Source organism: Budorcas taxicolor, chromosome 11 (genome assembly GCF_023091745.1).
Source record: "Budorcas taxicolor isolate Tak-1 chromosome 11, Takin1.1, whole genome shotgun sequence".
Classification (NCBI taxonomy): domain Eukaryota; kingdom Metazoa; phylum Chordata; class Mammalia; order Artiodactyla; family Bovidae; genus Budorcas; species Budorcas taxicolor.
This window is the reverse complement of record NC_068920.1, coordinates 136,844,366-136,916,454: the sequence shown is the minus strand read 5'-3', so window position 1 is coordinate 136,916,454 and position 72,089 is coordinate 136,844,366. Positions and strand designations below refer to the sequence as shown.

Genomic DNA, 72,089 nt, shown 5'->3' with positions numbered 1-72,089 from the left:
AAGTCTGACAGTGTTTCTACATCTATTTCCCATGAAGTGATGGGACCTGCTAAGCTGCTAAGTCACTTCAGTCGTGTACAACTCTGTGCGACCCCATAGACGGCAGCCCACCAGGCTCCCCCGTCCCTGGGATTCTCCAGGCAAGAACACTGGACTGGGTTGCCATTTCCTTCTCCAATGCATGGAAGTGAAAAGTGAAAGGGAAGTCGCTCAGTCGTGTCCGACCCTTAGCATGGACTGCAGCCTACCAGGCTCCTCCATCCATAGGGTTTTCCAGGTAAGAGTACTGGAGTGGGGTGCCACTGCCTTCTTCGTTTTCTGAATGTTGAGCTTTAAGCCAACTTTTTCGCTCTCCACTTTCACTTTCATCAAGAGGCTTTTTAGTGCCTCTTCACTTTCTGCCATAAGGGTGGTGTCATATGTGTATCTGAGGTTATTGATATTTCTCCCGGCAATCTTGGTGGCAGCTTGTGCTTCTGCCAGCCCAGCATTTCTCATGATGTACTCTGCATATAAGTTAAATAAGCAGGGTGACAATATACAGCCTTGACGTACTCCTTTTCCTATTTGGAACCAGTCTGTTGTTCCAAGTCCAGTTCTAACTGTTGCTTAAACATTGAGTATTAATTTCATATATGTGGATTTATATCTGCCATGTTATTTTCAGATCTTTGTCCTGCTTTTGCTATTTCTCTTATATCTTACCTTCTCTTGTTGTTTTTGAAGAAAATGATTGTTTGAGTATGCTTAAAATATGTGATATTCATTCTTCACAATTCCTCCTTGCATCTTAGATTTTTCTTCTGAGATGTTGTTTCTTCCTTTGTTTTCTCCTTTACGTGTTCTATTTGTGGAGGTCTATTGTAAGTTACCTCTCATGTTTTGCTTGAAAGCATGTATTTCATTCAATATTTTTAGATATTATTTAATATTATTTAAGTCTACCTTCAAGGTTACTTTCTCACAGCAACTGGTTTCAATTTTTTGTTGATTAAAAGTTGACTGTCACTTTAACTGTCCTTTTTCTAAAAGTAAACTACGTATTTTTCATTTTTGTCCTTTATCTATGTGAGGCTCTACAGCTTCATTAAGATAGGTCCTGATTTAATTTGATGTTGATTTCTTGTTCTTTATTCTGTTTGGGATTTGCTGATTGCCTAGAATTTAAGGATTGTTGTCTTTACTCCAGAAAATGCTTAGCTACAGTATCTCTAAGTATCTCTCCTCACGTTTTGTTCGGTGTTCTACCCTCGTTCTGTCATTTAATATGTTGGGCCTTATTGCTCTTATATCCTCTATATCTCCACCTCAGTTTTATACTTTTTCTTTCTTCATTTTTCTCGGCTGCTTTTTTTGATAATTCCTTCATTTCTGCTTTTTAGGTAATCTGGAAAATATGTGATACTTCTAATACCTACAGCCTTTTGGGGTTGATTTTATAATTTGTGTTTTTCTGCTGACTTTATTTGTATATGAATTGTTTCTACACTTGTTTAATGATTTCTTATTGTTAGCTCGCGTTTTTTGAAAAGTTATGGTTAACAAAGAAAGTGTTTGTCTTTGCTAGTTACTTGGTGGCTCAGTAAGGTAAATGAAGATCACTGAGCTTGAGACTTTTTTCAGACCACATGAGTAGTGTTAATTGCAGCCATGTGTCCATATGGCCCAGGAATCTGGTTCAGGAATTCTCTGACTGACTTTTTCTTTTCCTCTCTGTCTCACATATTCACAACCAAGATTTATGCAGCAAGCCTTCTGCAGGAGGGATTTTTTGGTTCCCATTTCACTTACTGAGAATATTGCCCTTTGGTGGCCTCAGATTTACTAGGCACTCCCTAATCCAAGCTTCTTCCAGATATTGGGGCTCCAGGCTATGCCTACTTTCTCTTGGTTTGATATGGGTCATTAAAACTCTGAGTCTCTTATAGATGTATATCCAAAAAAATTGAAAACGGAGATTGGAACAGGTATTTTTACAGTAGCATTCATTGAAGCGTTATTCACAATAGCTAAACAGTGGAAGCAACCTAAGTATTCATCAACATATACATGGATAAACAAAATGTGGTACACACATACATATGGAATATCATTTAGCTTAAAAAGGAATGAGGTTCTGACACATGCAGCAACATGGGTAAACCTTGAAAACAATATGCAAAGTTTAATAAGTCAGTCACAAAAGGACAAATATTGTTTGAGTCCATGTACATGAAATATCTAGAATAGGCAAATTCATAGAGATAAAAAGTAAATTATAGGTTACTCAGAGGTAAAGAATCCACCTGCAGTGCAGGAGACACAGGAGACATGGGTTTGATCCCTGGGTCAGGAAGATCCCTTGGAAGAGAAAATGGCAACCCACTCCAGTAAATGGCAAAGATACTCCAGTATCTTTGCCTGAAAAATCCCATGGACTGAGGAGCCTGGAGGATTACAGTGCTTGGGGTCCCAAAGAATCAGACACAATTGAGCATGCACACACAGACACATACGAACTGGAGGAGAGGGTAATGAGGAGTGATTGCTTAATGGCTGAAAGAGTTTCTGTGTTGGGTGATGGAAAATAGTACACTTAAAACTGGTTAAAATGGTATGTTTTTATGTTATTTGTATTTTTTCACAATTGAAAGCTGAATTTAGGCCCTCATGTATCAGATGTCCTCAGACTGACTCTGTTCTGACTCCAGCGCTAGATCACCAATGGCTTTCAACATTTATGACATCTGAGTTTTGCCCTTCTTTACCTCTGCCTTAGTATGCTTTGGGGCTTCCCTGGTAGCTCAGCTGGTAAAGAATCTGCCTGCAATGCAGGAGACCCCAGTTGGATTCCTGGGTTGGGAAGATCGCCTGGAGAAGGAATAGGATACCCACTCCACTATTAAGGGCTTCCCGGTGACTCAGATGGTACAGAATCCGCCCGCCATGCAGGAGACCTGGGTTCAGTCCCTGTGTTGGGAAGATCCCTGGAGGAGGGCATGGCAACCCATTCCAGTATGCTTGCCTGGAGAATATCTATGGACAGAGGAACCTGGTGGGCTACATACAGTCCACGAGGTCGCAAAGAGTGGGACCGACAGAGCGACTAAGCGCAACACACAGCACAGTGTGCTTTAAAAATAGCTTGATATATGTAGCCTTTTTATCCAATATTGAGATGCTCAGTTGACAAATTTTTAAAAATACTGTTACTCTGGTGACATTTAAGAGACAGGAAGCATGTATACAGTAGGTGAAGGAAAGAGAAGGAAGTAGCTATTAACTGTTCCAGGAGCAGACATCCAAACAGTGTTGGGTGAGCTTGCTTGGCCACATCACTCAATCATGCCCCACAGACCCAATCTCCCCCACACTTGTGCCTAGTCAGGATTCAGGAACATGATAGCTGCAATTGAAATCCACTCATCTCCAGCTGCCTTCTGATTATTCTGGCCATTCAGGGAGAGAGTGAAAATCTGCTCTTTTGTTCCTCTCTTTTGCTCAGTAATTATATTTACTTGCACGAAAGGCTGAGTGAAGTCTAAGTCAGAGATTTGTATGGTGCAAGATACAACAGATACTGTTTTCTGTCCCTAAATGGAAGATGAGGATTAATTTCTTTATTTCTCAAGGAAATCAGTGTGGATCCATTGGCATGCTGCTAGCAAAAGTTCCTTGATCAAATACATTTTTCACAATGTACAGACTGCCAGCTGTTGTTACAGCACTCTGAAAAGCACATTTTCTTGACTTTAGTGTCAGTTTATGTTGACTTTGAATTTAGAGGGGGAGAAAAAGCCATTAACCTCCAGAAATTATAGAAAAATAGTGTAGCTGTATGGTATAGCAAAGTAATGGATAAACAATTATATGCAAATGAATGCAGATACTGGAGGTCTCAGAGTGCAGACTCTATAACTTTACAGATGAATCCCTTGCCATAATCTTGTTAATAGCAGAACACATATTGAATCATAGGTGCCCTTTGAACAAGTTAGTCATGCCATAGTAATATTAACAAGTCAGCCCAAACTATGTCTTTTACAATGTCTTGCCAAGAATAGCCAGTTGCGTGAGAATCCAAGGTGTTTTAAACAGACTGATTACATCCATTGATTGATGATTGGATTCAGAATAATTTTCTTTCCTTGGATGAGAAAAAGTGACGTTATTGACCCTGTTCATTCAATCAAAATGGTAATGCAACATAAGCATGCCTGCTTGCAGAAACAGCAAGCCAGGGGAGAGTCTAAATTATGCAGGGTCTGCCTTTGAGCTGTGTTTATGAATACAATTGATTGACATTGCCTGTTGCCCCTCCTCAACACACATGCATCCACATGCGCTTGTCTTATTATAGATAAACAAGGCATTGGGATTGCAGAAATTGTTTTTACTCCACATTTCATTGGGAAGATAATCACTGCTATTCTTTATTTGTGGTTAATGTGCCATTATGTGTAAAAGGGAAAAATGATTAAATGTAATATATTATCAGAAGCACACAGAGGTTATACTTGGCAAAGAAAGTTGATTACTCCTAATATTTGTCGAGAGGGTTTTGTGTTCCCTAGATCACTTAAAATGCCTCTTTATGAGTGAATGTGTCATTGTCACTCCACTTCCTCCATGTTTGACTAGCTCCTCCAGTATGGGCTTCTTGGTTTCTCTCTCTGGGGCAATTCAGTCCTTTGTGATCTCTTTCTTAACTAACACTCCCAAGGTACACAGAATATAGAAGGTGTATTGGCATCTTGTTCCACAACCTGACTTTTAAAACAGGTTCATGTAGTGTGGGTGGAGCTAGATAGTGAGGACTTGCAGTAAGATTGAATGGGGCATGAGCTGAGGGCAAGATTCAAAAAATATGTAAAAAGGATGGATCAGAGTTTAAAGCAAAATAATTCAGTGTCAAGGTGTCAGTTTTTCTAATTATGCATAGCTGGCCCTTCTTCTGGAAAGTGTACTTTCCTCCATCTAAGAAATTCTTTTCTCCCAGACCAATCAGGTTCTGGTGTGAAGACTACATTTTTAATGATGTGATATTTCAAACCACAAAGATGATAACCCCACCCACACTGGAATCATGGTTTTCTAGATTTTTTATTCAAATTAGGAAGTGCGAATGCCAGACCTTCTCTCTGTAAAGAATTTGAAACATAAATTTTGAGGTACCAGTAGGCCTAGTTTTTGCATGAAAGAAGCCCAAAGGAGAGAAAGAAACAGACATACAGAAAGTAGAAGAGGAGATGGAAAGAAATTCTGGGTGGTATTTGAGACTACACAGTCATCTGCTTCTGTCAGGCCAAGGGAAACCCTCAAATTTTCTCAACACTTGTCACTTTTGTTTAAAATAATTTAGATTTGTATTTTTAGCACTTTTAGCCCCAAAATCCAAACTAGTAGCACAAAAAGAATTTTTTTTTCCTGGAAACTGAATTATTAAATGTACTCTCAGTTTTTGTCATATTTCAAGATTTTGGTAATTTTTCTTGAGTAAAAATCCTTTTAAATTGCTTGATTTGTAAAGTTGGGTGGCAAAACAGAATGCTTATTCTTTCCTTGTATATATTCCAATTATTACATTTCTAACACATATAGTTATTTGTTAACATCTATCTCTCCAAAATTCTTTGCCACTGCCTTTCTTTAAGACTGAAATGAAAACTGATGTTTTCCAGTCCTGTGGCCACTGCTGAGTTTTCCAAATTTGCTGGCATATTGAGTCCAACACTTTCACAGCATCATCTTTCAGGATTTGAAATAGCTCAACTGGAATTCCATCACCTCCACTAGCTTTGTTCATAGTGATGCTTCCTAAGACCCACGTGACTTCACATTCCAGGATGTCTGGCTCTGGGTGAGTGATCACACCATCGTGATTATCTGGGTCATGAAGATCTTTTTTGTATAGTTCTTCTGTGTATTCTTGCTACCTCTTCTTAATATCTTCTGCTTCTGTTAGGTCCATACCATTTCTGTCCTTTATTGTGCCCATCTTTGCATGAAATGTTCCCTTGGTATCTTCTAATTTTCTTGAAGAGATCTCTAGTCTTTCCCATTCTGTTGCTTTCCTCTATTTCTTTGCACTGATCACTGAGGAAGGCTTTCTTATCTCTCCTTGCTATTCTTTGGAACTCTGCATTCAAATGGGTATATCTTTCCGTTTCTCTTTTGCTTTTGGCTTCTATGCTTTTCATAGCTATTTGTGATGCCTCCCCAGACAGCCATTTAGCTTTTATGCATGTCTTTTATTGGAGATGGTCTTGATCCCTTTCTCCATTCAGTTCAGTTGCTCAGTCATGTCTGACTGTTTGCAGGCACATGAACTGCAGCACGCCAGGCCTCCCTGTCCATCACCAACTCCCGGAGTTCACTCAAACTCATGTCCATCGAGACGGTGATGCCATCTAGCCATCTCATCCTCTGTCGTCCCCTTCTCCTCATGTCCCCAATCCCTCCCAGCATCAGAGTCTTTCCCAATGAGTCAGTTCTTATGAGGTGACCAAAGTATTGGAGTTTCAGATTTAGCATCAGTCCTTCCAATGAACACCCAGGACTGATCTTCTATAGAATGGACTGGATGGATCTCCTTGAAGTCCAAGGGGCTCTCAAGAGTCTTCTCCAACACCACACAGTTCAAAAGCATCAATTCTTCGGTGCTCAGCTTTCTACACTCCAACTCTCACATCCATACATGACCACTGGAAAAACCATAGCCTTGACTAGATGGACCTTTGTTGGCAAAGTAATGTCTCTGCTTTTCAATATGCTGTCTAGGTTGGTCATACTTTTCCTTCCAAGGAGTAAGCATCTTTTAATTTCATGGCTGCAATCACCATCTGCAGTGATTTTGGAGCCCCCCAAAATGAAGTCTGTCACTGTTTCCACTGTTTCCCCATATATTTCCCATGAAGTGATGGGACCAGATGCCATGATCTTAGTTTTCTGAATGTTGAGCTTTAAGCCAGCGTTTTCAGTCTCCTCTTTCACTTTCATCAAGAAGCTTTTTAGTTCCTCTTCACTTTCTGCCATAAGGGTGGTGTCATCTGCATATCTGAGGTTATTGATATTTCTCCCAGCAATCTTGATTCCAGCTTGTGCTTCTTTCAGCCCAGTGTTTCTCATGATGTACTCTGCATAGAAGTTAAATAAGCAGGGTGACAATATACAGCCTTGACGTACTCCTTTTCCTATTTGGAACCAGTCTGTTGTTTCCTGTCCAGTTCTAACTGTTGCTTCCTGACCTGCATACAAGTTTCTCAAGAGGCAGGTCAGGTGGTCCGGTATTCCCATCTCTTTCAGAAGTTTCCACAGTTTGTTGTGATCTGCACAGTCAAAGGCTTTGGCATAGTCAATAGAGCAGAAATAGATGTTTTTCTGGAACTCTCTTGCTTTTACGATGATCCAGCAGATGTCGGCAATTTGATCTCTGGTTCCTCTGCCTTTTCTAAAACCAGCTTGAACATCTGGAAGTTCATGGTTCACGTATTGCTGAAGCCTGACTTGGAAAATTTTGAGCATTACTTTACTAGTGTGTGAGATGTGTGCAATTGTGTGGTAGTTTGAGCATCCTTTTGCATTGCCTTTCTTTGGGATTGGAATGAAAACTGACCTTTTGCAGTCCTCTGGCCGCTGCTGAGTTTTCCAAATTTGCTGGCATATTGAGTGAAGCACTTTCACAGCATCATCTTTCAGGATTTGAAATAGCTCAACTGGAATCCCATCACCTCCACAAGCTTTGTTTGTGGTGATGCTTGGATGGCAAGTTGAAAGTTGACATTCTAGGAATCAGCGAACTAAAATTGACCGGAATGGGTGAACTTAACTCAGATGACCATTATATCTACTACTCTGGGCAGGAATCCCTTAGAAGAAATGGAGTAGCCATCATGGTCAACAAAAGAGTCTGAAATGCTGTACTTGGATGCAACCTCAAAAATGACAGAATGATCTCTGTTCATTTCCAAGACAAACCATTCAAATCACAGTAATCCAAGTCTATGCCCCAACCAGTAATGCTGAAGAAGCTGAAGCTGAACGGTTCTATGAAGACCTACAAGACCTTTTAGAACTAACACCCAAAAAAGAAGTCCTTTTCATTATAGGGAACTGGAATGCAAAAGTAGGAAGTCAAGAAACACCTGGGGTAACAGGCAAATTTGGCCTTGGAATACAGACTGAAGCAGGGCAAAGGCTAATCGAGTTTTTCCAAGAGAATGCACTGGACATAGCAAACACCCTCTTCCAACAACACAAGAGAAGACTCTACACATGGACGTCACCAGATGGTCCACACTGAAATCAGATTGATTATATTCTTTGCAGCCAAAGATGGAGAAGTTCTATACAGTCAGCAAAAACAAGACCAGGAGCTGACTGTGGCTCAGATCATGAACTCCTCATTGCCAAATTCAGACTTAAATTGAAGAAAGTAGGGAAAATACTAGACCATTCAGGTATGACCTAAATCAAATCCCTTATGATTATACATGGAAGTGAGAAATAGATTTAAGGGCCTAGATCTGATAGATAGAGTGCCTGATGAACTATGGATGGAGGTTCATGACATGGTACAGGAGACAGGGATCAAGACCATTCCCAAGAAAAAGAAATGCATAAAAGCAAAATGGCTGTCTGAGGAGGCCTTACAAATAGCTGTGAAAAAAAGAGAAGTGAAAAGCAAAGGAGAAAAGGAAAGATATACCCATTTGAATGCAGCGTTCCAAAGAATAGCAGGGAGAGATAAGAAAGCCTACCTCAGCAATCAATGCAAAGAAATAGAGGAAAACAACTGAATGGGAAAGACTAGAGATCTCTCCAAGAAAATTAGAGATGCCAAGGGAACATTTCATGCAAAGATAAGCACAATAAAGGACAGAAATATTATGGACCTAACAAAAGCAGAAGATATTAAGAAGAGGTGGCAAGAATACACAGAAGAACTGTACGAAAAAGATCTTCACGACCCAGATAATCATGATGGTGTGATCACTCACCTAGAGCCAGACATCCTGCAATGTGAAGTCAAGTAGGCCTTAGAAAGCATCACTGTCTCCTATACAGTGTCACAAACCTCCACCCATAGTTCATCAGGCACTCTATCAGATGTAATCCCTTGAATCTATTTCTCACTTCCACTGTATAATTATAAGGGATTTGATTTAGGTCATACCTGAATACTCTAGTGGTTTTCCCTACTTTCTTCAGTTTAAGTCTGAATTTGGCAATGAGGAGTTCATGATCGGAGCCAGAATCCAGTCCTCGTCTTATTTTTGCTGATTGTACAGAGCTCCTCCATCTTTGGCTGCAAAAAATATAATCAGTCTGATTTCCATATTGACCATCTGGTGATGTCCATGTGTAGAGTCTTCTCTTGTATTGTTGGAAGAGGGTGTTTGTTATGACCAGTGGGTTCTCTTGGCAAAACTCTGTGATCTTTGCCCTGCTTCATTCTGTCACATGCTAGTAAAGTAATGCTCAAAATTCTCTGAGCCAGATTTCAACAATACATGAACCATGAACTTCCAGAGGTTCAAGCTGGCTTTCGAAAAGGCAGAGGAACCAGAGATCAAATTGCCAACATGCATTGGAATACTGAAAAAGAGAGAGAATTACGGTAAAGCATCTATTTCTGCTTTATTGACTATGCCAAAGCCTTTGACTGTGTGGATCACCACAAACTGTGGAAAATTCTTCAAGAGATGGGAATACAAGACCACCTGAGCTGCCTCTTGAGAAATCTGTATGCAGGTCAGAAAGCAACCGTTACAACTGGACATCAAACAACAGACTGGTTCCAAATAGGAAAGGAGTACGTCAAGGCTGTATATTGTCATCCTGCTTATTAAGTTACATGCAGAGTACATCATTCGAAATGCTGGGCTGGATGAAACATAAGCTGGAATCAAGATTGCTGGGAGAAATATCAATAACCTCAGATACACAGATGACACCACCCTTATGGCAGAAAATGAAGAACTAAAGAGCCTCTTAATGAAAGTGAAAGAGGAGAGTGAAAAAATTGACTTAAACTCAACATTCAGATAATGAAGATCATGGCATCTAGTCCCATCACTTTATGGCAAAGAGGTGGGGAAACAGTGGAAACAGTGGCTGACTTTATTTTTCTGGGCTCCAAAATCACTGCAGATGGTGACTGTGGTCATGAAATTAAAAGACGCTTACTCCTTGGAAGAAAAGCTATGACCAACCTAGACAGCATATTAAAAAGCAGGGACATTACTTGGCCAACAATCGTCCATCTAGACAAGGCTATGGTTTTTCCAGTAGTCATGTATGGATGTGAGAGTTCGACTATAAGGAAAGCTAAGCACCTGAGAACTGATGCTTTTGAAATGTGGTGCTGGAGAAGACTCTTGAGAGTCCCTTGGACTGTAAGGAGATCCAACCAATCCATCCTAAAGGATATCAGTCCTGAATATTCACTGGAAGCACTGATGTTGAAGCTAAAACTCCAGTACTTTGGCCACCTGATGTAAAGAACTGAGTCATTTGGAAAGACCCTGATTTGGGAAAGATTGAAGGCAGGAGGAGAAGGGGACAACAGAGGAGAGATGGTTGGATGGCATCACTGACTCAATGGACATGAGTTTGAGAAAAAACCCAGAGTTGGTCATGGACAGGGAGGCCTGGCGTGCTGCAGTCCATTGGGCCTCAAAATGCTGGACACAGCTGAGCTACTGAACTTAACTGGATTGATCTCTCCTAATATCTGTGAGCTTCTTAAAGGCAGGAGGGAGTGAGTCTTATTTTTGACTCTGTGTCTTCAGAACCTGGAATAGCTGTAGGCACATTTTAAGCTTCAAAATATTTGTTCAGTTGAGTTTTAGCAAGCACCAGTGTTTCAGGATTTTGCATTGTGCTTAGACTGAATTGCCAGGCATCTGTCTCTCTCTCTTTCCTAGGATCTCTCACTTCCAAGGTCACTGAAGTTCCTCCTTAATGTTCTAATTCCCAACCTGGGAGCTTTAGATCTCAAGAATTTCCAGGAAGCCCAGACAGCTTTGTGGCTTTGAGAAGAATAGCACATTGACATTCTGTTGTGCTTTTTTTTTTCTTCTTTTTTTTTTTTTTTTAGAAACAAGGCTCCAAATTTGGAAAACATCAGTGAAACTCCACAGGTAAGAAATAATGTCAATCATGACTCATTTCATTTACGTGGTTGGACACTTTGGATTGCTTATCTCAGCAGGTTTCTATTCAAAGAACATCTGTTACTTTTTCTAAATCCCTGTAATGAAGCCAGCATTTAGTTGCAACTTCCTGAAAACCCCACAATTATTGAAACCACAAGCGTATAGTTCCTCCACTTATCACTTAGTTTAGAAGTGTAGTTAGCCTGAACCATTTCCTAGGTGCCTTCTGTACAGTTCACATGTTTTATCATTGATTTCCTGTTTTACAGTAAGGGGAACTGGTACTCAGATGGGTCAGGTATTTTGCCCAAGGTCCATAAGAAGTGTTAAGTAGAACAGGACTTGTAGAGGAGGCTGAATTTGGTCATGTTCAAATCCTTAGAATGTCCATAGTCCTTGCCATTCATTTGGTTCTCAAAGAATGATGCTAAAATGAGCTAACCAAGCTTCAAAGTGTAGCTACCTTCTATGACCTTGTATCCTTTCAGAAAAAAGTAGCATGCTACTTAAATATTTAGAGGCATCTATAAAAGTCTTATTTGCATGGCTTCAAATAATGTCGACTGGATTTGCACATGCTGCTTTGTCACTTTCAGTATTGAATTTAAACTCCAGTGTTAGTGATATTCTTTAAAAAATGTAGCTCTTTGCCTTCGTGAAAGATTGCATCTGGGTACATCATTCCGCCTTCATCAAAATGGGTTAATGGTAGAGTCTGAGGGCAGAAACCACTGCTCTTGTTCATTTTTTGTAAGTTTACAAATCAGTGATATTTGTTGAATTTGTGGAGTTGTGCAGCTGTCACTCTGATCCAGTTGTATAGCATCTCATCACTCTAAAAATCCCCCATGAGCTCATTTGCAGTCCTTCTCCACTGCAAAGAGAATCCCTGTCAGAGGCGTACATCGATCTGCTTTCTGTCTCTATAAAAAGTTACCTGTTTTAGACACTTCATATAAATGAAACCCTACCATTTGTAGTCTTTGGTGTCTGGCTTCTTTCATTTAGTGTAATGCTTTGAAGGTTTATGTGTGTCATAATATATATCAGTATTTCATCCTTTTATTTACTAAATAGTTTATTGTATGGCTATATACCACATTTCATTATATTATCTAACATTTGATGGATACTTGGATTGTTCTGTTTATGGCCATTATAAAAATGCTTCTATGAATACTGGTGTATAAAATCTTTTCATTTTGCTGTGGTAGATTATTAAGGGTAGAATTGCTGGGTCATGTGATAAGTTTGTTTCATTTTTAAAGAAATTTCCCAACTGATTTCCAACTTGGCTATACGAGTTTATGTTTCTACCAGCAATGTGTGAGGGTCATAGTTTCTCTACAACTTTTCTAAAACTTAGTATGGTCAGAATTTTTGATTATAGTCATTTTTATAGGTATATAGTGGTATTTCATTTTAGATTTAACTTGTTGTTCAGTTGCTCAGTCATTCCCAGCTCTTTGCAACCCCAGGGACTGCAGCTCACAGACTTCCCTGTCCTTTAGTATCTCCCAGAGTTTGCTCAAATTTATGTCCATTGAGTCAGTGATGCCATCCTACCATCTCAGATTTAACTTAGTTCTTAATGAATGTGTAGCAACTTTTAATCTATTTGTTAGCCCTTTGCCCATGATCTCTGATATGTAAAGTACAAATTTTTATCAATTTTAGATCACTTTTCTTATTTTTCAGTTATACAATATTATGCTATTATTAAATTATATACTATATTACATAATTCATATTACAGATGGAAGTCTTTTATCAGATAAGTATTTTCCAAATATAGTCTCCCAGTTCGTGTCTTTCTTGCCATTTCTTTTTCTCAATGGTGTCTTTTGAAGTGTTAATGTTTCTCATTTTAATGAAATATAATTTATTATATATAGTTATATAACATATTTATTATACATTTACTTATGTAATAAAACAATGAATTATATTAGCTATCTAATGAAGTAATAATGAATATATAATATTACATATTATAAATTATTATTATTTTACATATATATGTATATATTTAAATATATACACATGCATATTTATGTCATTTGCCTTTGGTTTTATATCTGATATCTCTTTGTCTGGGCCTAAATCTTGAAATTTTATGTTCTCTTTGGAGAATTTTAATAGCTTTAGCTCAGACATTTAGGTCAGTGACTGATACTGAATGCATTTTTGTTAAGCATCTAAATTTACCCTTTAGCATATGGCTGTCTATTTATACCAGTATCATTCATTTAAAAGATAATTGAATTGTCTTTGTCAAAAAAATTGACCATAAACTTAAAGATTCACTTTTGGACTCTTCAGTTTCATTGATCTATGTGCTTATTCTTATGCCAATACCACATTATCTTCTTTACTTTATAGTAAAATTTGAAAGGTAGTAGTGTAAGCCCTTAAAGTTTACTTTTTAAAAAAATAATTGTTTTGGCTATTCTAAGTCTTGCATTTTATTTAGCTTGATGTTTTCTATAAATTAATCTTGGAGGGATTTGGACAAGGATTTGGTTAAATTTATAGGTCAGTTTTGGGGGAAAGCTGCTTCAAATTGGGGAGAAGTATGTCAGTTCATAAACATGGCATGTGTCCTTACTTATAATATGTTCCAGCAATGTTTTATGGTATTTACATAAAATCATATACAGCCTGTGTTAGATTTTTTCCCCAATGTATATTATTCTTCTTGATGATATTCTGTGTAGAATTGTTTTCTTTTTCTTTAATTTATTTATCATTTATTTTTGGTTGTGTTGCATCTTTGTGGCTGCACGAGCTCTTCTTTAGTTGTGGTGAGTGGTGACTACTCTCTGGTTGTGAGTAGGGTTCTCATTGCAGTGGCTTCTCTTGTTGAGGAGCACTGGTGCTAGAGCACGCTGGCTTCAGTGGTTGCCACATATGGGTTCAGTAGTTGTGGTTCCCAGGTTCTAGAATACAGGCTTAATAGTTGTGATCCACAATTTAGTTGCTCTGTGGCACGTGGGAAATTCCTGGATCAGTGTTTTGCATTGGTAGGTGGATTCTTTACCACGGAGCCACCAGGGAAGCTGTAGAACTGTTTTCACGATTTTATTTTTAAATTGCTCACTGCTAGGAGAAGGCAATGGCACCCCACTCCAGTATTCTCGCCTGGAAAATCCCATGGATGGAGGAGCCTGGTAGGCTGCAGTCCATGGTGTCACTGAGTCATACACGACTGAGCGACTTCACTTTCACTTTTCACTTTCATGCACTGGAGAAGGAAATGGCAAATCACTCCAGTGTTCGTGCCTGGAGAATCCCAAGGGACAGGGGAGCCTGGTGGGCTGCCATCTATGGGGTTGCACAAAGTCGGACACGACTGAAGCAACTTAGCAGCAGCAGCAGAATATAGAATTCAATTGATTTTATATCTGATATCTTGATATAAGATATCTTATATCATATGACCTTGCTAAGTTTATTTATTTGAGTTTCCCCAGGGGTTGCTTTTTTTTTTTTTTTTTTGCATTTCTTTTTCTTGAGGATGGTCTTGCTTTCAGTCTCCTGTACAATGTCAGGAACCTCTGTCCATAGTTCATCAGGCACTCTGTCTATCAGATCTAGTCCCTTAAATTTATTTCTCACTTCTACTGTATAATCATAAGGGATTTGATTTAGGTCATACCTGAATGGTCACACCTGAATGACCATCCCCAAGAAAAAGACATGCAAAAAAGCAAAATGCTTGTCTGAGGAGGCCTTACAAATAGCTGTGAAAAGAAGAGAAGCCAAAAGCAAAGGAGAAAAGGAAAGATATACCCATTTGAATGCAGAGTTCCAAAGAATAGCAAGGAGAGATAAGAAAGCCTTCCTCAGTGATCAGTGCAAAGAAATAGAGGAAAGCAACAGAATGGGAAAGACTAGAGATCTCTCCAAGAAAATTAGAGATGCCAAGGGAACATTCCATGCAAAGATGGGCACAATAAAGGGCAGAAATGGTAGGGACCTAACAGAAGCAGAAGATATTAAGAAGAGGTAGCAAGAAGACACAGAAGAACTATACAAAAAAGATCTTTATGACCCAGATAATCACGATGGTGTGATCACTCACCTAGGGCCAGACATCCTGGAATGTGAAATCACGTGGGCCTTAGGAAGCATCACTACGAAGAAAGCTAGTGGAGGTGATGGGATTCCAGTTGAGCTTTTTCAAATCCTGAAAGATGATGCTGTGAAAGTGTTGGACTCAATATGCCAGCAAATTTGGAAAACTCAGCAGTGGCCACAGGACTGCAAAAGGTCAGTTTTCATTCCAATCCCTAAGAAAGGCAATGCCAAAGGATGCTCAAACTACCACACAATTGCAGTTATCTCACGTGCTAGTAAAGTAATGCTCAAAATTCTCCGAGCCAAGCTTCAACAATACATGAACTGTGAACTTCCAGATGTTCAAGCTGGATTTAGAAAAAGCAGAGGAACCAGAAATCAAATTGCCAACATCCACTGGATCATCAAAAAAACAAGAGAGTTCCAGAAACACATCTACTTCTGCTTTATTGACTATGCCAAAGCCTTTGACTGTGTGAATCACAGTAAACTATGGAAAATTCTTCAAGAGATGGGAATACCAGAACAGCTGACCTGCCTCTTGAAAAATCTGCATGCAGGTCAGGAAGCAACAGTTAGAACTGGACATGAAACAACAAACTGGTTCCAAATAGGAAAAGGAGTACGTCAAGGCTGTATATTGTCACCATGCTTATTTACCTTTGTTTTTTTTTTTTTTTTTTTTTTCTGCTGTGTGTAATTTTTTGTTTTATTTTATTATTATTATTATTATTATTTTACTTTACAATATTGCATTGGTTTTGCCATACATCAACATGAATCCCCCACGGGTATACACATGTTCCCAATCCTGAACCCCCCTCCTAATCCCACTGCTTATTTAACTTTTAAGCAGAGTACATCATAAGAAACACTGGGCTGGATGAGGCACAAGCTGGAATCAAGATTGCTGGGAGAAATATCAATAACCTCAGATATGCAGATGACACCACCCTTATGGCAGAAAGTGAAGAAGAACTAAAGAGCCTCTTGATGAAAGTGAAAGAGGAGAGTGAAGAAGTTGGCTTCAAGCTCAACATTCAGAAAACAAAGATCATGGTATGTGGTCCCATCACTTCATGGGAAATAGATGGAGAAACAGTGGAAACAGTGGCAGAGTATTTTCTTAGGCTCCAAAATCACTACAGATGGTGACAGCAGCGATGAAATTAAAAGACGCTTACTCCTTAGAAGAAAAGTTATGACCAACCTAGACAGCATATTAAAAAGCAGAGACATTACTCTGCCAAAAAATGTCTGTCTAGTCAAGGCTATTTTCCAGTCAAGGTTTTTCCAGTGGTCATGTATGGATATGAGAGTTGGACTATAAAGAAAGCTGATTGCTGAAGCATTGATGCTCTTGAGAGTTCCTTGGACTGCAAGGAGATCCAACCAGTCCATCCTAAAGGAAATCAGTCCTGAATGTTCATTGAAAGGACTGATGTTGAAGCTGAAACTCCAATACTTTGGCCACCTGATGTGAAGAGCTGACTCACTGAAAAGACCCTGATCCTGGGAAAGATTGAAGGCAGGAGAGGAAGGGCACGACAGAGGACAAGATGGTTGATTGGCATCACCGACTCAATGGACGTGGGTTTGAGTATACCCCTGGAAGTTGGTGATGGACAGAGAGGCCTGGCCTGCTTCAGTCTATGGGGTCACAAAGAAAGGAACATGACTGAGTAACTGAACTGAACTGATCTGAGTTGTTGCTGGTGGTAAAGAACCCACCTACCAATCCATTAGACTTAATAGATGTTGATTTGATCTCTGGGTTGGGAAGATTCCCTGGAGAAGGGAGTGGCAACCCACTCCAGTATTCTTGCTTGGAGAATCCCATGGACAGAGTAGCTTGGCACGCTGCAGTCTATGGGGCCACACAGAATTGGACATACTAAAGTGACTTAGCACATAGAATGGCATTCCTTAGGACCCTTTAGCCTGTGGGTTATGTCATCTGCAAAGAAAGACAGTTTTATTTCCTCTGATTTGAATTCCTTCTATTTGCTCTCCCTCTTCCCTCTCCGCCTTCTCCTCCCCATCTTCCTCTTGACTGAACATGTTGGCTATAGTTTCAATGTTCAATAGAAATGAAGAGAACAGAGCAGAGCTTATTTGCCTTTTTCCTCATCTTTGATGGGAAGGATTCAGTCTTTCACCATTAAGTATGATGTTAGATTTTAAGCTTCTTTTTTTGTTTTAAGAAAGATACCATCTATTCCTAGTTTGTAGTGAAATAACTACTCTAAAAGGGTATTGAATTTTTTTCACAAGCTTTTTGAATCTATTGGTATTCTCATGTGGATTTTGTCCTTTCTTTCATTAATGTGGTACATTACAGTAATTGATTTTCAGATATTTAACCAACCTTTCATTCCTGGTATGAACTGCACTTGGTCATGCTGTATAATTCTGATTAACTGCTGCTGAGTTCAATATTTAATATTTTGTTAAAGATGTGTATACATCTGTATTCATGATGGCTATTGGTCTTTAGTATTCTTTTCTTGAGGTCTTTGTAAATTTATGCTGTCATGGTAATACTGGCCTTATATAATGACTATAGAAGTATTCCTTCCATTTCATTTAATGGAAGAACTTGTGAAGGAATGGTATTATTTCTTCTTTAAACGTTTGGTATAATTCATCAGTTAAACCACTCATGCCTAAAATTTTCTCTGTGAGAATGTTTTAAATTACTATTTCAATTTCCTTACATTTTATAGATCTATTCATATTCTTTTTCTTATTTTTCTGAGTGAATTTGGTAATGTGTATATTTTTAGAAATTTGTCCATATGTTCTGATTTGTGTAATCTTTTGGCTTTCATTTAAGCTAATATTTCCTTATAAACCTCTTAATTTCTATAGAGAAGATAATGATGTTCTGTTTCATTACTATTTTTGGTAATTTGTTATTTTTGTTTTAATAGCTTGTCAGTTTACCTAAGAGTTTATCAATTTTATTTTTTTAAATCAACTTTTGGTTTTATGATTTTCTCTATTGTATTTCTTTTTTATTTCCTTAATTTACTCTAATATTTATTATTTCTTACTTCTTGCTGTGACTTTATTTGCCCGTTTTATAATTTGCTAAGGTGGAAGCTTAGGTGATGACTTGAGAGTTTTTCTCTTCTGATGTAGACATTTAAAATTTCAGACCCTGTGAGTCTTCAGCTGAAAACATAAATATGTTTTCATAATTTCAATAAATTCAGATTATTTTATGACTTCTCCTTTGACACATGAGTAACTTAAAGTGTGTTGTTTAATGTCCACATATTGGAGTAGTCTCAGGTTTACTTCTGTTGTGGGTTGCCAACTTAATTTCAAGTGGTCAGAGATTGTACTTCATATACTTGCAGTCATTTAAACTCTTGAGGGATTCTTTATGGCTTAGCAAGGTCTGTCCTGGAGAACACTTCATGTGTGCTCAAAAAGAGTGTGCACTCTGCAGAGTTTGACTGAGGTGTCCTATTGATGTTGGTTGCAACAAGTTGTTCGATAGCATCATTGGTCATTTCTGTCCATGCTGATTTCTTTGTAGTTTTTCTATCAGTTTTTGTGAGTAGGCTGTTGAAATCTCTATCTATTATTATTAAGCTCTCTGTTTCTTCTTTCAATTCTGCCAGGTTTTACTTCATGTATTTTGGAGCTGTATTGTGAAGTATATATGTGCTTGGGCTTCCCTGGTGGCTCAGGTGGGTAAAGAATCCTCCTGCAATGCAGGAGACCTGGGTTCGTTACCTGGGTTGGGAAGATCTCGGTCATGGCAACCCACTCCGGTATTCTTGCCTAGAGAATTCCCATGGACAGAGGAGCCTGATGGGCTACACGTCCATGGAGTCGCAGAGTCAGACATAACTGAGTGACTAATACACACACACATGCATTTATAATTTTAATTATTCTAATCATTGATAATGTTTTTACTGTTATCAAACGTCCACCTTTTTAATGTTTCCTGTCTGAAGTTAATTTTGTGTGATGTGAATATAGCCATTACAGTTTTTTATGGTCACTGTTTGTACATTATTTTTCTATTATGTTATTTTCATTATATTTATGTCTAATATATATCCCTTGTAGACAGCATGTCGTGGGTTTGGTATTTAACCCAGTCTGACATTCCATATTTGAGTGGAGTTCTGTAGACTCTTTACATTTAATATAATGATATGTTTGGTTTTACTTCTAGAGTTTATATATTTATCGATTGTCTTTTTTGTTTCCCGTTTTTTCTTTACTATCTTTAAAAAAATTCTTTTCCATTATAATTTATTATATGATCTTGAATATAGTTCCCTGTGCTATACAGTGGGACCTTGCTTTTTGTTTTCTATATAGTAAAATGTATCTGTTAGTCCCAAACTCCGAATTTATCCTTTCCATTTTGGTAACTGTAAGTTTGTTTCCTATGTTTCTGAGTCTATTTTCTGTTTTGTAAATAAATTATTTGCTTCATATTTTGGAGTCTATATTTAAGTGGTACTGTATGATATTTGTCTTTCTCTGACTTAACTCCACTTAGTATGATAATCGCTAGGTCCACCCATGTTGCTGGAATGGCATTATTCATTCTTTTTGTGGCTAATATTCCATTGTATATATGTGACACACCTTCTTTATAGATTCATCTGTTGATGGATGTTTATATTGCTTCCATTCTTGGCTATTATAAATAGTGCTGTTATGAACACTGAGGTGCATGTATCTTTTTGAATTAAAATTTTCTCCAGATATATGCCCAGGAGTGGAACTGCTGAATTGTACAGTACCCCTATTTTTAGTTTTTGAAGAAACCTTGATACTGTGTTTTTCATAGTGGCTGTATGGAATTACATTCCCACCAATAGTGTAGGAGGGTTCCCTTTTCTCCATACCTTCTCCAGCATTTATTATTTGTAGACTTTTTAGTGATGGCCATTCTGATTGGTGTGAGGTAGTGAAGTGAAGTGAAGTGAAGTGATTCAGTCGTGTCCGACTCTTTGCGACCCCATGGACTGTAGCCTACTGGGCTCCTCTGTCCATGGGATTTTCCAGGCAAGAGTACTGGAGTGGGTTGCCATTTCCTTCTCCAGCTCACAGAGATGTTAGGTGACTTGATTTCAAAGTCTGAAAGCTACTAAGTGAAAGAGGCAAAAGTTAAACCCAAATCCGTATATAAATCTTTATGACTTATTTCTTTAATTTTGATTTGCAGTTCTCCAGTAGTGAGATGGCTGGATGGCATCACTGACTCGATGGATGTGAGTCTGAGTGAACTCCGGGAGTTGGTGATGGACAGGGAGGCCTGGCGTGCTGTGATTCATGGGGTCGCAAAGAGTCGGACACGACTGAGCGACTGAACTGAACTGAACTGAATAGTTAGTAATACTGAGCATGTTTACATGTGCCTGTTGGAACATATCTTCTTTGGAGAAATGTCTGTTTAGGTCTTCTCATTTTGTGACTCTGTTGTTTGTTTGTTTTTTAGTTGAGCTGTATGAGCTGTGTGTGCATTTGAAAATTAAACCCTTGTCAGTTGCATCATTTGCAAATATTTTCTCCAAGTCCATAGGTTGTCTTTTGCTTATGGTTTCTAAGCATAAGCTTGAGCAAAAGCTTATAAGTTTGATTAGATCCCATTTGTATATTTTTGCTTTTATTTCTATTTTCTTGGGAAAATGACCTAAGAAAATGTCTGTATGGTTTATATCAGAGAATGTTCTGCCTATGTTCTCTCCTAGTAGCTTTATGATGTCACATCTTTCATGTAAGTCTTAAAGCCATTTTGAGTTTATTTTTGTATACTGTGTGACGGACAGTTCTAACTTCTTTGGTTTACTTGTGGGCTGTCCAGGTTTCCCAATGCCACTTGCTGAAGAAGCTCTTTTTTCTCCGTTGTGTATTCTTGACTGTGTTGTCAAAGATTAATTGATCTCAGGTGTATGGGTTTATTTCTGGGCTCTCTTATTGTGTGCCATTAATCCATATGTCTATTTTTGTGTCAATGCCATGCTATTTTGATTATTGTAGCTTAGTATTATTGTCTGAAGTCCGGGAAGTTTATCTTTCCAGCTTAATTCTTTTTCCTTAGGATTGTTGGGTGTATTTTGAAAGTCAATATTTTACAACTGTTGTTTTAATTCCTGTGTTGATTTCTTCAGTTCAGTTCAGTTGCTCACTTGTGTCTGACTCTTTGTGACCCCATGGACTTCAGCAGACTGGTCAAAAACCGTGATCACAGGAAACTAACCAAACTGGTCACGTGGAACACAGCCTTCTCTAACTCAATGAAACTGTGAGCCATGCCATGTAGGGCCACCCAAGACGGATGGATCATGGTAGAGAGTTCTGACAAAATGTGGTCCACTGGAGAAGAGAATGGAAAACCACTTCAGTATTCTTGCCTTGAGAACCCCATGAACTGTACGAAAAGGCAAAAAGATAGGACACTGAAAGATGTTGTTTCCTTAGTATACGTTATTAGTTATTCACTTAGCGATTGTTCTTAGAATTACAATATGTATTTTGAACATATCTCAGTCTTCTTTAAAATAATATTTAATTGAAAGTGAAAGTGTTAGTTGCTCACTAATGTCTGACTCTTTGCAACCACATGGACTGTAGCCCACCAAGCTCCTTTGTCCATGGGATTCTCCAGGCAAGAATACTTGAGTGGGTTGCCACTCGTTTCTTCAGGGGATCTTCCGGACCCAGAGATCTAACCCAGATCTCCTGCATTGCAGGCAGATTCTTTATCATCTGACCATCAGGGAAGCCCAATACTAACTTAATTGCAGTAAAATACAGAATATCTGTGCCAATATAGTTTCTTTCATTCCTTTTTTTTGTGCTAATATTTCTATGTTGTTATATAACAAAAATATGTATTATCATATAAACATAAAAAGTTTTATTTTTTGCTCTTATTCAATCTTTTGTCTTTGAAAAATTTAAGAGAAAAAAATGATAAAATATACATTTATAGAAACATTTACTATTTCCAGTGCTCTTCATTTCTTCTTTTGGATTTGAGCTATGCTCTGGTGTCACTTCCCTTCAGCTTGAAAGACTTGCTTTTGTATTTTTGGTGACTTTAAGTCTGCTAGAAATGAATTTTCTGTCAGTCATGGTACGTCTGTGAATATATGTATTTCAGCTTTATATTTGAATGATAATTTTGCTGCATATAGAACATGTGCTTGATATACAGGCCTACTTCATTTTATTGGACTTTACTTCAGAACATTTTGAAGAGACTGTGCTTTTTACGGAAATAAGGTTTGTGGCAACCCTGTATTGAGAACGTCTATTGACACTTCTTTCCCAGCAACATTTTCTCACTTAATGTCTCTGTGTTCTATTTTGGTAATTCTCACAGTATTTCACATGTTTTCATTATTATTACATTTGTTATAGTGATCTCTGATGTTGCTTTTATAATTGTTTTGGGAGCTATGAACCATACCAACATAAGATGGTGAACATAATCAGTAAATATTTTTTGTTACTGACTGCTCCACTGACCAGACACTTGTTTCCCCGTCTTGCTGCCTCTCCTCAGGCCTCTGTGTTGAGGCACAACATTGTTGAAATTAGGTCATTTAATAACCTTATGGTGGCCTTTAAGTGTTCAAATGAAAAGAAGAGGTATATGTCTCTCACTTTAAGTCAAAATCTTGAAATGATTAAACTTAGGAAAGAATGTCTAAAAGCCAAGATAGGCAAAAGGTATGACTTTTGCCAAACAGGGAAGGTATGACTGAAGAGGAAAAATTCTTATGGGAAATTGAAAGTACTATTCCAATGAATACACAAATGATAAGAAAAAGACTTATTGCTGATATGGAGAAAATGTTAATGGTCTGGATAGAAGATCAAACTAACCACAAAATTCCCTTAAGCTAAAGCCTAATTCAGAGCAAGGCACTAACTGTTTTCAGTTCTATGATGGCTGAAAGAGATGAGGAACCTGCAGAAGAAAAGTTTGAAAGTAGCAGAGCTTGGCTCATGAGGTTTAAGGAAAGAAGCTGTCTTGATAACATAAAATGTAAGGTGAAGCATCAAGTGCTGATGTAGGAGCTGCAACATGTTGTCCAGAAGATCTAGCTAACATAATGAATGAAAGCAGCCCTACTAAACAGCAGATTTTCATTGTAAATGAAACAACCTTATGGTGGAAGAAGATACCATCTAGAGCTGTCACAGCAAGAGAGAAGTCAGTGCTTGACTCCAAAGCTTCAGCCCCTGACTCTCTTACTGGGGGCTGATGCAGCTGGTGACTTTAATCAAAACCAGTTCTGATTTAGTATTCTGAATTTTCTAGTGCCCTTAAGAGTTATGCTAAATCTAACTCTGCTTGTGGTCTATAAGTGGAACAACAAAACTTAGATGACAGCACATCTGTTTACAGTATGGTTTACTGAATATTCTAAGCTCGCTGTCGAGACCTATTGCCAACAAAAGAAGGTTCCTTTTGGAATATTACTGTTGATTGACATTGCACCTGGTCACCCAAGAGCTCTGATGGAGTTGTAAGAGATTGATGTCGTTTTCATGCTTGCTAACACTTCTATTCTGTAGCCCATGGATCAAGGAGTAATTTCAACTTTCAGGTCTTATTATTAAGGAAATGCATTTTACAAAGCTATACCTGTCATATATTGTGGTTCCTCTCATGAATCTGGGCTAAGTAAATTGAAAACTTTCTGGAAAGGATTCATCATTTTATATGCTAAGAACATTTTTTATTCATGGCAAGAGGTCAGAATGTAAACATTATCAAGAATATGGAAGAAGTTTCCAGCTCTTGTTGGTGACTTTAAGGGGTTCAAAACTCAGTGGAGAAAACAACTGCATGAATAGTGAAAATAACAAAAAAACTAGAGTTAGAATTGAAGCCTGAAAATGTGACTGGATTGCTACAATCTCATGATAAAACTTGAATGAGTAAGGAGTTGCATCTTATGGATGAATATAGAAAGTCTTTTCTGGAGATGGACTCTATTCCAAGTGAAGATGCTGTGAACATTGTTGAAATGATAACAAAGGATGTAGAATATTATATAAACTTAGTTGATAAAACAGTGGCAGGGTTTGAGATGATTGAATCCAATTTTGAAAGAATTTCTACTGTGTGTAAAAGGCAATCAAGCAGTATTATATGCTATAGAGAAATAGTTTGTGAAAAGAAGAGCCAGTTGATGTGGCAAACTTCAATTTTGTCTCATTTTAAGAAATTGCCACAGCCATCTTAACCTTCAGCAACCACTACCCTGACGAGTCAACAGTGTTCAATATGGAGGTAAGACACTCCATTAGCAAAAAAAGATGACGTGCTGATGATTCAGATAATGGTTAACATTTTTAGAAATAAAGTATTTTTTAATTAAGGTATGTAAATTTTGGGACATAATGCTATTACACGCTTAATACACTATACTATAGGGTGACATAACCTTTATTGACTATGCCAAAGCCTTTGACTGGGTAGATCACAATAAACTGTGGAAAATTCTGAGACAGATGGGAATACCAGACCACCTGACCTGCCTCTTGAGAAATCTATATGCAGGTCAGGAAGCAACGGTTAGAACTGGACATGGAACAACAGACTGGTTCCAAATAGGAAAAGGAGTACGTCAAGGTTGTATATTGTCACCCTGCTTATTTAACTTCTATGCAGAGTACATCATGAGAAACACTGGGCTGGAAGAAGCACAAGCTAGAATCAAGATTGCCTGGAGAAATATCAAAACCTCAGATATGCAGATGACACCACCCTTATGACAGAAAGTGAAGAGGAGCTAAAAAGCCTCTTGATGAAAGTGAAAGAGGAGAGTGAAAAAGTTGGCTTAAAGCTCAACATTCAGAAAACGAAGATCATGGCATCTGGGCCCATCACTTCATGAGAAATAGATGCGGAAACAGTGGAAACAGTGTCAGACTTTATTTTGGGGGGCTCCAAAATCACTGCAGATGGTGACTGCAGCGATGAAATTAAAAGATGCTTACTCCTTGGAAGGAAAGTTATGACCAACCTAGGTAGCATATTGAAAAGCAGAGACATTACTTTGCCAACAAAGGTCCGTCTAGTCAAGGCTATGGTTTTTCCAGTGGTCATGTATGGATGTGAGAGTTGGACTGTGAAGAAAGCTGAGCCCTGAAGAATTGATGCTTTTGAGCTGTGGTGTTGGAGAAGACTCTTGAGAGTCCCTTGGATTGTAAGGAGATCCAACCAGTCCATTCTAAAGAGATCAGTCCTGGGTGTTCATTGGAAGGACTGATGTTGAAGCTGAAACTCCAATACTTTGGCCACCTCATGCGAAGAGTTGACTCACTGGAAAAGACTTTGATGCTGGGAGGGATTGGGGGCAGGAGGAGAAGGGTATGACAGAGGATGAAATGGCTGGATGGCATTACTGACTCGATGGACATGAGTTTGATTGAACTCTGGGAGTTGGTGATGGACAGGGAGGCCTGGTGTGCTGTGATTCATGGGGTCACAAAGAGTCGGACACGACTGAGCGACTGAACTGAACTGAACCTTTATGTGCCCTGGGGGGGAAAAAAAAACTGTAACTTGCTTTTTTGTGATATTGACTATATTGCTTTATTCGCAAACAAAACTTGAAGTATAGCTAAGGTATGTCTAGCATTCTTTTTGTTTTTAGCCTTTTGAATGTGTCATTTTAATGTCTTCTGAACCCCATTGTTTTGGAGGAGAAATCCACTGTTTATCCTTTATGTTCTGTATGTGGTGAGTTGTTTATCTTTTGCTGCTTTCAAGATTTCTCTTTTTCCTTGTCTTTCAGTCATTTGAATATGGCATGTCTAGGCATGACTCTTGTGTCTATCCTACTTGAGTTTTGTTGAGCTTCTCAGATTTGTAGAGTAATAATTTTCATTAAATTTAGGATATTTTTGTTATTATTGAATCACTTTTTTAACCCCTTCTACTCTTTGTGCTTATTCTGTGACTCTCATTGTACATCTGTTGGTTTGCTTCCTATTGTTCCATATATCTGAGACTGCTCATTTTTCATCATTTTGTACTCAGTTCTTCAGATTAGTTTCTAGTGCTCTGTGTTTAGGCTTAGGGATTCTTACTTATGCCATATCAAATATAGTTTTATGTTCCTTTAGTAAATTTTGAAATTTGAGATATTGTTTCAATTCTAGAATTTTAATTTTTTAATAATTTCTATTTTTTGTTGTTGAGATACTCCATTTGTTAACATTGATTTGTTAATATTTTTCTTTAATTCTTTAAACATGACTTCCTGTTGTTCTCTGAACAAATTTATCACAGTTACTTGAACAACTTTTTCTGCTACCTTCAGAATCAGGGAACACTCAGAAACATTATGTATTAGAAGTTTTTGCTTTTACTTTTAGTTCTTAAATATGGATCATACTTTCTTTTTCTCTGCACATGTTTTGTTTAATACTAGACATTTTAGATACCATATCATCATGACTCTAGTAATTCTGATCTAGCCTTCTCCTTGAGGATTGTTATTTTTACTTACTTTTATGTTAATAAATGGACTTCTCTGGTGGCTCAGATGGTAAAGAATCTGCCTGCAATGCAGGAGACCTGGCTTTGATTCCTGGGTTGGGAAGATCCCCTGGAGACAGGAATGGCAACCCACTCCATTATTCTTGCCTGGAGAATCGCCAGATTCTTGCCTGGAGATGGCCAGAAGAGCCTGGTAGTCTACAGTCCATGGGGTCACAAAGAGTCAGACATGGCTAGACAACTAACACTTTTACTTTCATGTTAATAAATATAACTTCTTTGGACAAAATCTGTGAAACCTTTCTCCTGTGCAATGTATAGTCATTGACATCTCTGATCAGTTTTATTTTTCCATTTTTTAGTTTTAAGATTGCAAAATGTTGGACTGTGTCTTCAGAGACAGATATTCTAAGAGATTGTGCTCAAATATCTCAAACCCATGTCTTCCTTTTTTTTTTTTTTTTTTGTTTGCTGATGAGTCTTTGTGTCAACCACATTCATAGCTTAGACTGACTTCAACTCTCTGCTTTAATTTTATGATAGTTTCTCTCATGTCTCCTCTGTTCGTGCATTGAGGTTCCATCAGCTAGGGAAATTCTAGTGGCTTGCACCCACTCTAGTGTACGTGCACACAGTCTTGGGTCTTTCCAGGAGATGCGGAGAAATTATGGAGCTTCACATAACCACCTAATCTTCTAGAAATCTCTGTTAATACCTGCAGCTAGTTTGTGAGTCCATAGCAGCAACACTCCAAGTCAAGTGATTACCCACACCCCTTGCAGTGTCAGTATGGCTACTGCTTTTCATGGCCTTCTCTACCCTGGTTGACTATCACACTGGGCAACCAGGAATAGGATCAGTCCTAGGGAAGAACATCACAAATTCCTATTGTTCCCAATTGTAGTTTGATCATTTTAATAAATAAATATTTCTGTTTTCCTATGCTTTTGATCAATTTCCAGAGTGCTAAAGTTTTTTTTTTTTTTTTTTGACAGTTTTTTACATCTTCATAGTTGCTTACTGGGAAGACTTGTTGACCTCACTTCATCACAGTGGAATTTTATAGATTTTTGTTTTCTTAGTACCTAACATAATTTCTAGCTTGTAGCGAACTCTTAAACTTTATTGAATTAATGAATTAACTGAAAAAATAGGGAAAGGAGAGTTATCTCATGCAGCTCAGAGATTCCCAAATGTAAGTCAATGGCTTTGGTGTGTTTCTTTTAAGAGTATACAAGAGACATAATCTGGAGATAATTGGTCTTCAACTGAGAATGATTGACTAACAAGACTTAGGGTCCCTGGAGATAAAGTGGAATAAGTTGTATATACATGCCAGTTTCTGACACTTTCTAGACACATCTATAGACCTCATGTTGCTTAGGACAGACTCCAGCTGTTATTCAAAGTAAGGGGATTGTGGTAAATGATTTAGGCAGCATTTCCATTTTGACTTCAGCTCTCAGTATTAGATGTTGGTTGGAGAAGGATTACTAATTCAGAATGTTTACTGCATACCCAAATCTCTTATTTTCAGGAACTCAAACCCAGCCAGACCACTTTAATATCATTATGCTATGTCTCTGAACAAGAAAGAATACTGAAGTAAACAACTGTCCTCATAAAAGGTTAAATAGATGAAATAAAATGGCTACACTTGGATTTAGCTTACCCATAATGACAGTTTAAGTTTTATGGACTTTTTTTTTTCTGTAGCAAAAATGCTTAAGATTTGCAGGAAGGCATGGAACAGAAGCTGAGTTACCAGTTTTAGAAGCTGTCGCTAAAATTGTCTGCATAGCCATTTAACCATAGTTTTCCTTCCCACATTTCAAGCTTTAGCAAGAACATAAAATCCAAGCACTGTCAGTGGTTAATTTATACCACCATATGGCACGTTCTGCTCTCCTTCCAAACTCTTCAAACCTTTGGTGTTAGTTAGACTCCAGATATCTCTCTCTGTACTTAAAACCATCTATGCACACACATTCATACACACTACAGGTGGTCACATACACATTTCCATTGACTGCTGCATTTGTTTTTTCCCTCAAGGATAGGTGTTCTTATGTAAAATCCCTTCACGTACAAGTCTTACCCCTGCAGAGCCAATTGGTGGAGCTGGCCCAAGACTCACCACCAGAGTTGACTGAGACAGTCATCAGCTCTATAAATTTGGATGCCAAAATTTATAGTATATTGATAGCGTCTCTACTGCTAGACTTCCTGAGAGAAATACTGGACAAATAGTCATTCATGTTGTGGCTGACTGTCTTGAGCTAAACTGTTCCAGTCAGACAATAGAATTAAATTGAGTAGAGTATCTATTCATTATCCATCTAATGCGACAACCAATGCAAATAATGTATGCATATTTAGATTAACTAAAATAACATGGGGAAAGAAACCTCATAGATTTAAATAAGGTGGAGAAAATGCCTTGATATCCAACAGAATATAGAATATAGAACAGAATATAGAATATCCAACAGAATATAGAACAGAATATAGAATATCATTATCCAAATGATATAATGTTATTTTATCATTTGGATAGGCAGGTGACGCTTTTTAGTGGTAAAGAACCCACTTGCTAATTCAGGAGGCATAAGAGATGTGGGTTCAATCCCTGGGTCAAGAAGATTCCTCTGGAAGAGGGCATGACAATCTACTCCAATATTCTTGCCTGGAGAATCCCGTAGACAAAGGGGCCTGGTGGGCTACAGTCTATAGTGTTGTGAAGAATCAGACATGACTACAGAGACTTAGCATGCAGACTACCATTTTAGTGAAAATAAAAGATTTTTTGGTATCATTGGAAGGTACATTTAATAGCCAAAGAGAAGGTTCACATAGATATTATTCTGAGAACTCTACAAGGGATTATAATGGTAAGGCACACCTAAAGTTCCCTTGTTTCTTGCACTTTGGTTTCTGTGTTTATCTTCATCATGACTCTCATCATAGATACCATAATGAATATTTGTGTCTATAAACTCCTTTTATAGACAATGAGCTCCTTTAGAACAGGGACTACTCATCATACATATCATAATACTTTTGTGATAAAATTCATTTTCTGAAAAATGAGCTCCTTTAGGACAGGGACTCTGTTTTATTAGTTTTTGATTCTCTAATTTAGTGGCATATGAAACATAGTAGGCTCTCAAGTGTTTGCTAACTTAATTTACAAAAGGAAGAGGAAGGGAAATGAGACCATGTGCTCATCATAATGATTTCACAATGATGCTCAGACACTTGAAGTGACAGGACACAAAGTTGTACTTTTTAGATAACTGATGAGTGACTTTTACTACAGGGTTTATAATATTTATCACTGGGACTAAATCTATGATTATAGAGTTCACCATATTGCCCTGCTAAGTTGACTGTGCTATTTGGAACCAATTAAAAATTTTGAAAAACTTTGAGAACAAATGCTATGAATATGTATTGTGCATCACTGTTGTTTAGTCGCTAAGTATGTCCGACTCTTTTGCGACCTCATGGACTGTAGCCCACCAGACTCCTCTGTCCATGGGATTTCCCAGGCAATCTAGGGGATTTCTATGGGATCTTCCCAACCCAGAGATTTAACCTAAGTCTCCTGTATTGCAGGTGGATTCTTTCCTGCTGAGGCACCTGAGAAGCCCATGAAAATTTAGACCTAGGTTGGATCCCTGGGTTGGGAAGGTCCCCTGAAGAAGGAAATGTCAACCTACTCCAGTATCCTTGCCTGGGAAATTCTGGACAGAGGAGCATGGCTGGCTACAGTCCGTGGGGTCTCAAGAGTAGAACATGACTCAGAAGTAAATCATCATCACCACCACCACCACCACACACACACACACACACATGTGTGCATGCAAAGATAGACAAGGTAGACAAGATACAGAAAAATGGTTGTCAGTGTGAACAGATTTTAGTTTATATATTCTCTTTAAAACTAAATTCTAATGTAATAAAGAAATATATTCTAATAGAATAAACAGTATAACATCTCTGCAAAGATTCCATGGAAATGCATGTATGGAGCACTTAGATATAGGCATAGTACTTTGTGCTGGGAGTACAAACAAAGATGCTTTCCCATTTCCTGTCTTCAGAGGCCTTAAATACTAATTAGAGACAAGGTAATAAATAAATAAAGGCAACATGCATCACAGGTGCTTTATTTGAAATGTGTTCAAGGCAGTTCTCTAAGAGAAAGTGAAAGTTGCTCAATCATGTCTGACTCTTTGCGACCCCATGGACTATACAGTCCATGGAATTCTTCAGACCAGTATACTGGAGTGGGTAGCCATTCCCTTTTCCAGGGGTTTTCCCAACCCAAGGACCAAATCCAGGTCTTCCACATTACAGGCATATTCTTTATCAGCTGAGCCACCAGGGAAGCCCAAGAATACTGGAGTGAGTAGCCTATCTTTTCTCCAGTGGGTCTTCCTGATCCAGGAATCAAACCAGGACCTCCTGCATTGCAGGCAGATTCTTTGTCAACTGAGCTACCAGGGATGTCCTCTCTAAGAGATGATGTTGTCAGCTGCACAGTGAGTATTGAGATCAAGGAAGGGTTGGCAGAGGAGGCAACCTTTGAGTTCAGTGTTGGAGATAAATAAGGTTAGCCAGGAGATGAGGGGAAAGCAACAGAAAACAGTATGAGTATGGGTATGATAATGTGATGGCCCAGAAGGCTTGTGTGAGTGGGAAAGGCAGCTGTTGGTTTCACTGAAATGAGATCTGTACCATCAGGTGCTGTCAGGTGGAAATGGCAGGGTAAGTAGCATATTTGATAGCAACCAAGATAAGGCTCCCTTGCAAATTGAACTTGAAACAAGCTAGATATAAATATAGATCTATTAAGGCAAAGCGCTTCATGTGTCAGTATCTATTGACTGCTTGATGCTGAGATGTATTTGTGCTGAATGGCAGGAGCTGGTGGGCCTGCCAGTCCCAGTAGGGTGTAAGATCCAGAGAGGTTTTTCCCAAAGATAAGTATTTGCTTACAAGTACACACACCCCTATTGTATTACAATGTGATTATACTTCATACTCTACTGAGAGATAAAATTGTCTATGATGGAAATCAGAGGGAGAGCACAATGCAGGGCTAGGGGCTGGTTGGCAGCATGCAAGATCAAACTCCCTTTTAACTTGTATTAGACAAGGGATTAACGTTGGATTTTGTGATATTTTTGACTGACACTCATACAGTTCCATTAAGAATAATCTTGGGAAATTATCTGAATGCATCTACTTAAATGACAAGAATGGATGATAAATTATATATCTCCATAGCTGTCTGTAAAAAGAGGGGGAGGTTCTGTAGACACTGGAGATTAGGCTTTGCTCTGTATTTTTGTAGTTATATTATTTTCCCATCTTAAGTTAGTGAAGTGGAGTTGATGGCTTTACCTAGTTTCATGGAGAGCAAGCATATCACACTATGCCTGTACATGCTCAGCCACTCAGTAGCGTCCAACTCTGCGACGCTATGGACCATAGCCCACCAGGTTCCTCTTTTCTCAGCAAGAATACTGGAGTCATTTCCTCTTCTAGAGGATCTTCCCGATCTTGGATCGAACCTGCATCTCCTGCATCTCTTGCTTTGGCAGGCAGATTCTTTACCACTGAACCACCTGGGAAGCCCTTATTTGGGAATTGTCTTCTATTTTGTTTATATCACCTCTGAGATACCATAATACAAATGTCTCTCACTGTGATGAAAAATGCACATGTCTATGCAGAATGATATCTGATTCAACATTGTGTTTGTGTTTCTCCAGTAGGCCCCGTTGAAAGGACGAACACATGCATTTCCTTTACCATCTGATCTTGATTTCATTCTAACCCTGTTATTTCCCACCCACGCAGGGCTTTGTGGCTTCCAACCCAGATTGATGAGATAATAGACCAGTGCTGCTGCCTCAGGATAAGGTGCAACAATGAAAGTTTTTCTGTTCAATAAAATTATTAAATGATATTTTTGCTGTTTTTTCCCCAATATTTTTTATGAACTTTTACATTCACAGAGTTTCATAAAGTCCTGTGGCTCTTCAAGCAATAACCAATTACAACTTTTTGTCCTGTTGCCCAGGGTGAAATGTGATTGAAGTAGGACCAGGTCTGAATGTCCAATGACCACTTTCAGATTTCAGTAAAATTAGTAATGTTACTTTATTCATGAAAGTGCTTTGAAAGGTTTAATTTTACTGATTGGATAGAAATTGGGAATATTACAGTTATTGCAATGCATATACTTCAGGCTATACCAATGTGCAGATAAGGATAGTGTTTCAGCAACATTTACAAAAGCAGTTGCACATTGACTGGTCCTTCCTTTCACTTTTCCCCAGCAGTTCTGAGAAACCCTGGAATCTTTAATGTAACCTGTGGACCTGTCAGTTTTCTTTGCAACTAGAATTAGGCTTTTATTTTTTTTCCACTTATGCTGTGACTTGCTCTAATGATGTCTGCTACTTCAATATTCTGTCTTGCTGTCCCTATTAAACCATTTAAATGTTCTAGTAATTGTAATATCTTTCATCTAGGTCACATCATCCCAGCTTCTTGTTGCCCCTGAAAGCAAGATAAATATAATTATCCAAACCATAAGCTACACTCTCAGATCGAAAATATTGTCACAGCTTATATCATCACGTTTTCCAGTAAGAGGATCACTAGTTGTCACTTGTAAATCTTTCTCTTTTTCAGATTTTGTATAAGATAGGATATGATCTGTAGTCAAATGAAGCAAATCTATTCCAGTCATTAGTTTTCGCTGTCTGTTGGGAGAATGGGAGAAAGTAGGAGAAATGTTCCCGCTTTGACAGCCCTGCATAATTTACCACTCTGAGTAAAACTAAAATGAAATATCCTCTCTGGGTCAAACTGAAATGAGCCACCTTGTCAGTTAGTACTAGCATCTTCTCCAGTAAATAGATCTGTCTCTTTGTACTGCTTTTTTGTGTGGAGGACAAGGTTCCCCAAGGTAAGAGCTGTTAGTTTATTATGGTGGTACACAAGTCTTTAGTTTTGTGTTGGTCACATGGCTTATATTTCTAGATCAAACGATTGTCCCTTTGCAAATTCTTCCCCCTGGGGTAATTGTAATTTCTCAAAAATATATGACAGATGAGGGAGCTTTGGGTAAACACTTATGTACCATGCATTTCAGTTGGACTGGAACTTGGCTTCTAGTTAGGCAGAACAAGTAACACCACTTCCCTAGAATCCGTTGCACAGTTTGATTTATATTAGGTTGAGACATCTACTGGGAATGCAACTCAAACAGCAGTGGAGTTCAGGCACATCTAGAAGCCTGGAGGATGGGTAGACTCATTGATAACCAAAATGCAAAGTGAGGGTGACTGTGTTCCACAGACTGAATTGATCATAATAAAATATGAAGTCTGGATTCATGATCAAGATTCTGTAACAGGGCATGAGGGTGAGAAGAAAGAAGCAGTTTTGTTGGTAACACGTTAGGTGGTGAAAATAGCATCATCTGGAATATAACAGGTGACCTTTGCTGGCTCTTTCCTTTCTGTTTCTATCAATAGTTATACATATGGACACTTCTTTTTTTTTCTAACAAAAAATACAAATGCATATTTACACATTTATTTGTATAATAGATTAAAACTTCAATCCGTATATTGGAGCAGCATAATGACATTCACATAGAAGTATTTGCATATGAAAGTCCTTGATTTGCATGGACAATTATAAGTACTTCTTTTTTTGCTGATGCAAATGAAGAAACACCTTTGGAAAATTGGCCTCATAATTTCTAATCATATATCATTGAATGGTGCATACACTTTTAGGAAAGGAATTGGCATCATTTTAAGAATAAGAAGTCATTTAGCAAGATTTTTTCTGGGAGAAGTGCTTCACCGAATGATCTTTTTTCTAATAATGCTTAAAAATTGAGCATTCAGTAGTCCAAAGATGAAAGAGATGAAAGGCTGACTTGGTGGTTCCTGGGTAAGCACAGAATGCCATACTTGACTTCACTTGACTATTATATGAAGAATTTTATAAATGTTTTCATTAGAAGCAATCAGAGGATTGTTTGTTTATGATCTTTACATTACAGAGCATTGAAATCTCTGAAAGGAAAGAGTGGTAGGAGGTCACTGGTTAAGTTTAAACAGGTCAAAGCTCAGCTCAGAAGGCCAGGGGCCATCCTAGGCATTTTCAGTAATATTCCCAGGTTTCTATCGCTGCAAATAAATTTCAAAGTGAGTTAAATATTTCCTGAGGGCATGAAACTCACATTAGAGTTTTAGCAGTTGTCCAAAAGCTCTAGATCTCTCAGAAGACTGAGTATGTAGCGTGATCTTTATTGTGGACATTCTGTCCAAAGTGTTTGGTCTGTCTCAGGGTGTTTCTCCCTGGTTATCAGTGGTTTAGATATGTGAAATCGCTTCCTGTCATAAGCATGATCAGGAGGAGAACATTTTCAGTTCTATCATTTATATGCTTTCAGTAATTACCCTTCATTTATTGGGTCATGAGAAATGACATTTTTGTTTCTAAGTGAATAGTGTTATAATGAATTCACTTCAGATTGTTAAATCTTGTCTGTAACTGAGGTGACTCTGCCCTTATGAAATCACTCTGCAGTAAACGTTTTTTCCTCCTTGTTCATCCAATAATATAGCCATCCTCAGCACATGAAACAGATGCCTCTTAGAAGGCTGCTGACTTCTTTATCCAGGTTATTTTATGAAAGGGCATGAGGACACTATGTTGGGGACATATTTTATGAAAGGGCATGGGGACACTAATCACAGTCCAGTGACTCAGGCTCCAGTAGGATGTCTTTCCAGCTTGGTGCAGTGAGCCATCTCCCTTTCCTTCCCCTGAGGCCTGAATGGATTTGTATGTCTGCCAGGAAGGATTCTGGGCATCATTCTCGTCACGCATTTCATTCTTGTACGTTTGTATCTGTTAGCAATTCCAGAAGCTGTCATTGCTCTGGCATATTAATTAAATTTAAACTTAGAATTGATTTCCAGTCATTTCATTCATATATATATATGTATGTATATATAATATATACATATATACTATAGAGTTGTGAATTATATGTCTATAAAACTGAATATATATGTATACACATATAATATATGTACATGTGTTTGTGTGTGTCTTCCAACTGAAAAGTTTATCCATAAGGATAATAAAATTTTTTCCACTCTCATGAAAGTAGGTTTGAAATCTGAAAAAACAAACTGAGGAACACTTCAATAATTACAACACTTTTTGTATATCTGTAACAGTTCTTATGTTTACAATAATCTTATTGTGAAGGTAGGTCAAAATAATAGTCCCTAGTTTATAGATGAGAAAATGGAGTTTGAGGAGATTTAAATGATCTGTTCAAGGTGATAACATGAGTCACTGCAAGACCCAAGGCTGAACTCAACCTCAAGGGCCCTAGTTTGGTGTTTCTTCTGATCCCACCAGGCCTATGTCTTCTTCTCTTGTATATCTAATAGCACCTTCCACAGCCTTGGGTAAAGCTTAGAGTCTAGGCTGTGCTTGTTAAATTCATAGAGGCTTCTTCCTTAGAGATCACACAGTATTCCCAAACCGAGTGTGCTCAGTGGTCTCACCTGTTAGCCCAACAATAATATCCTTAAAAATGCCAAGAGAAAGGGCTACAGCTTAGAAGATAAAACTGTCATTTTAACTATCCTGAATGGTGATATCATATTATACAGAACCTATTTTGAGAGAGATGTGAAAAATCACGAGAGGATACCATCAATATATATCTCATTAAACTATGACAATTAATACTGCCACATTACGGCCTTATGCTGTTTGAGGCAGTAAAGCTTACAGTAGTCTCTTTATGTCCTGCAGATTTCCAAGGAACAGTTCAGTTTCCAAATCTGCCATGCAGCCTCATCAGCTTCTCCAACACACAGACACACACAGACACACACAAACACAGACACACAGACACACACACACACACACACACACACACAGTTCTACCTTGTCCAGCCTCAGATGAGACCCACCTCTGTTGTTACACTGTGTTCACGTGTTTCATGCTTATCTCTTTTGTCCCACCACTAGTTATGAACACCTGGACCAAAAGGCTAGTACTGAGTTCATTTTACCCTCAAAGCCTAATAGGTACTTAATACATGTTTCTTGGATGAATAGTAGAATCTAAAGAAACAGATCTTAAGTTACATTTGTCAGCCATCTGTAGGCATGCTGCATCCAATTTAAAGCACCACAGTTCAGGAGATACAAGAGGATACAAAAAGGAGTGATAATTATGATGAAGTGGCTGAAAAGTGAAAACTTATAGGCAGGTTAAATCCCTGGAATAAGTGCATGGATAAGCCTGCTTGTCACGTTCACATGCATATTTCTATAACAGATCGAAAGCTTTTTGAAGATACCCATGAGCTTATTGTATAGGAAATGGCAAAGAATACTTTCTTACTTAAAATTTGTCAACCTCATTAATCGAAAATATTTATAAGCAGGTGAAGAGTATACCTCCACCCCTTCTTCCTCCTTTGAGTCATAAAAATCCACCATTTGGCTAACCATTGGTCTCCCTAGCCCACAAGACTAAAGTGTTTTGAGAGAGAAAACTGGAAAGTGGAGAGGACAGACAGTGCCCCCAAAAGATTCATGACCTGCAAGGTTGGGAGCTGTCCTCCACTCCTCAAAAATCAAAGGCACTTGGCAGCTTCTTAGGACTGAGGGAAACATGCTCTCTATGATTGTGCACAGGAACACTTGAAATGAAGATACACATTTCATAACACATAAACGGGCCCCACGCCCACATGGGGGCGACGCAGGGCCAAGAGGGTTGGAGGGCCACAATATGAACTCCAAATTTGTGTTGAGCTTTGCTAAAAACTTTGAAATTTGAAGTAAAATGAGGGGATGCTGACTTTTTAAAAAGGTACGTAAAGGTGTTAGTAAAAGGATGCTAACCTACCCGCTTAATAAACAACTGAGTGATTTTTAGGCACCAGAATTTTCATTTCTTTTTAAATATGAATTTATTCATTTTAATTAGAGGCTAATTACTTTACAAGATTATAGTGGTTTTGCCATACACTGACATGAATCGGCCACGGGTGTACACATGTTCCCCATCCGGAACCCCCCTCCCACCTCCCTTCCCGTCCCATCCTTCTGGATCATCCCAGGGCACCAGCCCTGAGCACCCTGTCTCATGCATCAAACCTGGACTGGCGATTAATTTCATATATGATAATATACATGTTTCAATGTCATTCTCCCAAATCATCCCACCCTTGCCCTCTCCCAGAGTCCAAAAGACTGTTCTATACATCTGTGTCTCTTTTGCTGTCTCGCATATAGGGTTATCGCTACCATCTTGCTAAATTCCATATATATGCATTAGTATATACGGTATTGGTGTTTTTCTTTCTGGCTTACTTCACTCTGTGTAATAGGCTCCAGTTTCATCCACCTCATTGGAACTGATTCAAATGTATTCTCTTAAATGGCTGAGTAATATTCCATTATGTATATGTACCACAGCTTTCTTATCCATTCATCTGCTAATGGGCATCTAGGTTGCTTCCATGTCCTGGCTATTATAAGCAGTGCTGCGATGAACATTGGGGTACACATGTGTGTGTATTCCCAGCAGTGGGATTGCTGGGTCATATGGCAGTTCTATTTCCAGTTTTTTAAGGAATCTCCACACTGTTCTCCATAGTGGCTGTACTAGTTTGCATTCCCACCAACAGTGCAAGAGGATTCCCTTTTCTCCACACCTTCTCCAGCATTTATTGCTTATAGACTTTTGGATTGCAGCCATTCTGACTGGTGTGAAATGGTACCTCATTGTGGTTTTGATTTGCATTTCTCTGATAATAATGGCGTTGAGCATCTTTTCATGTGTTTGTTAGCCATCTGTATGTCTTCTTTGGAGAAATGTCTGTTTAGTTCTTTGGCCCATTTTTTGATTGAGTCGTTTATTTTTCTGGAATTGAGTTGCAGGAGTGTATATTTTTCAGATTAATTCTTTGTCAGTTGCTTCATTTGCTATTATTTTCTCCCATTCTGAAGGCTGTCTTTTCGCCTTGCTTATAGTTTCCTTTTTTGTGCAAAAGCTTTTAAGTTTAATTAGGTCCCATTTGTTTATATTTGCTTTTATTTCCAATATTCTGGAAGTTGGGTCATAGAGGATCCTGCTGTGATTTCTGTCGGAGAGTGTTTTGCCTATGTTCTCCTCTAGGAGTTTTATGTTTCTGGTCTTATGTTTAGATCTTTAATCCATTTTGAGTTTATTTTTGTGTATGGTGTTAGAAAGTGTTCTAGTTTCATTCTTTTACAAGTGGTTGACCAGTTTTCCCAGTATCACTTGTTAAAGAGATTGTCTTTTCTCCATTGTAAATTCTTGCCTCCTTTGTTGAATATAAGGTATCCATAGGTGCGTGGATTTATCTCTGTGCTTTCTATTTTGTTCCATTGGTCTATATTTCTGTCTTTGAGGCACCACAACTTTAAATGGATGATCCTTCTCCATAAACAGAAGTCCAGAGTCCCTACTGCTTCCTTCTGGGAGCTGCCATGTCTCTTCATGTAGCATCATAAACAAGGGGAATCAGGCTTTTTCCACATTCTAAAGGAAACTTGTTACCATCTTCTCCAGGATCTGACTTATCATCCAGGGCCAGCCACTGGGATTTGCGTGGAAGGATCATTAGAAAGATGTGGTCCCCTGAAGATCCTACACCATATCTGCTGCTATCAGTTCAGTTCAGTCGCTCAGTCGTGTCTGACTCTTTGCAACCCCATGAATTGCAGCACGCCAGGCATCACTGTACATCACCAACTCCCAGCGTTCAATCAAACTCATGTCCATTGAGTCAGTGATGCCCTCTAGCCATCTCATCCTCTGTTGTCCCCTTTTCCTCTTGCCCCCAATCCCTCCCAGCATCAGAGTCTTTTCCAATGAGTCAACTCTTCCCATGAGGTGGCCAAAGTACTAGAGTTTCAGCTTTAGCATCATTTCTTCCAAAGAAGGCTCAAACTACCGCACAATTGCACTCATCTCACATGCTAGTAAAGTAATGCTCAAAATTCTCCAAGCCAGGCTTCAGCAATACGTGAACCATGAAATTCCTGATGTTCAAGCTGGTTTAAGAAAAGGCAGAGGAACCAGAGATCAAATTGCCAACATCCGCTGGATCATGGAAAAAGCAAGAGAGTTCCAGAAAAACATCTAGTTCTGCTTTATTGACTATGCCAAAGCCTTTGACTGTGTGGATCACAATAAACTGTGGAAAATTCTGAAAGAGATGGGAATACCAGACCACCTAACCTGCCTCTTAAGAAATCTGTATGCAGGTCAGGAAGCAAGAGTTAGAACTGGACATGGAACAACAGACTGGTTCCAAATAGGAAAAGGAGTGCATCAAGGCTGTATATTGTCACCCTGCTTATTTAACTTCTATGCAGAGTACATCATGAGAAACACTGGGCTGGAAGAAGCACAAGCTAGAATCAAGATTGCCGGGAGAAATATCAATAACCTCAGATATGCAGATGACACCACCTTTATGGCAGAAAGTGAAGAGGAACTAAAAAGCCTCTTGATGAAGGTGAAAGAGGAGAGTGAAAAAGTTGACTTGAAGCTCAACATTCAGAAAACGAAGATCATGGCATCCAGTCCCATCACTTCATGGGAAATAGATGGGGAAACAGTGGAAACAGTGTCAAACTTTATTTTTGGGGGCTCCAAAATCACTGCCGATGGTGACTGCAGCCATGAAATTAAAAGACACTTACTCCTTGGAAGAAAAGTTATGACCAACCTAGATAGCATATTCAAAAGCAGAGATACTACTTCACCGACTAAGGACCATCTAGTCAAGGCTATGGTTTTTCCAGTGGTCATGTATGGATCTGAGAGTTGGACTGTGAAGAAAGCTGAGCAACAAAGAATTGATGCATTTGAACTGTGGTGTTGAAGAAGACTCTTGAGATTCCCTTGGAGTGCAAGGAGATCCAACCAGTCCATTCTTTAGGAGATCAGACCTGGGATTTCTTTGGAAGGAATGATGCTAAAGCTGAAACTCCAGTACTTTGGCCACCTCATGCAAAGAGTTGACTCATTGGAAAAGACTCTGATGCTGGAAGGGATTGGAGGCAGGAGGAGAAGGGGATGACAGAGCATGAGATGGCTGGATGGCATCACTGACTCGATGGACGTGAGTCTGAGTGAACTCCGGGAGTTGGTGATGGACAGGGAGGCCTGGTGTGCTGTGATTCTTGGTGTCACAAAGAGTCGGACACAACTGAGCGACTGAACTGAAGTTCCAAAGAATACCCAGGGCTGATCTCCATTAGAATGTACTGGTGGGATCTCCTTGCAGTCCAAGGGACTCTCAAGAGTCTTCTCCAACACCACAGTTCGAAAGCATCAATTCTTTGGTGCTCAGCTTTCGTCACAAGTCTAACTCTCACATCCATACATGACCACTGGAAAAACCATAGCCTTGATTAGATGGACCTTTGTTGGCAAAGTAATGTCTCTGCTTTTCAATATGCTATCTAGGTTGGTCTGCTGCTTTAGGGACAAGCTAATAATTGCTCTGCACCCAGAATCCTGGGTTTTCACTGATGAGAATTCAGATTTAATGTTGCCCAGGATGTTCAAAATTACATCAGAGAGAATAATTTGTCATGAGGATAAATAAATAATACATTTGCTAGTTAGCGTGCAAATAAGTGATGACTCCTGGAAACTGTAACCTATTCAAATCCTATCTTTTCAAGCAAAATTGAGCCTACCATATAGGCAGAGCTGCTCCTCCATTTCTAACTTTAATGTTCCTGCTTTGGCACAGGTATTCCTTTTCATTAGAGCTTTTCAACCAGAAAAGCTAATACTGGAATATATTATACTACATATTTACCTCAAACTTAACAGGACTGAAGCCTTGGTGGAGCAGTTGACATGTGAGGAATACTAACAGCACTGAGCAGAGCAGGGGAAGGAAAAAAACAGAAATAAGATGGAGAGTGACATTGTTCCTTATACATGAATAACGTAAAAGGCAGAGTAAGATTCTCAGGTAGGAAAGCTGGTCAGAGGCAAAGTATGCTGAGATAGATTTTTTTTAAGTGGCAAAGAGTCCGACAGTAGATTTTCCACAACTTTTACCAGATAGTGAACTTATAGGATTAAAAAATAAAATATACACATGTAGGTGGAATGCTAAGGTTATTAGTAGAAATGAAAGTTGGCTAATGGATTCCTATCTTTTAAGGACTTTATTGTTAGAGTCTAGATTTATAAAGAGGGATACGTCCAAAAATATAACTCATTTTTTAACAACCAGAGAATCACTGATAGGAATTTGTGCAAGCCATAATGTTGCTCATCCCTTTACATGTTATTGATTTACCTTAGAGGAGATGAGCATAATTTTAAGAGCTGGTTGGAAGACAAGACTCAGTCATTTTCACTTTGTAGTACTCTTATTGTGATTTTGAACTGTGGTTTTTGTGGTGCATTGTTGTATAACTTTCCAAGTATATATTTATAATTTGTCATACCAGCTAAGCAGCCAACTCCTTAGGAGAAATCATGCATTTTTAACTTTTTATTCTGCTATATAACACCTAGCACAGTGGTGGCCACATTAAAACCCAGATACATATACAAAACACATCCTCTCCAGTAATACTGTTACTTGAAGGGACTGAACTGGAGCTGAGTAGTGGGCAGCCCCATAGTGCTGCCTGCAGACACATGGTCTTTGCTTATGGCAATCTCTTGTGGATACTTTGAGGACAGAGGTATCTCAGAATCCCCAGAATCTAGCATTACACCTAGCACAGAGTGAGTGGGTACCTATAGCTGGCAAATATAGAGGTCTGTTTGATTTGCAGTTCCACTTAAGGTATAAATCCACTTTGTAACCGGCAGCTCTACAGTCTTTTCCCTTCATTGTTCTCTCAAAGGATGATTAGACATAAGGTGGAACTAAAAGTCAAGAGAAGAAATTAGGTCAAATAAGCCTCAGGTGTTGAATGTGACAGGAGAGAATTTGTATGACTCCCCTGAGCCCAGGAGCTGTGGAGTGTCCTTAAATGACCCGGGCAGAAGAGAGGGGGAGTTTGACAATTACGCAGAGAGGCTGGAATAGAAGCAGAAGCAGTGACTCAAAAATGGCACAGCTCCAAGCTTCAGAACCGTGACGGAAGCAGGTGATGATTTGTGGAGCTATCTTAGTCTCCAACAGAAACAAGAAAAGACAGTTTTGATGAAGAAGTTGAAAGGAATAGAATGAAATAGGTAAATCTGAGGAAAAATAAGCTGATAGTTTGCACATGTGAGCATAGTAAGTGTGCTTCCGCCTTGGGGTCACTCTCCAGAGAGCCCCGTGATTCCCATCTTTCCATTCTTCAGGTCCTTACTTATTCATCACTTTATCAATGGTACAGATGAACCTATTTCCAGGACAGGAATAGAGACGCAGACATAGTGAAGGCACATGTGGACACAGGGGAGGAGGATAGGGAGGGGAAGGTGGGATGACCTTGGAGATTAGGATTGACATATGTATACTACCACGTGTAAAATGGACAGCTAGTGAGAGGCTGCTCTACAACACAGGCAGCTCAGCTCGGTGCTCTGTGATGACCTAGAGGGGTGGGTGGAGGCGGTGAGAGGGAGGCTTGGGAGGAAGGGGATATGTGTGTACATATAGCTGATTCACTTTGTTGTACAGTAGAAACTAACATAACATTATAATGCAATTATACTCAAATTAAAAAAAGAAAAAAATGAGGTTTTGCCTGACCATCATATTCAAACATAGCAGTCCATTTCCCCCATCCCTCTGTGTGCTTTAATGGACGTGCCCTACTCTCCTCCATAGCGTTCCTCATTCTTTAAAATACCATTTCCTTTCTTATTTATGACCATCTCTTCTGAGTGCAGCAAGAGAGCCATGAAGGCTGTTGGCTGTGTTAATTCTCTGCTGCCTCCTCAGCACCTAGAATAGTGCTCAGAACTTGGTAGGCATTGAATGAATGAATGTATGAATGAATGAAGCAAACTCTCTGGATGGAAGCACTGAGAACTGGTGATGGCAGATTTCTTGATCCATCACAAATTTTTATTTGATAGATAATCAGATTCTCTTTCCTGGCTTCAATGTTTCATCTGTACTATTGCCTGAGTCGTCACAAGTTGGGGGTAGGAAGAACATCGTATTTCCCCAGGGAAAAAACTAGACTAGTACATCTCTTTAAATTTCGTGTGCTTCATAGTCCCATGACTCTGTGAATCTAAGGTTTCATGATCTAAATATTCCATTTTTCCCCACAGTGAACCCTCCTTTACCTTTTAAATCAAATGAATATCTCAATTTTATGTGAAATCCAAAAATGGTGAACTTTATCATCGGCTTATATGTGAGTAAAATACATATATATATATATATATATATATATATATATATATATATATATATATATATACACACACACACAAGCATGTCAATAAAATGCATATATAAACATACAAATGTGCTGCTGCTGTTAAGTCGCTTCAGTCATGTCCGACTCTGTGCGACCCCATAGACAGCAGCCCACCAGGCTCCCCCGTCCCTGGGATTCTCCAGGCAAGAACACTGGGGTGGGTTGCCATTTCTTTATCCAATGTGTATACACCTATATGTAAACATAAGATAGAAAAGAAACCAAAATAATTTTCTGTGCCATTATTCTACTAGTTATTCTATATTGGCAAATTGGCTAATATATCCAGTTGAACCATTCAAAGCAGTTTTACTGATGTGTTTTCTTTTTTACCACCTGTTCTTTAAAAGAATTGACCAGATGCAGTAGACAACCCCTTAGCTGTTATTTAGAGAAAGCTTTGAGCTTGAATCAATATGATATTTCGCTCTGTAGGTATTGAAAATCATTCTACTGTTGTCACTAATTGCTTTGATATTCTGCAAGTACAAAGTGTCAGCTATTTATTAATAAATCTGTTTTTGTAGTAGGGGGCGCATCTTTACTGTTTATCATGTACCAGCAGTAAAAAGTACTGAAGCTCTAAATAGCGCATATAATGAAAGACTCTGTCAGTGTGCGGTGTATCTGCTGATTAGAAAGCAGGGATCTTGTGTAAAGTGATACACAAGAAGAAGGACAGTATACAGACAATTCTTCCAAAGCCCTCATCGCCAGTGATTACTCTTACATGGATTAAATGCTGTCAGATACAATCATTTATCAAGCAGTTGTGAAATGGGAAAATATAAAATTAAAAAGAGATTTCTGATGGCTTGTCACAGTCAGCCACTGGGCTAGGCTTGCATAGAATTCATGAGATTAAGTAGATAAAACACACATTTATTTGATTCTCTGATGTAACTAAATTGAGAAAGGTGGTTTGCAAGACAGATATCTCATGTCTTTTAGTCAGCAGTGAGTGATAGAGAAAACAGTCCTCTATCTTCATCTTTTCCACAGAACTCTTCTAGAGATGCAAACTGTAGCTCCAAACCATCCTGGGAAACAAAATTGTTTCCTCAGACAAGAAGGAGTGATGGGAGAATGTACTCCTCCATCATATACAAGCCACCATGTACTCAAATGTATTGCTGGATGTAGATGTCTATGAATTATTGTTTGGGGAGCATTGAGAAAACTCTCTTAGTCCCCAGAGATCATTTGCACCAGCTTAGACCAGTCTCTGAAATCATCATCACTGTGTCTGACAATTACAGGGACCCAAATTCCATGGATTATTTTTTCTCCAGGTCTAGTTTAAGGATGTTTAAGGACTACTTTAAGAATGACACCAACAAAAATGAACTTTATCAGGATAAGAAATACAGTATAGCTCCCAGGGACCCTGTGCTGGAAACTCAGAGGATCTGAGCATGTGTACACAACCTCTAGTTAGTCCAGACAGAACACAGATTTCTGTTCTGTCAGAACATCTAAAACTTTTCAGAACATGTGAATTAAATGCCTAATACAATATGTGACAAGCAAATAGGGAGGAATACAAGTGACTTCTGTTTCTAGTGGGAGGAAAGTGTATAAATAAATAACTGCACACATGCAATATGCTAATTGAGAAATGCATTATGCTGGTTAGGGTTTATAGTGGAATTAGTAACATATTGGGCTAGAGGAAAAGTTTCACTTAAGCTTTATGGAGAATGTGATTCTAGGAGGAGACTTCTAGAAGGGTTGAGAGGTCATCAGATAAACCAGGAAGTTTAAAATATTACAAAAGGCCTTTTTTTTTTCCCTCTTAGTGCTCAGTACTGACCAGTTGTGTGCCTCTTTTCCTCCACTGTCTCCCAGTTCTCGATTAGTTGTCGCCATGGGTTTTGGAGACTTGAAAGCCCCACTGGCCTCCAGGTGCCCAGTGACTACTCGGCGGACAAGAGTTACATAGAGGGGTATATGCCGTCACAAGCAGATATGGCAGTATTTGAAGCCGTCTCCGGCCCACCACCTGCCGACTTATGTCATGCCCTCCATTGGTATAATCACGTCAAATCTTATGAGAAGGAAAAGGCCAGGCTGCCAGGAGTGAAGAAAGCTTTGGGCAAGTATGGCCCTGCTAATGTGGAAGACACCACAGAAAGTGGATAGTGAAGATGATGATGACATGGATCTCTTTGGATCTGATGAGGAGGAGGAAAGTGAAGAAGTCAAGAGGCTAAGAGAAGAACGCCTTGCCCAGTATGAGTCAAAGAAAGCCAGAAAACAAACAGTTGTCACCAAGTCTTCCATCTTATTAGATGTGAAACCTTGGGATGATGAGACCGACATGGCAAAACTAGAGGAGTGCGTCAGAAGCATTCAAGCAGACGGCTTAGTCTGGGGCTCTTCTAAATTAGTTCTGGTTGGGTATGGCATTAAAAAACTTCAAATACAGTGTGTAGTTGAAGATGACAAAGTTGGGACAGACATGCTGGAGGAGCAGATCACTGCTTTTGACGAGTATGTACAGTCTATGGATGTGGCTGCATTCAACAAGATCTAAAATCCATCATGGATCAGTATCCTTAAAAAAAAGTTTGAAAGACAAAAAATAATAATAATAAAATAAATAGATAAAATATTACAAAAGAAATGCAGAAAAAAGAAATAGTCTCTGACTATTGGTGCTTTAAGTTCCCCCCACCCCAGCCTGATTCACATATTTTTCTCTTTTGTGGCAGCTTTCATTCATATAGCACGATGTAGCTTATGAATATTTACACGTGTTGTCTCATTTGATCTTCTGGCCACCTTCAAATTGTTTCAGGTTTAGGAAGGACTGGCCAAGCACTGCAGAAAATTATCTGAGTGATGATTTTATCAGCTTCTTCAAGGAGAGTGCATGGCAGGCTTCAGTCTACACACATAGAAACATTAATTCATTACATGTCGTGGGTGTCAGAGTGCATTAAGGCTTAATCCTCTGGTTGAGAAAGCATAGGACAGACATCCACCAAACCCATCTCCTTGTTGTCCTGACCACAAAGATATGTTTGTCAGCCTCCCCAGAAACAAAGTGGGGCCAAGTGTCTAAGTTCTAGTCAACAGAACACACATAGAATTGATGCATACTGCTTCTCAACCAACCTCATAAAATCCTCCTATGTGTTTCTCCATATCCTTTCCCTGTCCACTGGCTGAAATGAGAGAACCTTGAAGATACAGAGAACAGAGCCACAAAAACCACCTGCCAAAAACCGTTATCATACTATTATGGAAGAAAAAATAAAGTTTTATTATGTTAAGCCATTAAATTTTGGGACTTGTTTCTTAAAGTGATTAGCCTTCCTTGATGAATATGGCAGATGTATTATTTCCCAAGATTTATAGCCAAAGAAGGGCTTCCCTGCTGACTCAGATGGTAAAGAATCTGTCTGCAATGCAGGAGACCCATGTTCAATCAATGATTTGGGAAGGTCCCTTGGAGAAGGGAATGACTACCCATGCCAGTATTCTTGCCTGGAGAACTCCATGGACAGAGGAGCCTGGTGGGCTGCAGTCTGTGGGGATGAAAAGAGTCAGACACAACTGAGCAACTGACATTTCCATAACTAAAGAAAGAAAGATTCGCCGAAAAGGAAACTTTGACCAAGGCAAAATGGAAAGTAGAGAATGGAAACTCCACTTGATGCACACTATGTGACTCTTACTGTTCTCCCCAGCATCTTCTCTATATAGAGGGCAAAGGACCGCACAAGAACCAGGTCCAGCATAAAAGTTCTTTAATCACCAGTGATTTGGTGACTACTTACAGCCAGCTGAATTACACTTTGGCTTTTAGAATAAAGTCCTGTAATTGTGTTCCCCTCAAAAGTTATAGCTCACTTGGTAAAGAATCCACCTGCAATGCAGGAGACCCCGTTTTGATTCCTGGGTCAGGAAGATCCTCTGGAGAAGGGATAGGCTACCCACTCCAGTATTTTTGGGCTTCCCTTGTGGCTCAGCTGGTAAAGAATCTGCCTGCAGTGTGGAAGACCTGGGTTTGATCCCTGGGTTGGGAAGATCCCTGGGAGAAGGGAAAGTCTACCCATTCCAGTATTCTGGCCTGGAGATACAGTCCATGGGGTTGCAAAGAGTCAGACATGACGGAGTGACTTTCACTTTTCATTTTGAAAAGTTAGCTGAGCTTTGGCCTTTTCATTTCTGCTAGGAAACTGGCATACCTTCCAACGTCTCCTACCCAGTACCAGAGAGACACATCTGTCTCTTTGTTCTGCAACTTTGTCACTCAAAGCATCATCTACCGACCAGGAGCCTGGGGATCCCTGGGAAGTTACTAGAAATGCAGAATTGAAGCCTACTGAACCAAATATGCATCTTGGCTAAATCTCCAGGTGATTCTTATGCACATTAAATTTTGAGAAGTGTGGCTCTACAGCATCACTATAGCTTGAGATTTGCTTCCTGACCTAAAGTATCCCAGCATCTGTTGTCTCTTCTAAGCAGTATCCTCTTCATCTCGGCAAGTCTCCATTCGTTCTCTTACCTTGACCACACCCTTTTCTGGCTTGCAAGTGTGTTGACTTCCAGATGCCTACTTTGACTCACTTCAAGCCTGACTTTGGCTTCCTTTCACGTGATCTAGCCATCCCAGATTGAGAATCGGGTTCCACAAGCAGGCACCAGCTCTTATAAAGTAGATGTACACTCGAGGGAGAAGGATTTTAGGTGCTCCATAGTTAATTGACGTGTCATATTAGCTCCAGGTACTAAATGGGAATCTATGAAAAATGAGTCCTTGATTAACCAATGACTAGGTCAGCCTCTAGTAGAGGGAAAAGATCGGGACATAATGGGTTATCCTGGGAGAGCTTGCAATGTTAGACATTCATTTTTGGACTGATTAGCATTGGATAATTCTCCTCCATGTTTCCCACGTGGCTCAGTGGTCAAGAATTTGTCTGCCAAACAGGAGACCTGAGTTTGATCCCTGGGTTGGGAAGCTCCGCTGAAGGAAGAAATGACAACCCACCCCAGTATTCTTGCCTTAAAAATCCCATGGACAGAGGAGCCTAGTGGGCTATAGTCCATGGGGTCACAGAGAGTTGGACATGACTTAGCAACCAAACAGAACAGAATTCTCTTCCACAGCAAAACATGTTGGCTTATTTGCCTCTTATGGCATTATAGAAACTAAAACTAATACTATCAGTTCCCTCCTTTTAAATGAGAATGTATCACTGCTCGTAACTGAATACCTCAAGTGTCATCAGAGAAGGGTGATAGCATCTTTTTTCATATCTTCTGCATTTATTGCTACTCAGGCATCTGGCTTTGAGAATCAGCCAAGAATAGAAGTGCAGAGGCTTGTAATATGAGATAACACAGAACTGTAGTCTCTGAACAGGGTGACTCAAACATTTTTGTAGGTCAAAGGTAGTTTCCGGACCTGAAATTCAAAATGATTCACATCTCTTTTTTGATCGGGAATCTTAACATGTGACCCTTTGTTCTTCAACTGCTAACAAGTAAGGGAGGTTAGTGGCATCATTGGCAGCTGTCTTTGGAATGTGGTGGAGAGGAGTGTGGGTCCCTGGGCCCTGTGGCTGAGTCTCAGTTCGGGAACCATCCTTACTTGTTCTGTGAGCTTGTAGAAGTTGTATAACCTCTCTAGATCTCAGTTTCTTCTCTAAAAAGGGATTCAGAGGGTTCTTCTAAGTTAAATGAGACATGAAAAGTATTGAGTTGGTCAAAAAGTTCATTCGAGCTTTTCTGTAACAGCTTTTGGAAAATCCTGAGTGAGCAGTTTTGGCCAACCCAATATTTAGAACAGAACAGACAGAAATACAGGATCATCAAGAAGAATCAGCTCTTATCTTTTGTACCCATTTTCACCACTGTCATCTTTAGCAAGTGAGAAAGAAAGGATTTAAAATAAACTAGTCATTATCTTTGGCTGAAATGTTTTCCTGTTCCTGATTGGAAAATATGTAAGCATTGAAAACAATTATATTAGATGCCAGTAGCACTATAGATGGGGACCCTAGGCCACCAAGAGGCCCCATGAAGGCACTGGACCTAGAAGTTAGAATAATAATTCTTTAATTCACTTTGTTGAATATTGTCCTTGCCTCCTCCCTTACTGATAGTCTAGCTTTCCAAAGATTTCCAGTCTGATTTCCCTTGTGATCTTCATTATTCATGGCCACAGGGTTCTTGAATTGATCCAAGACATTTAAAACAAAATATTGTTTTGGAGTTCCTCTATCAGTCCCTGGGTTTGGAAGTTCTGCTTTGAAAGCAAGGTTTGTTACAGTGATCAGTATCAGTATGATAAGGAACAACAGCTTAGTCATCAACTTATCCTGGTTCACATGCCTCTTAAGTCTTCAAGTGTCTTGTGTGATTCTGATATTTCATCTCACATTTCCCTCTTCTCTGTTGTCCAATCATCGGTTAATGATACCAAAGTATAACACACGTTCAGGGTGCTGTGTCCCCTTCAAATCTTTTCATAACTGATTTAATACCATTTTACAGGTCTGTGCAATTCATCTAAACCCTTAAATCATTTTTCTTTCCCCAGCTTAAAGCCTTTCAATTCTATACCTTCACTGATAAGGCTTAACATTATAACAGCTTAAGATGTTCTTGCTCTTAGACGTGTAAGGGGAAATCACTGTTGTATCATTGCCAGTGTTTATCATGGAGTTTTTTATGGAGCACATCACAGAGTTTTGAAACAGCCAACACTCACAAAATTCTATTTTCATATTTAGAAAATGTCTTTGAGCAGGAAGTGACAATTGTGGCCAAGCTAACTGTGACTTGCTTCTAGTATATTTTCAGCACTGTTATTTTCAGAATAACCAAAGCCTTACATTAAACATATTACTTTTCTTCAAAAACAAATATTGAAAAGCAAAAAAAATCTATTATGCATTGCTTATAAAACAGAGTTGAAACTTTTTACTTTTTTCTTGAAAGTTATAGTTTTTCTGAGCACCTATTCCATTTCTACAAACTCCATATTTTTCTTCATTCAGTGTAACTACTTTTCTAGTTTTTGCCTTCCTAAGTATGTCAGTCATAACTATTTTTTTCTCAACATTCTTATCATTGTAGAATAATTATTTTGGCACACTCTATAGTCCCTGTTCTTTGAGGATAAGTTTTCATGTTATATTCATTATCACAGCCCTTATTTACATGGAGTAATTCCTTGGATATAGTAGATACTTGTTAAACATTTCCTGAAATTTTAATGAATTCATAAATGGAAGTAGTATAAAATATGAACTGGAAGTACCGGGTTATAATTCTGATTCTTCCCCCAAAAATATGACTTTGGGTAAATGTGGCAGGTAGACTGTTTAAGGTGATGCTATAATCTCTACCTCCTAATGTCCACACCCCTAAATGATCCCTTTCTCTCGAGTGTACACATTTCCATGACTTGCTTTTAGCCAATAAAGTTCAGCAAAGTGTTGAAATGTAAGAGATTAAATGGTAACATTGCATAACATTATAGTGCTCGATCTGATGGGATTTCTTTCCCTTGCTGACTTTGAGGAAACAAGTAGCCATACTGGGGAACTATACATGGCAAGGACTGTGAATGGCCTCTTGGAGCTGAGGAAGTCTGCTCAGCAGTAGCCAGTAAGAAACTAAAATCCTCAGTCCCACAACCACAAGAACTGAATTCCTTCAACAGTTGAATGAACTTGAAAGTAGATTCTGTCCCAGTTGAATCTCATATGAAGCTGAAATTTGGGTAACATCTTTACCGCAGCCAGTTGATAACCTAAGTAGGTGACACAGATAAGCAGATTTCAGACACGTGGCCCACAAAAACAGCAAGTAGTTGTTCTAAGCTGCTATGTTCCTGGTAATACCATTACACAGTAGTAGAAGACTAATACAGTAAGTTACACACTGAAGCTCCAACACTTTGGCCACCCAATGTGAAGAGCCAACTCACTGCCAAAGACACTGTCGCTCGGAAAGACTGAGGGCAGGAGAAGGAAGGCACAGAGGATGAGATGGTTGGATGGCATCACCCACTCAATGAGTTTGAGCAAACTCTGAGAGATAGTGAAGGACACGGAAGCCTGGCGTGCTGCTGTTCGTGGAGTTGCGAAGAGTCAGACACAACTTAGTGACTGAACAAGAGCAATAACTCACTGAATACTGGTCTTCAGAGTTGCAAAATGTAAATAAAGTTGTCTGTCCTACCTTACTTATAGTATTTTAAGTAGTTAAAATGAAAAGATTATGTGTTGAAAAGCATTTAAAAATTCTAAAACACTATATGAGCATTGTATTTTAAGGGAAACACTTTACTAATGTGATTTCATTTATTCTTCCAACAACACTTTGAAAAATGTAATATTACCATTCCTTTTTTATAGCCAAGGGAACTGTTACCTATCAGATGAAGAATCTGAATCTCAGAGAGGTCAAGTAATGAGCTTAAGGCAACACAGATTGTAATCGGTAGAGCTCAGATTTAAACTCTGTTTTAAATTCCAAATCCTAATTTAAAACCATGTAGTACCCATGCCTATGTCTATATATTTTTAAGAGTCTACAGGGCAAATTAGCATTTTAAAAATCTAATTAAATATCATAATTCTTAGATTTAATGAAGTAACCTAATTTCTCTAAAACAGTTCATCACAAATTCTATATCCTATAACAAGTATGATTCAGCAACAACAACAACAGACATTTATTAGGGGCTTATTGTATGCCAGGTCATCTTTGAGCACATAACTTGTATTGTCTTAATTAACAAGAAATAGAAAACAAGAATTTTAATTAATGATATTTTTCCAATAAATTATCACCTTTATGTCACTTTTGTTGCTCTTAGAAAGTAACCAAAATAAACCTGGAAAACTAATTTCTGCTCTCTGTTATATTAAGAGCTTGTTACATCATTTTCTAGAAACTGAACAAACATTAATGAAGGATAGAGAGATTATGCAAATAGTGCTTGTAGCAAATAATGTTAATCTTTAAGTCCTGCTGTGGCCAATGGGTAGCACATTTCTGTTCTCTTGCTGTAACTTAATTACTCTTTCTCAGAGGAGAACTTGATATCCACTGGGCCATTCTGTGACCAAGTAGACTCATGATGCTAGAAAAAGAAGAAATAGGGCCCACTCTCTGTTTCTCTCTCTAGATATCTAACTCCTTGATCAAATAGAAGGGCCATCACCTTAATCCATACCGCCTCAGCAGTAGAAAGATTAGGCCAGGGAACTTCTTGAAGGCTCAGATGAGCAGGCACATTTATCAGGTTTACTTTACCTGAAGGGCTTTAATTTTAATCCTACCAGGGAAAGAGTAGGCACCTGCATTTTGCCATCAGATTCGAACTGCTTTGTTTTCATTCATTGCCACCAAAACAGTTGATGGTTTAGAGTTACTTATCTGTGTGTGCAGTTTGCAATCAGTTGGGACACTAGAGACAAGAGTGATGAGTGATTGGCTCCCAGAATTGTCAATTGTGCCCGTTAACCATTGGAGTTCTGTTGAATCATCCTCTGGTTTTGGTGAGCATCTTTATTGAATTATTTTTGAAAACCTATGAAAATAACTCCCAAACCTATATCACTCTTTGCTTATCAAATCCGAGTCCAACTACCTCCAACTTCTAACCATTTACATTGGAATATCATATTGTACCTTGAAATTAGGCCTTCCGAGGTGGTGCTGGTGGTAAAGAACCTACTTGCTAATGCAGGAGACATAGAGAACTGGGTTCGATGACCCTGGGTTGGGAATATCCCTTGGAGGAGGGCATGCAACCCACCCCAGCATCGTTGCCTAGAGAATCAATCCCCTGGACATAGAAGCCTGGTGGGCTACAGTCCATAGGGTCACAAAAATTTGGACATGGCTGAAGTGACTTAGCATGCATACACACACAGCTTGAAATAAACCACTTTGATTCCTAAATTATAATGATGAACATTTGGAACACTAGTTAAATCTGTAACGTTTCAGCTCCTTCCCCATTGGTTCTTGATTGGATTCTAGAAATTGTATTTTTAATCAGCACCCTAGATGATTCTTATGATACAAGAGTGTTTAATAAAGTACGTTGACTTGAGGGGTGAAAGACCTCTCAATTACTCTTTGGCGATTTCTCTTTCTCTTTAATGACCCTGGTACACCATGAAAGCCATATTATACTGTGTTCCTATGTTCCCAACTTAACTGTAGTCACCTTTGATGTCAGGGCTGATCACATCCTAAATTTGATTTCTAACCTAATAGTGATTTTATGACAAGCCTCCAGATGCATCAGAACCTTTACTCAATCAAACACTTTCAGATATTTTTAAAAATTCTCCTTATGGAAAATAGCAAACATATACAAGAGTGGGGAGAATAGTTTAATAAAACTCTGTATATCCCTTGCTAGCTTCAACAGTTAACCATTCATCTATACTTCATTCATTTCTTCTCATCTCTGATTCTTTTGAAATAAATCTCAGACATATTTCATTTGTAAATGTTTCAGTTCAGTTCAGTTCAGTCGCTCAGTCTTGTTTGACTCTTTGCGACCCCCTGGGCTGCAGCATGCCAGGCTTCCCTGTCTATCACCAACTCCCAGAGCTTGCTCAAACTCATGTCCGAGTCGGTGATACCATCCAACCATCTCATCCACTGCTGTCCCCTTCTCCTCCTGTCTTCAATCTTTCCCAACATCAGGGTCTTTTCTAATGAGCCAGCTCTTTGCATCAGATGGCCAAAGTACTGGAGCTTCAGCTTCAGCATCAGTCCTTCCAATGAATATTCAGGACTGACTGGTTTGATCTCCTTGCAGTCCAAACATACCAAATGTTTCGGTATGATTATCTAAAAGGTAATCTTTTATAAAATCTCACTGCCATTTTCATGCATATAAAATAATCAATAATTTCTTAAATCAGCAAATTTCCAGTTAGCATATATTAAAATTTTCTCAAATCTTGCCTATCATCATCACCACACCCCATCCTCCTCCTCCTTCAACTTGTCATCATTTATTTGTCTTCTCTAATTTTTAGTTTGAGCAGTCAGACTCCAAATAAAAAAAATGAACATTGACTTCGGTTGCTCTATTCCATAGATCTGTTTTTCAGTTTCCTTTCCATATCTCTTTCCTCCTTTACTATTCATTTGTTTAAGATACCAGGTTATATTTCCCTGTAACATTTACCACAGAAATTGTTGTTTGCATTGCCTCTGTTCCTTTTATTTCCTGTAAGTTGGAGAGTTGATCAGATTCAAATTCTGATCTTTACATAGGGGTACTTCAGAAGTAGAACCATTCGTTTTCTTTAGAGGTTTCATCCGATCTACCTGTCTCTATTTTTGTGATGTTAGCAGCCATTGATAATCAACATCTTAGTCCACTGTTTTGTTATGGTACCTTAAGGATCGAACCCAGGTCTCTCGCATTGCGAGCAGATTCTTTACCAGCTAAGCCGCAAGGGAAGCCCTATATGTGATATAGTAATATTCTAATTCTTTCATTTTTAGTTTATTCAATAGCTAGAATATTGCCTGGAAAGAGAGAAAATTTACTTCATTAACAACTTATTTCCTTTGAGGTGTATTCCTTTTGGGAAAAAACAGGAGAAATACCTGATTCTTTCCTTTATTTACAAATTTTCGTTAGGTTCCAAAGCATCTTTCAAAGATGACCAGGGAGTTTAGAAAAATAAATATGATGGATTTTCATTCATTTGAAGTGCTCCCATTCATTGTTGTAATTGTCCTCATTGATCCTCAGATTTTCTTATTTCCCTTCCCAGATTTTTTTTGAATCATGATTCCTTTTCTGCCTTTCAATCTGCTGTATTTACCAAATGTGACACATGAGCCCAGCATCACTCAGCTTTTGTTCCTAATTGCTCACTTGCTCCAGTGACACCTGGAAGAAGAGTGGGACTAAGTATATACTCTGCTTTATGTCAGCTGTGTTTATGATGATGTCCTGTAGGGAGTCAGATATGGGAGTCTGGAGTTACATGAGGCAAAGCTTGGAGATGAAGATGTAGGAAGCACTTTCTCATAAGCAGTAATAGAAACATCAGAGACAATGGAATTCCCCAGGGATATTGAGAGATAAGACCCTTATAGCTCCAGATTACACAAACATGTAAAGAGTGGGCAGGGAAAATTGAGCCAGAGAAAGAAACAAAGAGTGGCCTGAGAGAAAACTGGGCAAGGACAGGGTGACTTAGGAGAAGCCAGAGTAGAGAAAAGGAAGGATTTTGTGAAAAACCAGTAGAAGAGGGCTTAGAGTCTCTTGAATCTGTCATTCAAAAGACAATTTTGTGACCTTCATCAGATGAGTAAAGAGTAGCTCGGATCGGTTACACAACATGCCTCAAAATCATAGCTGATAAAAAGTTGAATGAGGCTCCAAACCCTGGTAGTCAGACTCCAAATCCTCTGCTCTGGCCACTATGCAATGCTGATCAATCAACTGCATTGTAGTTCCCTGGTAAATTGTAATCCACATTATCCCTGGAGGTGTCATCATTTTGACATCCTAGCTTGATGGGATATAGAGTCTATTTGGATTTCCCTGATGGCTGCAACACAGATCTGAAGTCTCTTCATTCTTGGCCTCATATAAAATGTAGGAAAGAGGCTGGATTTTCTAGATCTTCTGGCATTAGCAGTCTCTGCTCTGAAGTATGATCCTTCAGCCTGTAGCTGCCCAAAAGTAATTAGTATGTATATGTGAGGAAGAAGGATCCCCACGTATGTGCATTTATGTGTGTACATACTGATGCTGATGACATTTCTGTGGTCAGGGACTACTATACATTTTCTCATTGTTTAACTACAGTTCTAAACACTCTGTAGATTAATGGACCTGGCCTTGACAGAGCCAAGCTTGGTCAGTTCTAGACTCCCAGCCCTGAAATTATCAGTGGCTATGCAGGTTAAGAATGGGGAGACTGGTGGGCTACAGTCCATGGGATCGCAGAGTTGACTACAGCTGACTAACCCTTTCCCAGGTTAAGAATAAGAAGGAAGAAGGAAGAATCAGCAGTAACTCAGAAACAGGCTTTTAATCAGAGAGCTAGAACTCTATTCAATTCGCCTTAATCAAGTTCTCTGCTTTTTCTTCCAAAGCTCCTCTAGCTAAGATTTCTAACCTTGCTAAATTTATCTCTTTGGTACCTGTTCTCATATTATGTTCCCTTCATGGATTATCCTTCCCCTTCAGAGTTCTGTTCTGTTCATTCATTCATGCATCATTCATTCACACATCATTCATTCATTAGTTTGCTTCTTTGTTTAGAAAGCGTGGTGGCTTTGCTCTTGCTGTTCTTTCTCCCACAAAGCCCCTATCCTTCCCACCGTCTTATCCATCAGCTTACTCCTCTCACTACACTAGACTTAGTGACCCTCCTGTGTGCTCTCCTAACACTACCTGCATATTCTACCACTGTACGTCACAGGGAGTTATCTCTTTCCTCTTTGAGTAAGGTCACCGAGAAAGAGGAAATGTTTTATACATTGTCATGTCTGACATATGTAGGAGCTAAATAATAAATATTTGTTGTGGTGAACAGTACTTGTTTAGAGCACTATTTGAATTGGGTTGTCTGAGTGTTTAGGGATCGATAAGGTCTGAAATATCACTGAAGTGCAGCTGAACTCTAGAACTTTTATTTGAATTCAGTTCAATTCAGTTCAGTTGCTCAGTCGTGTCTGACTTTTTGAGACCCCATGGACTGTAGCACGCCAGGCTTCCCTGTCCATCACCAACTCCCAGACCCTACTCAAACTCATGTCCCTCATGTCAGTGATGTATCTGAATTAGTATTCACATATATATACATATGACTATGTAAATTAAATTTCTTCTCCTTCTTGCCCCCACCACCTCCTTTCTGTATCTGGATTCCCTTATTTTGAAAGTTTATAACATTAACTACTTGTATGCCCTGTAGATAACTTAGAATGATCAACTGTTTCCATTGAAAGTTTAATTACCTTACAGTTTACGCTCTAAGCAACAGGAGGGTCAAGGTCATGCCTTATCTGTATGTGTTGCCAGTAAATGTGTAGACAGAAGCTGCAACATAGTAGAAACTTGGTGAGCTCTCAAGGGTTAGCAGATGCCTCTGGAGAGTCCATGCATGTCCCTTAGTTTAAACAGAGTGAGATGTGGGGGCACAAGGCACATGATTTCTGATGGAGCTCCTGGAATGTGTGACTCTGTCCTCAAACTGAAATAGAAGCAAAAACCTCTCTGGGTTTGGGTTATGCCGAAACTTTTCAAATCTCAACAACCAATGAAAAAGGATCATTTCACTGTGAGTCCTCTGAGGTTTCCTTCCCAGGGCCTCACTGAAGATGGGGTAATGATGACTGGATTTTTTTTCAGAGGAAGCTTACCTTGCTGCTTTGGGAGAGTTCAGATGTACATTTAGTGTTTGAAAGATTCCCCAGATATGAGGAGAGAGGTTCAGCAAAAAGTTATTGGGCCTTGAATCATTTTACCACCACCAACAGAGACCAAAAAAATGACCATCTATTTATAATTCTAAGAATTATCCTTTTTCATTGTGTTCATGAAATGTGGTCTTTTGTATGTCTAGAGGAAATGTCATCCCTAAATATTTAATACTATTGGGTTTCCAACTTGAAAAGAAGAACAAATTGGAAGAAAAAGAATACTTTCAGTGACAATTCTTTGAATTTTTGATGCCTGCTTCCTTTTCCACAGTACAATGAATGTTTCTTAACAAATTAATCTGGCTGTTACATAGGAAGCTTTCTGTTAGCCTTTGCTTCTTTTATTGGTGAGATCACTTTTATAAAGTTTCTAGAATTTGCTTCTAGAATGGTATATATGTGTTTCTTTCTAGCTCTCCCTTGTGAATATCTCTCATTTCCCAGGACAGGAAAAGACCAGTTGCAATTATTCTGAGGTAAGCCTCTTCTTGTTTTTATTGAAATCTAACTGACATATGTCATGGTATTAGTTTTAAGTATACAACAACTTAGGACTTCCCGGGCGGCTCAGTGGATAAAGAACCTGCCTGCAATGCAGGAGACGCAGGAGATATGAGTTCGATTCCTGGGTCAGAAAGATCCCATGGAGGAACACAGAGCAATCCACTCCAGTATTCTTGCCTGGAGAATCCCATGGACAGAGGAGCCTGGCAGGCAACAGTCCAGTGGATCTCAAAGAGTCAGACATGACTGAAGCAACATAGCCCGCATATACATATAACAATTTGATATCTGTGTATACTGCAAAATTGCAATTATAATAAATTTAATTGCTATACATCACCACAGTTACAGATTTCCTTTTTCTTGTGATAATTCTTCTAGCATCTTTCAAGTGTACAATACAATATTGTTAACTGTAGTAACCATGCTGTACATTGTATCCCCAGGACTTATTTATCTTATAACTAGAAGTTTGCTCCTTTCCTGACTATTGCATATGCTTTATTTAGGATGTCAGACCAGGTACTCAAAATTTTAAGATCATAAATTTTGAAATCGTACATCAGACAAGGTAGCTTTCTGGTATGTGTTTCGTGATGAAAGATAAACACATTATATGGGTGCAATTTTCTCTAAATTGAATGAAGTGTGCAATTTTCATGGCTTTGTTTAAAATTTAATGCTTTGAGGATTATGATTTTATTTATTGAGCCTCAAAACTCAAATGCAATTAAGAGATAAAGAAAGTCATTTTGATGCCTGGTGAGTGCATTTCTTTCCTCAGGTTCATTTCTTTCCTCACTGGAGGACAACCAGTGAATCACTGATAGGTGTTTCAGTTCTAATGAAAGCTTCACTCATAATTGTCTGGTCAGTTGTTATGAGATTCAATACATTGATCAAGACACTTGTTCAAAATTGTTTTCTTGATAATTGCTTTGTAGCTTGTTTGTTCCTTTTGATTATTGCTGCTGCTGCTGGACCATGGCTGACCAATAGACCAATCTTGAGTCATATTCCACTGTCTTCCACTCAAAGAAATCAAATTACTCCATGAACATTGTCACTTGCAGTGCCCTTTTCAACAAAAAAGGCATAATTGACACACATTAGTCATTGTATTGCACCTAATCCTGGTTCTGGCTCTAACATAATTTTTTTTTTTCAATATTGACTGATCTTGCTTAACTTCTCAGGATGGACTTGGCAGGATGTTTTCTAGAATATCTAAGCTCTGACAGTCTATAGTTGTATATAATTAAATGAAATAAAATTAATTAAATGCTACACAAAAGCAAAGGATTGTGATATAGATGACTAAAAAAGATAGGTAGATTGACTATCTGCTTCAGCTTATCCACAAAGTTATTCATTGTACCAGGATTCACATCACTGTATTCTCTGCTGAAAGGAGGGAGTGAGCAAGGAGTGGTCGCTCATAACCTAGTTAGATGGTGCTTTTCGTTTCCTACAACATAGTCAAGATTTGTGTGGTTATTTTTGGCACCCTTCACACACACACACACACACACACACACTGTGAGTGTGTGATAAATCTGATACTTGATAATGACTACAGAGTCAAAATGTATGCTGCTATTGAGTTTGTATTTCACTATGGCTATATTATTCTATATTTTGCAAGGTGATTTTGGTCAATGTTGACTTTATATGAGTTTTTAGTTGGGTCGTGTGTATAGGTCTTTATGTAATGTGACAATTCTAGCTGTGTCCTTAAAGCTGTCTTTAATGCAAGTATCATTTTCTTCTTCTAAGTATGTAGATCCAGAAAAACTTAAAAGGTCTGCCATTCCGTCCTTGTTTGTTCCTTTATTCTTCCTGCCTTCGCTTCCTTCCTCTCTCTCTTCCCTCACCTTTCTTGTCCCTTCCACCTGAGTAAATTCTGCTACTTTCCAGTGAGGTTTTTTTTTTTTTTTTTTTTTTTTTCTGTAGACATCTATTATGAAAATCAATGGGGCGTTTAAACTTGGAGGTCAGTTCCTGGCTCAGGTTAATGAGAACAGTAGATTACCAGGGGAATGAGCATGTATAACCTGGGTAGAGAGGAGGTGTTAACACATGCACTGCTTATTTAATTAATTCTGCCAAAGCCCAGCCCTGCCTGCCAGAGTCACCTGGTTTTGACTTTGGAATAGCTACTTAGGCCAGCCTCAGCCCAGGGTACTCAAGATCCTGCGCCATTTAACATTTCACTCAAGAATGTTGACAATTCCTTCAGAAATTCTAGCCCATGGAAGAAGGAACTATTGCCTTCTAGGGAATGTGATTAAACTCTATTCAATGACCAGAGGCATGCCAATCAAAAGATGAGCACTGAAAGTATTCAATACATATCAGTGAGTCCCCACTATTATAATCTTTCCTATTGTAGAAAATTTTCATAGATTTTGGCTTGTTAGCATCCATATCTCCTTTGACAATATTTGGATTTTCCACTTGGACACTGGTTTTCAGATTCTTTGAATATAACCTGCCATAAAAATGTGTTTAATACTGAAACCTAGTAAACATTGTTTGCCATGAAATCAAGCTTTTATCAAGTTATGTTTATTTTTATCACCTGTAATGTTCTCTGATGTTTGTCTTCTCTTCACATTTTTCTCTTCTATACTTTCTCTGTCTATTCCATCTACCAAAAATAAAAACAAACTAAAAAAGAATACTTGGTTGCACATCAGCAAATAAGGAAAAATTGCTCCTTATTTTCTCTGTGCTCTGTACTTGTGTGCTTCTGGTGGAATTCACAGAACTCCTGGATCTAATTGTGGAGAAGGTGAAGTAACACAGTCAATAAGTGGTGTTTCTCTGACTTATGTGCTATGTTCAGCTGCAGAAGTGTGACATAAGCATGAAAAGTTACCCAGTCTTTGTTGCTTGGCAGGATATTCTGTCCTTTCTGATAGACTTGAGGTGGTGCGAATATAGAATCCAGGGCTGCCTTAGCAATCTCACACACAAAACCAGAGATCAATCTGAGAGTGAAACTTACAGGCAGAGCCTTTCTGAGAGATGGAAGGAAGTTTTACAGAATTGAGTACCAAGGCTGGGGGAAGTTAATGAACTGGTCCAAAATCACATATGTAGAAAGTTATAGAGTTAAGATTAGGGTAGGTTTGTCTGATTCCAAAGTGTGAGTAGCTCAATTGTGTCCGATTCTTTGCAACCCCATGGACTGTAGCCTGCCAGGCTCCTCTGTTGTGGGATTCTCCAGGCAAGAATACTGGAGTGGGTTGCCATTCCCTTCTCTAGGGGATCTTTGCAACCCAGGGATGGAACCTAGGTCTCCTGCATTGCAAGCGGATTCCTTACCACTGAACCACTGGGGAAGCCCAAAGCTTATGCTTTTTTGTATTCTATTATCTTCCATTAAGAACTTTGCAGTCATGTTGCAGAAGCAAGGGCACAAGTAATGTAGAAGCATGTCAGTAATTTTAATTGTTCGATCTGGGTCAGAAGAGAGCATCACAGTTAAATAGAGAGCATCATAGAAGAATTAGAGTCAGAAGCGTGACAGCATGTGTGTATGTGTGTGGGTTCCTTGAGGTGGGATGAGAGTTTGCTTTTGTGATAGAGCAGAAGTTTGGAGGGGTAGGGTAGGCACAGAAAATCTGGGCATTCCTATTCCTGTGGTAATTTGACTTTATTTTTAATTAAAGGGAGAAGATTTTATGAATGTAAGAAACACTATCCTTCCTCAAGGCTAAAGGGATAATCACTTACACATTCAATTATGTATCTCCCCAAAGAATGAACCATATATTATGAACTCCAGGTACACACACAAAAATATCTTTCATTTTAGTAAGGGGTACCCTCTAACAGTGGAAATTTTCTGCAGTGTGGGTGGGTTGCCAGTTCTGCGGGGTTGCATGTTTTGGGGGAAAATGAAGGGAAGAGTATTGTTTCTCATTTAATTTTCGGCATTATAAAAGCTTATGTCTCCATTTCCTCCAAAAACATCTGTTAAACTACAAAGCTGATTCAAGCAAACAAAAGAACTTGAAAGAAAGACCAAATGCTCTGTCTCCAAGAAGACATATTTAGCCTGGTTCGAATTGACATTCATATGCATTCAAAAGCAATTAAACTCTAACAAAAGCAGCACAACAACAGGAGTCTAGAGCACTCCTTGTTTTCAAGCATTTTCGAGCTCCATTTCAGGAGGAAGAAGGCCTGTGGAGCCTATTCTCATTAGTTATATTTCTAGCTCAGTAAGGCAATAAACAGACAGCCTTCTCAGGCACATTTGGCTTGAAAGTCCAGACTAGATTAAAAACTAAAGAGAGAAAAAAAGTTATCATCCTAATCACCAGTCTAAAATATCCCCCACCTCCAGAATTTTTAATCCATAAATTCTCATTACATTAAATTATAACAGCAATTGTAACAGCAATTACAACTGTTGGTAATTATTTGTTTACTTATCTGTTGGATATCTTAGCCATTATGAATGTTCATTTAACAGATCAGGAAGCTTACCTGCTGATATATCCAGGTACCTTGCCACTTATACATATCTGATGGATATTATTAAACTGATAAATGAATAAGCAAATGAATAGAATAGTAATAGAATAGATTTCTATTACTCCGGTCTCAGAGTAGTAGAGATCATACTCAAAGCTTGCCTGTGTCTTAAGTTACCATTACATTTCAGTTTTATTATTTACTTTTTGACATTAAACATCCTACATGTGGTAAACTGATTGGTGAGTTATAATTTTATTGTATGTTGTCCTCTTTCTCACTCTTCCAAGTTAGTAGCTAATAACCCTTTCAGTTTGAACTATCAAGAGGAGGAATAATAAATATGCCATAATTCTTGTGTTTAACTTTGTAAGGTGCATGCTAAAAAGCAGCAAAAATGAGAAATGAGAATAGGTATGGTAGGCCCCATTTCCTTCTACCCAGCTTCTAGAATAAAGTCAATTGTAAATTCTCCAATCATGTGTTGAAAAAACTTTTGCACACCATGAGAGTTGCGAGTGAAGTTCTATTGGGGGCAAAGCAAGGACTGCAGCCCAAGAGACAGCATTTCAGATACCTCTGAGAAGCTGCTCTAAGGAGGCAAGGGAGGAATTTTGGAACAAAAGACAGGTAGTCAGAACATCAAAGTTGATTGTTAATTAAAGAAACCCAGATATCCCAAGTTAAGGAAGTCAGCATCATCTATGTATGGGATGATGCAAGAGTCTCACTGAAATCATTCCTTCAATGTACAGCTCAGCTGTCCGGGACCAATATCCTGTGTTTGCACATCCTGAGTTTCCTCGGGGCTCACCAGCTCACATTGGAAGGCTCCTCTGGATGACTGTGACATCCTTTGTTCACTGATAAACAGGAAATATTCCTTTATCACAGGGAAAGGAGTAGAGAAGAGGATAGGGGATTTGTTGGGTTTGTGACATTGTTTGCACCACTCCCTTGGGTATTTTGGCATGATAGGTGGACAGATATGTGCAGGATCAGTGTTTAGAAGAGCTTTACCTGTGCAACTCAGCTGGTGATGGGCAAATGATAGCTGATATATCTCCTAATATAATGAAGAATTCTATAGAAGAGAGGCTCAATGGTTTGTTAGGAGCCAAATGAATGTCTGCTGGCAACTCCAAGCCTTCCAGGGCTTCAGGATGTGCTAGCCGAAGAGGTTGACTTTCTAAAGCCATGGGAAAGGTGTAGAAGGGCTAAAAGAGGACTTACATCTTTGAAAAGTGGGAGGGTATGAATCAGGAAGACCCTGTCAACTGAAACAGAAATGCATAACCTACAAGTTGAGAATGATGCTTTATTTGGCTGACAAAACGGAGGACTTAAGCTCAGGATGCAGACTCTCGGATAGTGCTGAGGGGCTGTTCTGAAGAGGTAAGGGAGGAGACAGAATACTATAGGAGTTTTTGCAACAAAGACCAGGTAGTCAGAACTTCAATGAAAGAAAACTGGATATATCAAGTTAAGGAATTTAGCACTTTTCTGTTTATGGGAAGATGCAAAGAGTCATTGAAGTCATTGCTCTGATAGGCACCTTAACTATCTAGGGCCAGTGTCCTGCTTTACTCCATCCTGAGTACCCTCAGGGTACATAGTTGGGGGTGAATGCAGTAGCTGAGGGCGTGGCAGTGGGCATCCAGTTCGTCTCTATCCAGAGTTCCCTCTGAGCTCACCGTCTGTGGGCATGTAGTGGTTTGATGGCTGCAATACCCCTTCTTTACTAATGTGGCAGGCAACATTTTTGCAGTCACAACCCCAGGTAATCATACGGGATCTACAAATTGAAGGCTAATGCAGCAGTTAGGACACCTCTGTAAAGTAACTGGAACAGAGACCGTGAACCCAACTCTTTGGCCAGATGACTGGTTACCTCAGTGGGTATCAGCATGAAGGGGATGTGTCTGAAGATCATACAAGACAAGGTACCTCTCACAGAAGTTCTGCTTATGCTATAACCATAAAGAGACTATAGAATAGAGATTCTCTCTTTTTCTCCTTTATTGCTTTTGTAATGGCAGTTGTTTAATATTTCTAGAGGTTTGAATCCATATGGGGGAAAGGAGAGAGAGAATGAAATCTGAGAGTGATTTAAAAAATCTGAATACAGCTGCATTATCCACCTGAATTGACTGAGAAGTGCCTTGAATGGAAGAAATTTACCTGAAAGCAACTTGATATCAGTTTTCTGCTTCAGAGCAGAAATGGGAGCTTAATGATAGAAATTATATTTGACTATAGAAAAATAAGTTACGATTTTGCATATATCAGTTTGTGATTGAAAATTTGAATCCATTATATAGTCCCAGCAATTTAATTTTTCTTTCATGGTTACAACTCCTTATGATTTTCTCTCTCTTTTTTTTTTTTTAATCTACTATCAGTCATTTGTATGCTCCACCTTTTCCTTGGGCCTATTCATCATTTAACTAGTTCACAGATAGCTGTTAAAACAAAGCAGAAAGTCAAGAGGCTAGGAAGTGCTTATTCACTACAGTTAAAGGGAAAAAAAAGAAATCTTCCCCCTCATCCTCTCTGCTTGCCTCTGCTTGTGTGGTTTCCCTTGCCTAAAATATTCTCCCCCTTCTACTTAATCAAATCCTATTGATCAAGGCTTCATTCAGCTCTTTCTGCCGCAGCTCAGGTTTTTCTGGTTCCTCTAGTCCAACATTGCAGTCACCTTCCTCAAACTATTTTAAAGAATGTACACTGTCTCGTATATAGTTAAGAACTAAATTATAATGGACTGCCTTTGAAAAAAAAGAGTGATTGTCTTCCTGTTTTCTCAATTAGACTGTGACCTCCCCAAGATCTTCCTTATATGTCTTTAAACACATTGTCTTAGGCAAATGGGTAATAATTGTTGCTGATTGACTGAAATGTCACATTTAGATCCAAAGCAATATTTTGACCTAGAATATAAGTTAAGTGTGCTTACACACCCTGGATTCTTCTGTGTAAATCCAGCTAAAGAACTAATTACTTTCAAAGCAGGTGACTGATTTGATCCTAATTAGAGATATTGATGCCCTTGCTAAATTCAACTTAATATATGATATGCTTTTATGCAAAGAAATAGAGGAAGACAGTAGAATGGGTAGGACTAGAGATCTCTTTAAGAAAATTAGAGATACTAAGGGAACATGTCATGCAAAGATAGGCACAATAAAAGACGGATATGGTATAGACCTAACAGAAGCAGAAGATATTAAGAAGAGGTAGCAAGAATACACGGAACTATATGAGAAAGGTCTTAATGGCCCAGATAACCACGATGGTGTGATCAGTCATCTAGAGCCAGACATCCTGGAGTGTAAAGTCAAGTGGGCCTTAGAAAGCATTACTACGAGCAAAGCTAGTGGAGGTGATGGAATTTCAGCTGAGCTATTTCAAATCCAATTTTTTGGGCTCCAAAATCACTGCAAATGGTGACTGCAGCCATGAACTTAAAAGATGCTTGCTTTTGGAAGAGAAGCTATGACAACCCTAGGCAACATATTAAAAAGCAGAGACATTACTTTGCCAACAAAGGTCTGCCTAGTCAAATCTATGGTTTTTTCAGTAGTCACGTATGGATGTGAGAATTGGACTATAATGAAAGCTGAGTGCCAAAGAATTGATGCTTTTGAACTGTGGTGTTGGAGAAGACTCTTGAGAGTCCCTTGGACTGCAAGGAGATCCAACCAGTCCATCCTAAAGGAAATCAGCCCTGAATATTCATTGGAAGGACTGATGCCAAAGCTGAAGCTCCAATACTTTGGCTGCCTGATGCGAAGAACTGACTCATTTGAAAAAACCTTGATGCTGGGAAAGATTGAAGGCAGGAGGAGAAAGGGACGACAGAGGATGAGATGGTTGGATGGCATCACTGATTCAATGGACATGAGTTTTGAGTGAACTCCGGGAGTTGGTGATGGACAGGGAGGCCTGGCGTGCTGCGGTCCACGGGGTCACAGAGAGTCGGACACGACTGAGTGACCAACTGCCTGATGCCTTCCACAAGGCGTTATTTGGGTTGATTTCCAAGACCTAAGACAGATAGATAGAGTTTACAGCCCAAGTTTACACAATTTTGTTCCCGGTCCTAATGATATCCACACTAATCCAGCAAAACCTTGCCTGGCCCCTTTGTCTTTCCTTTTCTCGTCTCCTACCACTTAAAGTGTTAGATTTAAGTACCTTAAGGTGCATTCAGAGCCAAAACCATTCAGAGGATGGAGTATGTCTAATAAAAGTGGTAATGCACCTTCTTGGATCACTGCTGCCAGGGAAATATAAAAGTTGTGCTGAGATCCAAACTGAAGAACAGAAAAAAAAATAAAATAAAAAAAGAACCCTTGCCTTGTTTTCAAGTTGAGGACACATTTTAATCAGCTTCTGCCCTGCTGATTCTTGATGCCTATACCCAATTAGTTAGTGATCTTTTATTGGCATATGTCAATTAGACACTCTTTCAAGTCACTTTTCATAGACATCCAGATGGTTGATGGAGATGGATTCATACCCATCATCTGACCATCATTTTATCACTTATTTAACTTGGCAAGTTTGATGAAGACCTGTATTTGCACACTGGCAGATTCCTTCATGGTCCCAATTCTAATATTGACAGCGTGAGGTGACTTTCCCAGTTTAAGCTTTTTGTTTGCTGAAGTATATTCTCCATCCTTATGTTCTTATTTATTATCACAGTCCTCTTCCAGTTATCTTTTGCATATTCAGTGTTGGGCAAATCTCCAACACTTGTTAAACTTATGATTTAATTTGCATGACAATTCTAGTAACAAATTGTCTTGTTTGTTGAGAAGGTAGACTAGCTTGTGAGATAAGGAAGGATTCTTTTAACTTGCAGAGTGTCCTCATGGTGACCCCTTGTCCTAAATCCTCAAAGATCTTTTCTCTTTTTTTCCATTACCTTCATTTAATGGAATTTATTTTTGTATTTTCTTAGTAATCTCATGGAACTTCATCTTGGGCTTCCCAGGGGGCTCAGTGGTAAAGAATTCACCTGCTAGTGCAGGAGACACAGAATATGAGGGTTTGATCCCTGGATCAGGAAGATCCACTGGTGAACGGAATAGAAATCTACCCCAGTATTCTTGCCTGGAGAATTCCATGGGAGAGGAACTTGGCCGGCTACAGTCCATGGGGTTGCAAAGAGCTGGACACAACTTAGTGACCCTCACTTTCACTTTAGTGGCAAGTGGGACATACAGGATCTAAGTAGGAATTGTTAGGACACATTGATTAATGTGTACTAAAATTCCACATTTAGACAAGCAAATTCATCTTGGAAAATTACCAATGGAGACTCGTTGCATGTGTCTGTTACCTTGAGCAAAAATATTCAAGAACACAAAAAGTAGATATAGACTTCACTTCATATTATAAGGTGCCATGATGACGTAAACGTTTCCTGGTGTTTGAAAACAGTGTTCTCTACTGACATGTAAGTTTGACTTCTCTGGTAGACATTGCCTCTGCTTTTAATCTGAGTCTCATCGGCATACTTTAGTATGTCATTTTCACTTTTATTTCTTTCAGCTCAATGCTATCCATAAGACCTTGCAAAAGTGCACTCAGCATTGGATCCACAGATCCTCTGTCTCACAGTGATTATCTGAATGTAAGATAATCATGGATATATCCTCCCTTTGATAAAATTAAACTATGTACTTCCTTTGATAAAATCCTTAAATTCACAAAGGGTACCCGATTCACCATCATTCAGAATGCTTTTGGAAATAACGTTATTCAGGGACTTCCCTGGTAGTCCAGTGGTTAAGACTCCATGCTTCCACTGCAGGGTCATGGGTTCAATCCCTGGTTGGGGAATTAAGATCTTACATGCTGTGCAGCATGGCGAAAAAAAAAAAAAAGAAGAAGAAAAAGAGAAATATATTGTTCATTTAGTTTTCACAACTTTTTTCTATCTGCAATGTGTGATATGTAATTTTGTTATGCTTCAAAATCACAGTGTTTGTTAAAATTTGGGACTATAAATACTTATATAAATGTTAACTCCGAAAGAGCAATTCAAACTATTTATTTGTGGAAATGTAAATAAACTTCTGAATTAGAGAAAAAAGAGATTGACAAGGTCATAGAAACTGACCATTTGGTTCTGGTAAATGTGGCAATTTGTTCATAGACATTGAACAATTGTCTATGAACAGTTCATAGACAGTTGTTTCTGAATTTCTATTAACGTTAAAAAAAAAAAACATTGAAATAAGGGGATAATAGTTGCATCAGTCCAAGAGGGCAGAATGAGTGCCACCTGCAAGTCAGAATTTTTATGAAATGTAGTGGAAGAGAAAGTCAGGAAAGACTGGCCAGCTGGCAATTTGTTTTATGAGAAGGAAAAGTCTTTCTGAGAAGTGAAGTGACAAAAGTTCTTGAAGGAACTTGAGTATCAACTAATAGCCAGGAGAAGCAGAGAAAGGAGATGACTGTGGCTTATGGGAAAAGACTAAGGAAAAGAAATTAATTAAATGCTACTGTTGTCCTTGGAAAGACATTGGGATCAAGTCTGGTGCTAGCTCAAGGTTTATCCTTTAGATGAAGGCGATTCTCGGGGAGTACAGGCCTGCTTTGTTGTAATGTGAGCTGTAATACCAGCTAAAGAAGGACACTTCAGCTCTCTGGACTCTACGACACCATAAATTCTGTGCTCTCACTCTACTGCCACACTCACAACAGTTTTGACATCAATTGTGTAAATTTTTTTCACATCAAGCAAACCTGTGACACTAGCTAGGGTGTTTTATAATTCAACTTAATGCACAGTAAGCAGAGTTAACACAGACCCATAGGTTAAGAGCTCAGTTCCACAAGACTGCCTCCTACTCCAGATGCTAATCCCAAGAAGTAGGTCCCTAGGTGCCTACAACTTCTAACTGACTTGGCTACAAACTGGAGATTCCTGTGATCTCTTTCTTGGTTTTAATTATTTGCTAGAAGAGCTTACAGAACTTAAGGAAGTACTTATATCTAGCAGTTTCTTATATCATAAAGGATATATATCATATCCAGATGAAGAGATGCATAGAGTGAGGTGTGGAAAGGGTCCTAAGAGCAGGAGCCTCTGTCCCTGTGGAGTTGGGATGTGCAATCCTCCTGGCATGTTGGATTGGTCCAAAAGTTTTTTGGGTTTTTCCTTAACATCATGTAAAAACCTGAACAAGCTTTTTGGCCAACCCAATACATATGATGGCCAACCCAGAAACTCCCCAATAACTGTACTAGTGGGATTCTTACAGTAGCTTCATCACATAGGCATAATTGATCATTAACTCCATTTCTAGCCCTTTTCCCCTCTCTGGAGAATGGGAGATGGGCTTGAGAATCCCAGACTTAATTATGCCTTGGTCTTTCTGGGGCTTGTCTGTGTGTTCAGCTGCTCAATTGTGTCCTACTCTTTTGCGACCTTATAAACTGTAGGCTGCGAGGCTCTATTCATGGAATTTTCCAGGCAAGAATACTGAAGTGGATTGCCATTTCCTTCTCAAGGTGATCTTCCTGACCCAGGGATTGAACCCTCATCTCTTGAGTCTCCTGCAATGAGGGGGATTCTTTATTACTATACCACTTTGGAAACCTAGTCTTTCTGGTGACCCAACCCTTATCCAGAAACTCAGAAAGGGTTTCCTCATTAGTAGAAAAGATACTGCTGTCATGCAGGAAGTTCCAAGGATTTAGGAGCCCCGTGTCAGGAACTGGGGTCAGAGACTAAATGATGGAATGAAAGATTCTCCAGACTCCCCAATTTACACGAGTTAAAACCTTGTTAGTTCCTAGGAAAACTCTGTGTCAGGGATTAGGGGCAGAGACCGTGTATGCATTTCTTATTATTTCACAGTGCACAATTCAAGTCTTGGTTTTTTGGGTGATTTATCTGTTGGCTGGGCCTTCCTTTGTGGCTCAGCTGGTAAAGAATCCATACCTACAATGTGGAAGACCTGGGTTTGATCCTGGGTTGGGAAGATCCTCTGGAGAAGGGAAAGGCTACCCACTCCAGTATTCTGGCCTGGATATTTCCATGGACTATATAGTCCATGGGGTTGGAAAGAGCTGGACATGACTGAAGTGACTTTCACTTTCTTTTCACTTTTACTTTCTGTTGGCTAATGGCTGAGGGACCTAACTCATAAGGTTGTTTGGAGAATTAAAAGATAGACTGTGTGCTCAGCATTTAAAAGCTTAATGGGTTGTCATAAATATTATCTGTTATTAAAAATGTAGAACTTCTGACAATATTTATATCAGAAATATAAATGATAACATTTAAGGTAGTTTTTATTTTCTATTTTTTGTTTAGCTGTTTCTAATCCTCCTACAATGACTATGCATTAATTTTGAAAAAAAATGAGGAAAATAAC

At 38.9% G+C, this 72,089-nt stretch overlaps 1 pseudogene; it reads left to right on the top strand.

Moving 5' to 3' along the window:
* The first annotated feature begins 44,151 nt into the window (after positions 1–44,151).
* LOC128055727 (elongation factor 1-beta-like) lies at positions 44,152–46,780 on the top strand (annotated as a pseudogene).
* The last annotated feature ends 25,309 nt before the right edge of the window (positions 46,781–72,089 follow it).